The sequence below is a fragment of the Phyllobates terribilis genome, unplaced genomic scaffold (assembly GCF_046119375.1).
Source record: "Phyllobates terribilis strain yellow unplaced genomic scaffold, ASM4611937v1 Scaffold_7__3_contigs__length_470593459, whole genome shotgun sequence".
In the NCBI taxonomy this organism is placed as follows: domain Eukaryota; kingdom Metazoa; phylum Chordata; class Amphibia; order Anura; family Dendrobatidae; genus Phyllobates; species Phyllobates terribilis.
The window spans coordinates 187,328,351-187,400,439 of record NW_027362767.1 but is presented as its reverse complement, the minus strand read 5'-3'; positions in this window follow the sequence as shown (position 1 = coordinate 187,400,439).

Genomic DNA, 72,089 nt, shown 5'->3' with positions numbered 1-72,089 from the left:
CTCTCACACTGTATCATGGCTCCCTTAGTAGCTCTCACACTGTATCATGGCTCCCTTAGTAGCTCTCACACTGTTTCATGGTTCCCTTAGTAGCCCTCACACTGTATCATGGCAGTCTTAGTAGCCCTCACACTGTATCATGGCTCCCTTAGTAGCCCTCACACTGTATCATGGCTGTCTTAGTATCCCTCACACTGTACCATGGCTGTCTTAGTAGCCCTCACACTGTATCATGGCTCTCTTAGTAGCCCTCACACTGTATCATGTCTCCCTTAGTAGCCCTCACACTGTATCATGGCTCCCTTAGTAGCCCTCACACTGTATCATGGCTCTCTTAGTAGCCCTCACACTGTATCATGGCTCCCTTAGTAGCCGTCACACTGTATCATGGCTCCCTTAGTAGCTCTCACACTGTATCATGGTTCCCTTAGTAGCCCTCACACTGTATCATGGCTCCCTTAGTAGCCCTCACACTGTATCATGGCTCTCTTAGTAGCCCTCACACTGTATCATGGCTCCCTTAGTAGCCCTCACACTGTATCATGGCTCTCTTAGTAGCCCTCACACTGTATCATGGCTCCCTTAGTAGCTCTCACACTGTATCATGGCTCCCTTAGTAGCTCTCACACTATCATGGCTCCCTTAGTAGCCCTCACACTATCATGGCTCCCTTAGTAGCCCTCACACTGTATCATGGCTCTCTTAGTAGCCCTCACACTGTATCATGGCTCCCTTAGTAGCTCTCACACTGTATCATGGTTCCCTTAGTAGCCCTCACACTGTATCATGGCTCCCTTAGTAGCCCTCACACTGTATCATGGCTCTCTTAGTAGCCGTCACACTGTATCATGGCTCCCTTAGTAGCTCTCACACTGTATCATGGTTCCCTTAGTAGCCCTCACACTGTATCATGGCTCCCTTAGTAGCCCTCACACTGTATCATGGCTCTCTTAGTAGCCCTCACACTGTATCATGGCTCTCTTAGTAGCCCTCACACTGTATCATGGCTCCCTTAGTAGCTCTCACACTGTATCATGGCTCCCTTAGTAGCTCTCACACTATCATGGCTCCCTTAGTAGCCCTCACACTATCATGGCTCCCTTAGTAGCCCTCACACTGTATCATGGCTCTCTTAGTAGCCCTCACACTGTATCATGGCTCCCTTAGTAGCTCTCACACTGTATCATGGCTCCCTTAGTAGCTCTCACACTATCATGGCTCCCTTAGTAGCCCTCACACTATCATGGCTCCCTTAGTATCCGTCACACTATCATGGCTCCCTTAGTAGCCCTCACACTGTATCATGGCTCCCTTAGTAGCCGTCACACTGTATCATGGCTCCCTTAGTAGCCCTCACACTGTATCATGGCTCCCTTAGTAGCCCTCACACTGTATCATGGCTCCCTTAGTAGCCCTCACACTGTATCATGGATCCCTTAGTAGCCCTCACACTGTATCATGGCTCCCTTAGTAGCTCTCACACTGTATCATGGCTCCCTTAGTAGCCCTCACACTGTATCATGGCTCCCTTAGTAGCTCTCACACTGTATCATGGTTCCCTTAGTAGCCCTCACACTGTATCATGGATCCCTTAGTAGCCCTCACACTGTATCATGGCTCCCTTAGTAGCTCTCACACTGTATCATGGCTCCCTTAGTAGCCCTCACACTGTATCATGGATCCCTTAGTAGCTCTCACACTGTATCATGGCTCCCTTAGTAGCCCTCACACTGTATCATGGCTCCCTTAGTAGCCCTCACACTGTATCATGGCTCCCTTAGTAGCCCTCACACTGTATCATGGCCCCCTTAGTAGCCCTCACACTGTACCATGACTCCGTTAGTAGCTCTCACACTGTATCATGGTTCCCTTAGTAGCTCTCACACTGTATCATGGTTCCCTTAGTAGCCCTCACACGGTATCATGGCTCTCTTAGTAGCCCTCACACTGTATCATAGCTCTCTTAGTAGCCCTCACACTGTATCATGGCTCCCTTAGTAGCCCTCACACTGTATCATTGCTCCCTTAGTAGCCCTCACTCTGTATCATGGCTCCCTTAGTAGCCCTCACACTGTATCATGGCTCCCTTAGTAGCCCTCACACTGTATCATGGCTCCCTTAGTAGCCCTCACACTGTATCATGGCTGTCTCAGTAGCCCTCACACTGTATCATGGCTGTCTTAGTAGCCCTCACACTGTATCATGGCTCCCTTATTAGCCCTCACACTGTATCATGGCTCCCTTAGTAGCCCTCACACTGTATCATGGCTCCCTTAGTAGCCCTCACACTGTATCATGGCTGTCTTAGTAGCCCTCACACTGTATCATGGCTCCCTTAGTAGCCCTCACACTGTATCATGACTCCCTTAGTAGCCCTCACACTGTATTATTGCTCGCTTAGTAGTTCTCACACTGTATCATGGTTCCCTTAGTAGCCCTCACACTGTATCATGGCTCCCTTAGTAGCCCTCACGCTGTATCATGGCTCCCTTAGTAGCCCTCACACTGTATCATGGCTCCCTTAGTAGCCCTCACACTGTATCATGGCTCCCTTTGTAGCCCTCACACTGTATCATGGCTCCCTTAGTAGCCCTCACACTGTATCATGGCTCCCTTAGTAGCTCTCACGCTGTATCATGGCTCCCTTAGTAGCCCTCACGCTGTATCATGGCTCCCTTAGTAGCCCTCACACTGTATCATGGCTCCCTTTGTAGCCCTCACACTGTATCATGGCTCCCTTAGTAGCCCTCACGCTGTATCATGGCTCCCTTAGTAGCCCTCACACTGTATTATGGCTCCCTTAGTAGCCGTCACACTGTATCATGGCTCCCTTAGTAGCCCTCACACTGTATCATGGCTCCTTTAGTAGCTCTCACACTGTATCATGGATCCCTTAGTAGCTCTCACACTGTATCATGGCTGTCTTAGTAGCCCTCACACTGTATCATGGCTCCCTTAGTAGCCCTCACACTGTATCATGGCTGTCTTAGTAGCCCTCACACTGTATCATGGCTCCCTTAGTAGCCCTCACACTGTATCATGTCTCCCTTAGTAGCTCTCACACTGTATCATGTCTCCCTTAGTAGCCCTCACACTGTATCATGGCTCTCTTAGTAGCCCTCACACTGTATCATGGCTCCCTTAGTAGCCCTCACACTGTATCATGGCTCCCTTAGTAGCCCTCACACTGTATCATGGCTGTCTTAGTAGCCCTCACACTGTATCATGGCTCCCTTAGTAGCCCTCACACTGTATCATGTCTCCCTTAGTAGCCCTCACACTGTATCATGGCTCCCTTAGTAGCCCTCACACTGTATCATGGCTCCTTTAGTAGCTCTCACACTGTATCATGGTTCCCTTAGTAGCTCTCACACTGTATCATGGCTGTCTTAGTAGCCCTCACACTGTATCATGGCTCCCTTAGTAGCCCTCACACTGTATCATGGCTGTCTTAGTAGCCCTCACACTGTATCATGGCTCCCTTAGTAGCCCTCACACTGTATCATGTCTCCCTTAGTAGCTCTCACACTGTATCATGTCTCCCTTAGTAGCCCTCACACTGTATCATGTCTCCCTTAGTAGCCCTCACACTGTATCATGGCTCCTTTAGTAGCCCTCACACTGTATCATGTCTCCCTTAGTAGCCCTCACACTGTATCATGTCTCCCTTAGTAGCCCTCACACTGTATCATGGTTCCCTTAGTAGCTCTCACACTGTATCATGGCTGTCTTAGTAGCCCTCACACTGTATCATGGCTCCCTTAGTAGCCCTCACACTGTATCATGGCTGTCTTAGTAGCCCTCACACTGTATCATGTCTCCCTTAGTAGCTCTCACACTGTATCATGTCTCCCTTAGTAGCCCTCACACTGTATCATGGCTCCTTTAGTAGCTCTCACACTGTATCATGGTTCCCTTAGTAGCTCTCACACTGTATCATGGCTGTCTTAGTAGCCCTCACACTGTATCATGGCTCCCTTAGTAGCCCTCACACTGTATCATGGCTGTCTTAGTAGCCCTCACACTGTATCATGGCTCCCTTAGTAGCCCTCACACTGTATCATGTCTCCCTTAGTAGCTCTCACACTGTATCATGTCTCCCTTAGTAGCCCTCACACTGTATCATGTCTCCCTTAGTAGCTCTCACACTGTATCATGTCTCCCTTAGTAGCCCTCACACTGTATCATGGCTCTCTTAGTAGCCCTCACACTGTATCATGGCTCCCTTAGTAGCCCTCACACTGTATCATGGCTCCCTTAGTAGCCCTCACACTGTATCATGGCTGTCTTAGTAGCCCTCACACTGTATCATGGCTCCCTTAGTAGCCCTCACACTGTATCATGTCTCCCTTAGTAGCCCTCACACTGTATCATGGCTCCCTTAGTAGCCGTCACACTGTATCATGGTTCCCTTAGTAGCTCTCACACTGTATCATGGTTCCCTTAGTAGCCCTCACACTGTATCATGGCTCCCTTAGTAGCCCTCACACTGTATCATGGCTCCCTTAGTAGCCCTCATACTGTATCATGGTTCCCTTAGTAGCCCTCACACTGTATCATGGCTCCCTTAGTAGCCCTCACACTGTATCATGGCTCCCTTAGTAGCCCTCACACTGTATCATGGCTCCCTTAGTAGCCCTCACACTGTATCATGGATCCCTTAGTAGCCGTCACTCTGTATCATGGCTCCCTTAGTAGCCGTCACACGGTATTATGGCTCCCTTAGTAGTCGTCACTCTGTATCATGGCTCCCTTAGTAGCCGTCACTCTGTATCATGGCTCTCTTAGTAGCCCTCACACTGTATCATGGCTCTCTTAGTAGCCCTCACACTGTATCATGGCTCTCTTAGTAGCCCTCACACTGTATCATGGCTCCCTTAGTAGCCCTCACACTGTATCATGGCTCCCTTAGTAGCCCTCACACTGTATCATGGCTGTCTTAGTAGCCCTCACACTGTATCATGGCTCCCTTAGTAGCCCTCACACTGTATCATGTCTCCCTTAGTAGCCCTCACACTGTATCATGGCTCCCTTAGTAGCCGTCACACTGTATCATGGTTCCCTTAGTAGCTCTCACACTGTATCATGGTTCCCTTAGTAGCCCTCACACTGTATCATGGCTCCCTTAGTAGCCCTCACACTGTATCATGGCTCCCTTAGTAGCCCTCACACTGTATCATGGTTCCCTTAGTAGCCCTCACACTGTATCATGGCTCCCTTAGTAGCCCTCACACTGTATCATGGCTCCCTTAGTAGCCCTCACACTGTATCATGGATCCCTTAGTAGCCGTCACTCTGTATCATGGCTCCCTTAGTAGCCGTCACACGGTATTATGGCTCCCTTAGTAGTCGTCACTCTGTATCATGGCTCCCTTAGTAGCCGTCACTCTGTATCATGGCTCTCTTAGTAGCCCTCACACTGTATCATGGCTCTCTTAGTAGCCCTCACACTGTATCATGGCTCCCTTAGTAGCCCTCACACTGTATCATGGCTCTCTTAGTAGCCCTCACACTGTATCATGGCTCCCTTAGTAGCTCTCACACTGTATCATGGCTCTCTTAGTAGCCCTCACACTGTATCATGGATCCCTTAGTAGCCGTCACTCTGTATCATGGCTCCCTTAGTAGCCGTCACACGGTATTATGGCTCCCTTAGTAGTCGTCACTCTGTATCATGGCTCCCTTAGTAGCCGTCACTCTGTATCATGGCTCTCTTAGTAGCCCTCACACTGTATCATGGCTCTCTTAGTAGCCCTCACACTGTATCATGGTTCCCTTAGTAGCTCTCACACTGTATCATGGCTCCCTTAGTAGCTCTCACACTGTATCATGGCTGTCTTAGTAGCCCTCACACTGTATCATGGTTCCCTTAGTAGCCCTCACACTGCATCATGGCTCCCTTAGTAGCCCTCACACTGTATCATGGTTCCCTTAGTAGCTCTCACACTGTATCATGGCTCCCTTAGTAGCCCTCACACTGTATCATGGCTCCCTTAGTAGCTCTCACACTGTATCATGGTTCCCTTAGTAGCTCTCACACTGTATCATGGTTCCATAAGTAGCCCTCACACTGTATCATGGCAGTCTTAGTAGCCCTCACACTGTATCATGGCTCCCTTAGTAGCCCTCACACTGTACCATGGCTCCCTTAATAGCCCTCACACTGTATCATGGCTGTCTTAGTAGCCCTCACACTGTATCATGGCTCTCTTAGTAGCCCTCACACTGTATCATGTCTCCCTTAGTAGCCCTAACACTGTATCATGGCTCCCTTAGTAGCCCTCACACTGTATCATGGCTCTCTTAGTAGCCCTCACACTGTATCATGGCTCCCTTAGTAGCCATCACACTGTATCATGGCTCCCTTAGTAGCTCTCACACTGTATCATGGTTCCCTTAGTAGCCCTCACACTGTATCATGGCTCCCTTAGTAGCCCTCACACTGTATCATGGCTCTCTTAGTAGCCCTCACACTGTATCATGGCTCCCTTAGTAGCCCTCACACTGTATCATGGCTCTCTTAGTAGCCCTCACACTGTATGATGGCTCCCTTAGTAGCTCTCACACTGTATCATGGCTCCCTTAGTATCCGTCACACTATCATGGCTCCCTTAGTAGCCCTCACACTGTATCATGGCTCCCTTAGTAGCCGTCACACTGTATCATGGCTCCCTTAGTAGCCCTCACACTGTATCATGGCTCCCTTAGTAGCCCTCACACTGTATCATGGCTCCCTTAGTAGCCCTCACACTGTATCATGGCTCCCTTAGTAGCCCTCACACTGTATCATGGCTCCCTTAGTAGCTCTCACACTGTGTCATGGCTCCCTTAGTAGCCCTCACACTGTATCATGGCTCCCTTAGTAGCTCTCACACTGTATCATGGTTCCCTTAGTAGCCCTCACACTGTATCATGGATCCCTTAGTAGCCCTCACACTGTATCATGGCTCCCTTAGTAGCTCTCACACTGTATCATGGCTCCCTTAGTAGCTCTCACGCTGTATCATGGCTCCCTTAGTAGCCCTCACACTGTATCATGGATCCCTTAGTAGCTCTCACACTGTATCATGGCTCCCTTAGTAGCCCTCACACGGTATCATGGCTCCCTTAGTAGCCCTCACACTGTATCATGGCTCCCTTAGTAGCCCTCACACTGTATCATGGCCCCCTTAGTAGCCCCCACACTGTATCTTGGCTCCCTTAGTAGCCCTCACACTGTATCATGGCTCCCTTAGTAGCCCTCACACTGTATCATGTCTCCCTTAGTAGCTCTCACACTGTATCATGGTTCCCTTAGTAGCTCTCACACTGTATCATGGTTCCCTTAGTAGCCCTCACACTGTATCATGGCTCTCTTAGTAGCCCTCACACTATATCATGTCTCCCTTAGTAGCCCTCACACTGTATCATGGCTCTCTTAGTAGCCCTCACACTGTATCATGGCTCCCTTAGTAGCCCTCACACTGTATCATGGCTCCCTTAGTAGCCCTCACACTGTATCATGGCTGTCTTAGTAGCCCTCACACTGTATCATGGCTCCCTTAGTAGCCCTCACACTGTATCATGTCTCCCTTAGTAGCCCTCACACTGTATCATGGCTCCCTTAGTAGCCGTCACACTGTATCATGGCTCCCTTAGTAGCTCTCACACTGTATCATGGTTCCCTTAGTAGCCCTCACACTGTATCATGGCTCCCTTAGTAGCCCTCACACTGTATCATGGCTCCCTTAGTAGCCCTCACACTGTATCATGGTTCCCTTAGTAGCCCTCACACTGTATCATGGCTCCCTTAGTAGCCCTCACACTGTATCATGGCTCCCTTAGTAGCACTCACACTGTATCATGGATCCCTTAGTAGCCGTCACTCTGTATCATGGCTCCCTTAGTAGCCGTCACACGGTATTATGGCTCCCTTAGTAGTCGTCACTCTGTATCATGGCTCCCTTAGTAGCCGTCACTCTGTATCATGGCTCTCTTAGTAGCCCTCACACTGTATCATGGCTCTCTTAGTAGCCCTCACACTGTATCATGGCTCCCTTAGTAGCTCTCACACTGTATCATGGTTCCCTTAGTAGCCCTCACACTGTATCATGGTTCCCTTAGTAGCCCTCACACTGCATCATGGCTCCCTTACTAGCTCTCACACTGTATCATGGTTCCCTTAGTAGCTCTCACACTGTATCATGGCTCCCTTAGTAGCCCTCACACTGCATCATGGCTCCCTTACTAGCTCTCACACTGTATCATGGTTCCCTTAGTAGCTCTCACACTGTATCATGGTTCCATAAGGAGCCCTCACACTGTATCATGGCAGTCTTAGTAGCCCTCACACTGTATCATGGCTCCCTTAGTAGCCCTCACACTGTACCATGGCTCCCTTAATAGCCCTCACACTGTATCATGGCTCTCTTAGTAGCCCTCACACTGTATCATGGCTCCCTTAGTAGCTCTCACACTGTATCATGGTTCCCTTAGTAGCCCTCACACTGTATCATGGCTCCCTTAGTAGCCCTCACACTGTACCATGGCTCCCTTAATAGCCCTCACACTGTATCATGGCTCTCTTAGTAGCTCTCACACTGTATCATGGCTCCCTTAGTAGCCCTCACACTGTATCATGGTTCCCTTAGTAGCTCTCACACTGTATCATGGCTCCCTTAGTAGCCCTCACACTGCATCATGGCTCCCTTAGTAGCTCTCACACTGTATCATGGTTCCCTTAGTAGCTCTCACACTGTATCATGGTTCCCTTAGTAGCTCTCACACTGTATCATGGTTCCCTTAGTAGCTCTCACACTGTATCATGGTTTCCTTAGTAGCTCTCACACTGTATCATGGCAGTCTTAGTAGCTCTCACGCTGTATCATGGCTCCCTTAGTAGCCCTCACACTGTACCATGGCTCCCTTAATAGCCCTCACACTGTATCATGGCTGTCTTAGTAGCCCTCACACTGTATCATGGTTCCCTTAGTAGCTCTTACACTGTATCATGGTTCCCTTAGTAGCCCTCACACTGTATCATGGCTCCCTTAGTAGCCCTCACACTGTATCATGGCTCCCTTAGTATCCGTCACACTATCATGGCTCCCTTAGTAGCCCTCACACTGTATCATGGCTCCCTTAGTAGCCGTCACACTGTATCATGGCTCCCTTAGTAGCCCTCACACTGTATCATGGCTCCCTTAGTAGCCCTCACACTGTATCATGGCTCCCTTAGTAGCCCTCACACTGTATCATGGCTCCCTTAGTAGCCCTCACACTGTATCATGGCTCCCTTAGTAGCTCTCACACTGTATCATGGCTCCCTTAGTAGCCCTCACACTGTATCATGGCTCCCTTAGTAGCTCTCACACTGTATCATGGTTCCCTTAGTAGCCCTCACACTGTATCATGGATCCCTTAGTAGCCCTCACACTGTATCATGGCTCCCTTAGTAGCTCTCACACTGTATCATGGCTCCCTTACTAGCTCTCACGCTGTATCATGGCTCCCTTAGTAGCCCTCACACTGTATCATGGATCCCTTAGTAGCTCTCACACTGTATCATGGCTCCCTTAGTAGCCCTCACACTGTATCATGGCTCCCTTAGTAGCCCTCACACTGTATCATGGTTCCCTTAGTAGCCCTCACACTGTATCATGGCTCCCTTAGTAGCCCTCACACTGTATCATGGCTCCCTTAGTAGCCCTCACACTGTATCATGGCCCCCTTAGTAGCCCCCACACTGTATCTTGGCTCCCTTAGTAGCCCTCACACTGTATCATGGCTCCCTTAGTAGCCCTCACACTGTATCATGTCTCCCTTAGTAGCTCTCACACTGTATCATGGTTCCCTTAGTAGCTCTCACACTGTATCATGGTTCCCTTAGTAGCCCTCACACGGTATCATGGCTCTCTTAGTAGCCCTCACACTGTATCATAGCTCTCTTAGTAGCCCTCACACTGTATCATGGCTCCCTTAGTAGCCCTCATACTGTATCATTGCTCCCTTAGTAGCCCTCACACTGTATCATGGCTCCCTTAGTAGCCCTCACACTGTATCATGGCTCCCTTAGTAGCCCTCACACTGTATCATGGCTCCCTTAGTAGCCCTCACACTGTATCATGGCTGTCTCAGTAGCCCTCACACTGTATCATGGCTGTCTTAGTAGCCCTCACACTGTATCATGGCTCCCTTAGTAGCCCTCACACTGTATCATGGCTCCCTTAGTAGCCCTCACACTGTATCATGGCTCCCTTAGTAGCCCTCACACTGTATCATGGCTGTCTTAGTAGCCCTCACACTGTATCATGGCTCCCTTAGTTGCCCTCACACTGTATCATGACTCCCTTAGTAGCCCTCACACTGTATTATTGCTCGCTTAGTAGTTCTCACACTGTATCATGGTTCCCTTAGTAGCCCTCACACTGTATCATGGCTCCCTTAGTAGCCCTCACGCTGTATCATGGCTCCCTTAGTAGCCCTCACGCTGTATCATGGCTCCCTTAGTAGCCCTCACGCTGTATCATGGCTCCCTTAGTAGCCCTCACGCTGTATCATGGCTCCCTTAGTAGCCCTCACACTGTATCATGGCTCCCTTTGTAGCCCTCACACTGTATCATGGCTCCCTTAGTAGCCCTCACGCTGTATCATGGCTCCCTTAGTAGCCCTCACACTGTATCATGGCTCCCTTAGTAGCCGTCACACTGTATCATGGCTCCCTTTGTAGCCCTCACACTGTATCATGGCTCCCTTAGTAGCTCTCACGCTGTATCATAGCTCCCTTAGTAGCCGTCACGCTGTATAATGGCTCCCTTAGTAGCCCTCACACTGTATCATGGCTCCCTTAGTAGCTCTCACACTGTATCATGGCTCCCTTAGTAGCCCTCACACTGTATCATGGCTCCTTTAGTAGCTCTCACACTGTATCATGGTTCCCTTAGTAGCTCTCACACTGTATCATGGCTCCCTTAGTAGCCCTCACACTGTATCATGGCTGTCTTAGTAGCCCTCACACTGTATCATGGCTCCCTTAGTAGCCCTCACACTGTATCATGTCTCCCTTAGTAGCTCTCACACTGTATCATGTCTCCCTTAGTAGCCCTCACACTGTATCATGGCTCTCTTAGTAGCTCTCACACTGTATCATGGCTCCATTTGTAGCCCTCACACTGTATCATGGCTCCCTTAGTAGCCCTCACGCTGTATCATGGCTCCCTTAGTAGCCCTCACACTGTATCATGGCTGTCTTAGTAGCCCTCACACTGTATCATGGCTCCCTTAGTAGCCCTTACACTGTATCATGTCTCCCTTAGTAGCCCTCACACTGTATCATGGCTCCCTTAGTAGCCGTCACACTGTATCATGGCTCCCTTAGTAGCTCTCGCACTGTATCATGGTTCCCTTAGTAGCCCTCACACTGTATCATGGCTCCCTTAGTAGCCCTCACACTGTATCATGGCTCCCTTAGTAGCCCTCACACTGTATCATGGTTCCCTTAGTAGCCCTCACACTGTATCATGGCTCCCTTAGTAGCCCTCACACTGTATCATGGCTCCCTTAGTAGCCCTCACACTGTATCATGGATCCCTTAGTAGCCGTCACTCTGTATCATGGCTCCCTTAGTAGCCGTCACACGGTATTATGGCTCCCTTAGTAGCCGTCACTCTGTATCATGGCTCCCTTAGTAGCCGTCACTCTGTATCATGGCTCTCTTAGTAGCCCTCACACTGTATCATGGCTCTCTTAGTAGCCCTCACACTGTATCATGGCTCCCTTAGTAGCTCTCACACTGTATCATGGTTCCCTTAGTAGCCCTCACACTGTATCATGGTTCCCTTAGTAGCTCTCACACTGTATCATGGCTCCCTTAGTAGCCCCCACACTGTATCATGGCTCCCTTAGTAGCCCCCACACTGTATCATGGCTCCCATAGTAGCCCTCACGCTGTATCATGGCTCCTTTAGTAGCCCTCACTCTGTATCATGGCTCCCTTAGTAGCCCTCACTCTGTATCATGGCTCCATTAGTAGCTCTCACACTGTATCATGGTTCCCTTAGTAGCCCTCACACGGTATCATGGCTCTCTTAGTAGCCCTCACACTGTATAATGGCTCTCTTAGTAGCCCTCACACTGTATCATGGCTCTCTTAGTAGCCCTCACACGGTATCATTGCTCCCTTAGTAGCCCTCACACTGTATCATGGCTCCCTTAGTAGCCCTCACACTGTATCATGGCTCCCTTAGTAGCCCTCACACTGTATCATTGCTCCCTTAGTAGCCCTCACTCTGTATCATGGCTCCCTTAGTAGCCCTCACACTGTATCATGGCTCCCTTAGTAGCCCTCACACTGTATCATGGCTCCCTTAGTAGCCCTCACGCTGTATCATGGCTCCCTTAGTAGCCCTCACACTGTATCATGGCTCCCTTAGTAGCCGTCACACTGTATCATGGCTCCCTTTGTAGCCCTCACACTGTATCATGGCTCCCTTAGTAGCTCTCACGCTGTATCATAGCTCCCTTAGTAGCCATCACGCTGTATAATGGCTCCCTTCGTAGCCCTCACACTGTATCATGGCTCCCTTAGTAGCTCTCACACTGTATCATGGCTCCCTTAGTAGCCCTCACACTGTATCATGGCTCCTTTAGTAGCTCTCACACTGTATCATGGTTCCCTTAGTAGCTCTCACACTGTATCATGGCTGTCTTAGTAGCCCTCACACTGTATCATGGCTGTCTTAGTAGCCCTCACACTGTATCATGGCTGTCTTAGTAGCCCTCACACTGTATCATGGCTCCCTTAGTAGCCCTCACACTGTATCATGTCTCCCTTAGTAGCTCTCACACTGTATCATGTCTCCCTTAGTAGCCCTCACACTGTATCATGGCTCTCTTAGTAGCCCTCACACTGTATCATGGCTCCCTTAGTAGCCCTCACACTGTATCATGGCTGTCTTAGTAGCCCTCACACTGTATCATGGCTCCCTTAGTAGCCCTCACACTGTATCATGTCTCCCTTAGTAGCCCTCACACTGTATCATGGCTCCCTTAGTAGCCGTCACACTGTATCATGGCTCCCTTAGTAGCTCTCACACTGTATCATGGTTCCCTTAGTAGCCCTCACACTGTATCATGGCTCCCTTAGTAGCCCTCACACTGTATCATGGCTCCCTTAGTAGCCCTCACACTGTATCATGGTTCCCTTAGTAGCTCTCACACTGTATCATGTCTCCCTTAGTAGCCCTCACACTGTATCATGGCTCTCTTAGTAGCCCTCACACTGTATCATGGCTCCCTTAGTAGCCCTCACACTGTATCATGTCTCCCTTAGTAGCTCTCACACTGTATCATGTCTCCCTTAGTAGCCCTCACACTGTATCATGGCTCTCTTAGTAGCCCTCACACTGTATCATGGCTCCCTTAGTAGCCCTCACACTGTATCATGGCTGTCTTAGTAGCCCTCACACTGTATCATGGCTCCCTTAGTAGCCCTCACACTGTATCATGTCTCCCTTAGTAGCCCTCACACTGTATCATGGCTCCCTTAGTAGCCGTCACACTGTATCATGGCTCCCTTAGTAGCTCTCGCACTGTATCATGGTTCCCTTAGTAGCCCTCACACTGTATCATGGCTCCCTTAGTAGCCCTCACACTGTATCATGGCTCCCTTAGTAGCCCTCACACTGTATCATGGTTCCCTTAGTAGCCCTCACACTGTATCATGGCTCCCTTAGTAGCCCTCACACTGTATCATGGCTCCCTTAGTAGCCCTCACACTGTATCATGGATCCCTTAGTAGCCGTCACTCTGTATCATGGCTCCCTTAGTAGCCGTCACACGGTATTATGGCTCCCTTAGTAGCCGTCACTCTGTATCATGGCTCCCTTAGTAGCCGTCACTCTGTATCATGGCTCTCTTAGTAGCCCTCACACTGTATCATGGCTCTCTTAGTAGCCCTCACACTGTATCATGGCTCCCTTAGTAGCTCTCACACTGTATCATGGTTCCCTTAGTAGCCCTCACACTGTATCATCGTTCCCTTAGTAGCCCCCACACTGTATCATGGCTCCCTTAGTAGCCCCCACACTGTATCATGGCTCCCTTAGTAGCCCCCACACTGTATCATGGCTCCCATAGTAGCCCTCACGCTGTATCATGGCTCCCTTAGTAGCCCTCACACTGTATCATGGCTCCCTTAGTAGCCCTCACTCTGTATCATGGCTCCCTTAGTAGCTCTCACACTGTATCATGGTTCCCTTAGTAGCTCTCACAATGTATCATGGTTCCCTTAGTAGCCCTCACACGGTATCATGGCTCTCTTAGTAGCCCTCACACTGTATAATGGCTCTCTTAGTAGCCCTCACACTGTATCATGGCTCTCTTAGTAGCCCTCACACGGTATCATTGCTCCCTTAGTAGCCCTCACACTGTATCATTGCTCCCTTAGTAGCCCTCACTCTGTATCATGGCTCCCTTAGTAGCCCTCACACTGTATCATGGCTCCCTTAGTAGCCCTCACACTGTATCATGGCTCCCTTAGTAGCCCTCACACTGTATCATGGCTGTCTTAGTAGCCCTCACTCTGTATCATGGCTGTCTTAGTAGCCCTCACACTGTATCATGGCTGTCTTAGTAGCCCTCACACTGTCTAATGGCTCCCTTAGTAGCCCTCACACTGTATAATGGCTCCCTTAGTAGCCCTCACACTGTATCATGGCTGTCTTAGTAGCCCTCACACTGTATCATGGCTCCGTTAGTAGCCCTCACACTGTATCATGGCTCCCTTAGTAGCCCTCACACTGTATCATGGCTCCCTTAGTAGCCCTCACACTGTATCATGGCTCCCTTAGTAGCTCTCACACTGTATCATGGCTCCCTTAGTAGCCCTCACACTGTATCATGGCTCCCTTAGTAGCTCTCACACTGTATCATGGTTCCCTTAGTAGCCCTCACACTGTATCATGGCTCCCTTAGTAGCCCTCACACTGTATCATGGCTCCCTTAGTAGCCCTCACACTGTATCATGGCTCCCTTAGTAGCCCCCACTCTGTATCATGGCTCCCTTAGTAGCCCTCACACTGTATCATGGCTCCCTTAGTAGCCCTCACACTGTATCATGGCTGTCTTAGTAGCCCTCACACTGTATCATGGCTCCTTTAGTAGCCCTCACACTGTATCATGGCTGTCTTAGTAGCCCTCACACTGTCTCATGGCTCCCTTAGTAGCCCTCACACTGTATCATGGCTCCCTTAGTAGCCCTCACACTGTATCATGGCTCCCTTAGTAGCCCCCACTCTGTATCATGGCTCCTTTAGTAGCCCTCACACTGTATCATGGCTCCCTTAGTAGCTCTCACACTGTATCATGGCTCCCTTAGTAGCCCTCACACTGTATCATGGCTCCCTTAGTAGCTCTCACACTGTATCATGGTTCCCTTAGTAGCCCTCACACTGTATCATGGCTCTCTTAGTAGCCCTCACACTGTATCATGGCTCCCTTAGTAGCCCTCACACTGTATCATGTCTCCCTTAGTAGCCCCCACTCTGTATCATGTCCCCCTTAGTAGCCCTCACACTGTATCATGGTTCCCTTAGTAGCCCTCACACTGTATCATGGCTCCCTTAGTAGCTCTCACACTGTATCATGGATCCCTTAGTAGCTCTCACACTGTATCATGGATCCCTTAGTAGCTCTCACACTCTATCATGGATCCCTTAGTAGCTCTCACACTGTATCATGGCTCCCTTAGTAGCTCTCACACTGTATCATGGCTCCCTTAGTAGCTCTCACACTGTATCATGGCTCCCTTAGTATCCGTCACACTATCATCGCTCCCTTAGTAGCCCTCACACTGTATCATGGCTCCCTTAGTGGCCGTCACACTGTATCATGGCTCCCTTAGTAGCCCTCACACTGTATCATGGATCCCTTAGTAGCCCTCACACTGTATCATGGCTACCTTAGTAGCTCTCACACTGTATCATGGCTCCCTTAGTAGCCCTCACACTGTATCATGGCTCCCTTAGTAGCTCTCACACTGTATCATGGTTCCCTTAGTAGCCCTCACACTGTATCATGGATCCCTTAGTAGCCCTCACACTGTATCATGGCTCCCTTAGTAGCTCTCACACTGTATCATGGCTCCCTTAGTAGCCCTCACACTGTATCATGGATCCCTTAGTAGCTCTCACACTGTATCATGGCTCCCTTAGTAGCCCTCACACTGTATCATGGCTCCCTTAGTAGCCCTCACACTGTATCATGGCTCCCTTAGTAGCCCTCACACTGTATCATGGCCCCCTTAGTAGCCCCCACACTGTATCTTGGCTCCCTTAGTACCCCTCACGCTGTATCATGGCTCCCTTAGTAGCCCTCACGCTGTACCATGACTCCGTTAGTAGCTCTCACACTGTATCATGGTTCCCTTAGTAGCTCTCACACTGTATCATGGTTCCCTTAGTAGCCCTCACACGGTATCATGGCTCTCTTAGTAGCCCTCACACTGTATCATAGCTCTCTTAGTAGCCCTCACACTGTATCATGGCTCCCTTAGTAGCCCTCACACTGTATCATTGCTCCCTTAGTAGCCCTCACTCTGTATCATGGCTCCCTTAGTAGCCCTCACACTGTATCATGGCTCCCTTAGTAGCCCTCACACTGTATCATGGCTCCCTTAGTAGCCCTCACACTGTATCATGGCTGTCTCAGTAGCCCTCACACTGTATCATGGCTGTCTTAGTAGCCCTCACACTGTATCATGGCTCCCTTAGTAGCCCTCACACTGTATCATGGCTCCCTTAGTAGCCCTCACACTGTATCATGGCTCCCTTAGTAGCCCTCACACTGTATCATGGCTGTCTTAGTAGCCCTCACACTGTATCATGGCTCCCTTAGTAGCCCTCACACTGTATCATGACTCCCTTAGTAGCCCTCACACTGTATTATTGCTCGCTTAGTAGTTCTCACACTGTATCATGGTTCCCTTAGTAGCCCTCACACTGTATCATGGCTCCCTTAGTAGCCCTCACGCTGTATCATGGCTCCCTTAGTAGCCCTCACGCTGTATCATGGCTCCCTTAGTAGCCCTCACGCTGTATCATGGCTCCCTTAGTAGCCCTCACACTGTATCATGGCTCCCTTTGTAGCCCTCACACTGTATCATGGCTCCCTTAGTAGCCCTCACGCTGTATCATGGCTCCCTTAGTAGCCCTCACACTGTATCATGGCTCCCTTAGTAGCCGTCACACTGTATCATGGCTCCCTTTGTAGCCCTCACACTGTATCATGGCTCCCTTAGTAGCTCTCACGCTGTATCATAGCTCCCTTAGTAGCCGTCACGCTGTATAATGGCTCCCTTAGTAGCCCTCACACTGTATCATGGCTCCCTTAGTAGCTCTCACACTGTATCATGGCTCCCTTAGTAGCCCTCACACTGTATCATGGCTCCTTTAGTAGCTCTCACACTGTATCATGGTTCCCTTAGTAGCTCTCACACTGTATCATGGCTCCCTTAGTAGCCCTCACACTGTATCATGGCTGTCTTAGTAGCCCTCACACTGTATCATGGCTCCCTTAGTAGCCCTCACACTGTATCATGGCTGTCTTAGTAGCCCTCACACTGTATCATGGCTCCCTTAGTAGCCCTCACACTGTATCATGTCTCCCTTAGTAGCTCTCACACTGTATCATGTCTCCCTTAGCAGCCCTCACACTGTATCATGGCTCTCTTAGTAGCCCTCACACTGTATCATCGCTCCCTTAGTAGCCCTCACACTGTATCATGGCTGTCTTAGTAGCCCTCACACTGTATCATGGCTCCCTTAGTAGCCCTCACACTGTATCATGTCTCCCTTAGTAGCCCTCACACTGTATCATGGCTCCCTTAGTAGCCGTCACACTGTATCATGGCTCCCTTAGTAGCTCTCACACTGTATCATGGTTCCCTTAGTAGCCCTCACACTGTATCATGGCTCCCTTAGTAGCCCTCACACTGTATCATGGCTCCCTTAGTAGCCCTCACACTGTATCATGGTTCCCTTAGTAGCCCTCACACTGTATCATGGCTCCCTTAGTAGCCCTCACACTGTATCATGGCTCCCTTAGTAGCCCTCACACTGTATCATGGATCCGTTAGTAGCCGTCACTCTGTATCATGGCTCCCTTAGTAGCCGTCACACGGTATTATGGCTCCCTTAGTAGCCGTCACTCTGTATCATGGCTCCCTTAGTAGCCGTCACTCTGTATCATGGCTCTCTTAGTAGCCCTCACACTGTATCATGGCTCTCTTAGTAGCCCTCACACTGTATCATGGCTCCCTTAGTAGCTCTCACACTGTATCATGGTTCCCTTAGTAGCCCTCACACTGTATCATGGTTCCCTTAGTAGCTCTCACACTGTATCATGGCTCCCTTAGTAGCCCCCACACTGTATCATGGCTCCCTTAGTAGCCCCCACACTGTATCATGGCTCCCATAGTAGCCCTCACGCTGTATCATGGCTCCCTTAGTAGCCCTCACACTGTATCATGGCTCCCTTAGTAGCCCTCACTCTGTATCATGGCTCCCTTAGTAGCTCTCACACTGTATCATGGTTCCCTTAGTAGCTCTCACAATGTATCATGGTTCCCTTAGTAGCCCTCACACGGTATCATGGCTCTCTTAGTAGCCCTCACACTGTATAATGGCTCTCTTAGTAGCCCTCACACTGTATCATGGCTCTCTTAGCAGCCCTCACACGGTATCATTGCTCCCTTAGTAGCCCTCACACTGTATCATTGCTCCCTTAGTAGCCCTCACTCTGTATCATGGCTCCCTTAGTAGCCCTCACACTGTATCATGGCTCCCTTAGTAGCCCTCACACTGTATCATGGCTCCCTTAGTAGCCCTCACACTGTATCATGGCTGTCTTAGTAGCCCTCACTCTGTATCATGGCTGTCTTAGTAGCCCTCACACTGTATCATGGCTGTCTTAGTAGCCCTCACACTGTCTAATGGCTCCCTTAGTAGCCCTCACACTGTATAATGGCTCCCTTAGTAGCCCTCACACTGTATCATGGCTGTCTTAGTAGCCCTCACACTGTATCATGGCTCCGTTAGTAGCCCTCACACTGTATCATGGCTCCCTTAGTAGCCCTCACACTGTATCATGGCTCCCTTAGTAGCCCTCACACTGTATCATGGCTCCCTTAGTAGCTCTCACACTGTATCATGGCTCCCTTAGTAGCCCTCACACTGTATCATGGCTCCCTTAGTAGCTCTCACACTGTATCATGGTTCCCTTAGTAGCCCTCACACTGTATCATGGCTCCCTTAGTAGCCCTCACACTGTATCATGGCTCCCTTAGTAGCCCTCACACTGTATCATGTCTCCCTTAGTAGCCCCCACTCTGTATCATGGCCCCCTTAGTAGCCCTCACACTGTATCATGGTTCCCTTAGTAGCCCTCACACTGTATCATGGCTCCCTTAGTAGCCCTCACACTGTATCATGGCTCCCTTAGTAGCTCTCACACTGTATCATGGTTCCCTTAGTAACCGTCACACTGTATCATGGCTCCCTTAGTAGCCCTCACACTGTATGATGGCTCTCTTAGTAGCCCTCACACTATATCATGGCTCCCTTAGTAGCTCTCACACTGTATCATGGCTCCCTTAGTAGCCCTCACACTGTATCATGGCTCCCTTTGTAGCCCTCACACTGTATCATGGTTCCCTTAGTAGCCGTCACACTGTATCATGGATCCCTTAGTAGCCGTCACTCTGTATCATGGCTCCCTTAGTAGCCATCACACGGTATCATGGCTCCCTTAGTAGCCGTCACTCTGTATCATGGCTCCCTTAGTAGCCATCACACGGTATTATGGCTCCCTTAGTAGCCGTCACTCTGTATCATGGCTCCCTTTGTAGCCGCCACACTGTATCATGGCTCTCTTAGTAGCCCTCACACTGTATCATGGCTCTCTTAGTAGCCCTCACACTGTATCATGGCTCTCTTTGTAGCCGTCTCTCTGTATCATGGCTCCCTTAGTAGCCGTCACACGGTATCATGGCTCCCTTAGTAGCCGTCACTCTGTATCATGGCTCCCTTAGTAGCCGTCACACGGTATTATGGCTCTCTTAGTAGCCGTCACTCTTTATTATGGCTCCCTTAGTAGCCTTCACTCTGTATCATGGCTCTCTTAGTAGCCCTCACACTGTATCATGGCTCCCTTAGTAGCCCTCACACTGTATCATGGCTCCCTTAGTAGCCCTCACACTGTATCATGGCTCCCTTAGTAGCCCTCACACTGTATCATGGATCCCTTAGTAGCCGTCACTCTGTATCATGGCTCCCTTAGTAGCCGTCACACGGTATTATGGCTCCCTTAGTAGCCGTCACTCTGTATCATGGCTCCCTTAGTAGCCGTCACTCTGTATCATGGCTCTCTTAGTAGCCCTCACACTGTATCATGGATCCCTTAGTAGCCGTCACTCTGTATCATGGCTCCCTTAGTAGCCGTCACACGGTATTATGGCTCCCTTAGTAGCCGTCACTCTGTATCATGGCTCCCTTAGTAGCCGTCACTCTGTATCATGGCTCCCTTAGTAGCCCTCACACTGTATCATGGCTGTCTTAGTAGCCCTCACGCTGTATCATGGCTCTCTTAGTAGCCCTCACACTGTATCATGGCTCCCTTAGTAGCTCTCACACTGTATCATGGTTCCCTTAGTAGCCCTCACACTGTATCATGGTTCCCTTAGTAAGTCTCACACTGTATCATGGCTCCCTTAGTAGCCCCCACACTGTATCATGGCTCCCTTAGTAGCCCCCACACTGTATCATGGCTCCCATAGTAGCCCTCACGCTGTATCATGGCTCCCTTAGTAGCCCTCACACTGTATCATGGCTCCCTTAGTAGCCCTCACTCTGTATCATGGCTCCCTTAGTAGCTCTCACACTGTATCATGGTTCCCTTAGTAGCTCTCACAATGTATCATGGTTCCCTTAGTAGCCCTCACACGGTATCATGGCTCTCTTAGTAGCCCTCACACTGTATAATGGCTCTCTTAGTAGCCCTCACACTGTATCATGGCTCTCTTAGTAGCCCTCACACGGTATCATTGCTCCCTTAGTAGCCCTCACACTGTATCATTGCTCCCTTAGTAGCCCTCACTCTGTATCATGGCTCCCTTAGTAGCCCTCACACTGTATCATGGCTCCCTTAGTAGCCCTCACACTGTATCATGGCTCCCTTAGTAGCCCTCACACTGTATCATGGCTGTCTTAGTAGCCCTCACTCTGTATCATGGCTGTCTTAGTAGCCCTCACACTGTATCATGGCTGTCTTAGTAGCCCTCACACTGTCTAATGGCTCCCTTAGTAGCCCTCACACTGTATAATGGCTCCCTTAGTAGCCCTCACACTGTATCATGGCTGTCTTAGTAGCCCTCACACTGTATCATGGCTCCGTTAGTAGCCCTCACACTGTATCATGGCTCCCTTAGTAGCCCTCACACTGTATCATGGCTCCCTTAGTAGCCCTCACACTGTATCATGGCTCCCTTAGTAGCTCTCACACTGTATCATGGCTCCCTTAGTAGCCCTCACACTGTATCATGGCTCCCTTAGTAGCTCTCACACTGTATCATGGTTCCCTTAGTAGCCCTCACACTGTATCATGGCTCCCTTAGTAGCCCTCACACTGTATCATGGCTCCCTTAGTAGCCCTCACACTGTATCATGTCTCCCTTAGTAGCCCCCACTCTGTATCATGGCCCCCTTAGTAGCCCTCACACTGTATCATGGTTCCCTTAGTAGCCCTCACACTGTATCATGGCTCCCTTAGTAGCCCTCACACTGTATCATGGCTCCCTTAGTAGCTCTCACACTGTATCATGGTTCCCTTAGTAACCGTCACACTGTATCATGGCTCCCTTAGTAGCCCTCACACTGTATCATGGCTCTCTTAGTAGCCCTCACACTATATCATGGCTCCCTTAGTAGCTCTCACACTGTATCATGGCTCCCTTAGTAGCCCTCACACTGTATCATGGCTCCCTTAGTAGCCCTCACACTGTATCATGGTTCCCTTAGTAGCCGTCACACTGTATCATGGATCCCTTAGTAGCCGTCACTCTGTATCATGGCTCCCTTAGTAGCCATCACACGGTATCATGGCTCCCTTAGTAGCCGTCACTCTGTATCATGGCTCCCTTAGTAGCCATCACACGGTATTATGGCTCCCTTAGTAGCCGTCACTCTGTATCATGGCTCCCTTTGTAGCCGCCACACTGTATCATGGCTCTCTTAGTAGCCCTCACACTGTATCATGGCTCTCTTAGTAGCCCTCACACTGTATCATGGCTCTCTTAGTAGCCGTCTCTCTGTATCATGGCTCCCTTAGTAGCCGTCACACGGTATCATGGCTCCCTTAGTAGCCGTCACTCTGTATCATGGCTCCCTTAGTAGCCGTCACACGGTATTATGGCTCTCTTAGTAGCCGTCACTCTTTATTATGGCTCTCTTAGTAGCCTTCACTCTGTATCATGGCTCCCTTAGTAGCCCTCACACTGTATCATGGCTCCCTTAGTAGCCCTCACAGTGTATCATGGCTCCCTTAGTAGCCCTCACGCTGTATCATGGTTCCCTTAGTAGCCCTCACGCTGTTTCATGGCTCCCTTAGTAGCCCTCACACTGTATCATGGCTCCCTTAGTAGCTCTCACGCTGTATCATGGCTCCCTTAGTAGCCCTCACACTGTATCATGGATCCCTTAGTAGCCGTCACTCTGTATCATGGCTCCCTTAGTAGCCATCACACGGTATCATGGCTCCCTTAGTAGCCGTCACTCTGTATCATGGCTCCCTTAGTAGCCATCACACGGTATTATGGCTCCCTTAGTAGCCGTCACTCTGTATCATGGCTCCCTTTGTAGCCGCCACACTGTATCATGGCTCTCTTAGTAGCCCTCACACTGTATCATGGCTCTCTTAGTAGCCCTCACACTGTATCATGGCTCTCTTAGTAGCCGTCTCTCTGTATCATGGCTCCCTTAGTAGCCGTCACACGGTATCATGGCTCCCTTAGTAGCCGTCACTCTGTATCATGGCTCCCTTAGTAGCCGTCACACGGTATTATGGCTCTCTTAGTAGCCGTCACTCTTTATTATGGCTCTCTTAGTAGCCTTCACTCTGTATCATGGCTCCCTTAGTAGCCCTCACACTGTATCATGGCTCCCTTAGTAGCCCTCACAGTGTATCATGGCTCCCTTAGTAGCCCTCACGCTGTATCATGGTTCCCTTAGTAGCCCTCACACTGTATCATGGCTCCCTTAGTAGCTCTCACACTGTATCATGGTTCCCTTAGTAACCGTCACACTGTATCATGGCTCCCTTAGTAGCCCTCACACTGTATCATGGCTCTCTTTGTAGCCCTCACACTATATCATGGCTCCCTTAGTAGCTCTCACACTGTATCATGGCTCCCTTAGTAGCCCTCACACTGTATCATGGCTCCCTTAGTAGCCCTCACACTGTATCATGGTTCCCTTAGTAGCCGTCACACTGTATCATGGATCCCTTAGTAGCCGTCACTCTGTATCATGGCTCCCTTAGTAGCCATCACACGGTATCATGGCTCCCTTAGTAGCCGTCACTCTGTATCATGGCTCCCTTAGTAGCCATCACACGGTATTATGGCTCCCTTAGTAGCCGTCACTCTGTATCATGGCTCCCTTTGTAGCCGCCACACTGTATCATGGCTCTCTTAGTAGCCCTCACACTGTATCATGGCTCTCTTAGTAGCCCTCACACTGTATCATGGCTCTCTTAGTAGCCGTCTCTCTGTATCATGGCTCCCTTAGTAGCCGTCACACGGTATCATGGCTCCCTTAGTAGCCGTCACTCTGTATCATGGCTCCCTTAGTAGCCGTCACACGGTATTATGGCTCTCTTAGTAGCCGTCACTCTTTATTATGGCTCTCTTAGTAGCCTTCACTCTGTATCATGGCTCCCTTAGTAGCCCTCACACTGTATCATGGCTCCCTTAGTAGCCCTCACAGTGTATCATGGCTCCCTTAGTAGCCCTCACGCTGTATCATGGTTCCCTTAGTAGCCCTCACGCTGTTTCATGGCTCCCTTAGTAGCCCTCACACTGTATCATGGCTCCCTTAGTAGCTCTCACGCTGTATCATGGCTCCCTTAGTAGCCCTCACACTGTATCATGGTTCCCTTAGTAGCCCTCACACTGTATCATGGCTCTCTTAGTAGCCATGATACAGCATGAGGGCTACTAAGGGAGCCATGATACAGCGTGAGGGCTACTAAGAGAGCCATGATACAGTGTGAGGGCTACTAAGGGAACCATGATACAGTGTGAGGGCTACTAAGGGAACCATGATACAGTGTGAGGGCTACTAGGGGAGCCATGATACAGTGTGAGGGCTACTAAGGGAGCCATGATACAGTGTGAGGGCTACTAAGGGAGCCATGATACAGTGTGAGAGCTACTAAGGGAGCCATGATACAGTGTGAGGACTACTAAGGGAGCCATGATACAGTGTGAGGGCTACTAAAGGAGCCATGATACAGTGTGAGGGCTACTAAGGGAGCCATGATACAGTGTGAGGGCTACTAAGGGAGCCATGATACAGTGTGAGGGCTACTAAGGGAGCCATGATACAGTGTGAGAGCTACTAAGGGAGCCATGATACAGTGTGAGAGCTACTAAGGGAACCATGATACAGTGTGAGGGCTACTTAGGGAGCCATGATACAGTGTGAGGGCTACTAAGGGAGCCATGATACAGTGTGAGAGCTACTAAGGGAGCCATGATACAGTGTGAGGACTACTAAGGGAGCCATGATACAGTGAGAGGGCTACTAAAGGAGCCATGATACAGTGTGAGGGCTACTAAGGGAGCCATGATACAGTGTGAGGGCTACTAAGGGAGCCATGATACAGTGTGAGGGCTACTAAAGGAGCCATGATACAGTGTGACGGCTACTAAGGGAGCCATGATACAGTGTGAGGGCTACTAAGGGAACCATGATACAGTGTGAGAGCTACTAATGGAGCCATGATACAGTGTGAGGGCTACTAAGGGAGCCATGATACAGTGTGAGGGCTACTAAGGGAGCCATGATACAGTGTGAGGGCTACTAAGGGAGCCATGATACAGTGTGAGGGCTACTAAGGGAGCCATGATACAGTGTGAGGGTTACAAAGGGAGCCATGATACAGTGTGAGGGCTACTAAGGGAGCCATGATACAGTGTGAGGGCTACTAAGGGAGCCATGATACAGTGTGAGGGCTACTAAGGGAGCCATGATACAGTGTGATGGCTACTAAGGGAGCCATGATACAGTGTGAGAGCTACTAAGGGAGCCATGATACAGTGTGACGGGTACTAAGGGAACCATGATACAGTGTGACGGCTACTAAGGGAGCCATGATACAGTGTGAGGGCTACTAAGGGAGCCATGATACAGTGTGAGGGCTACTAAGAGAGCCATGATACAGTGTGAGGGCTACTAAGAGAGCCATGATACAGTGTGAGGGCTACTAAGGGAACCATGATACAGTGTGACGGCTACTAAGGGAACCATGATACAGTGTGAGAGCTACTAAGGGAGCCATGATACAGAGTGAGGGCTACTAAGGGAGCCATGATACAGAATGAGGGCTACTAAGGGAGCCATTATACAGTGTGAGGGCTACTAAGGGAGCCATGATACAGTGTGAGGGCTACTAAGGAAGCCATGATACAGTGTGACGGCTGCTAAGGAAGCCATGATACAGTGTGAGGGCTACTAAGGGAGCCATGATACAGTGTGACGGCTTCTAAGGGAGCCATGATACAGCGTGGGGGCTACTAAGGGATCCATGATACAGTGTGAGGGCTACTAAGGGAGTCATGATACAGTGTGAGAGCTACTAAGGGAGCCATGATACAGAGTGACGGCTACTAAGGGAGCCATGATACAGTGTGAGGGCTACTAAGGGAGCCATGATACAGTGTGAGGGCTACTAAGGGAGCCATGATACTGTGTGAGGGCTACTAATGGAGCCATGACACAGTATGACGGCTACTAAGGGAGCCATGATACAGTGTGATGGCTACTAAGGGAGCCATGATACAGTGTGACTGCTACTAAGGGAGCCATGATACAGTGTGAGGGCTACTAAGGGAGCCATGATACAGTGTGAGGGCTACTAAGGGAGCCATGATACAGTGTGAGTGCTACTAAGGGAGCCATGATACAGTGTGACGGCTACTAAGGGAGTCATGACACAGTGTGATGGCTACTAAGGGAGCCATGATACAGTGTGAGGGCTACTTATGGAGCCATGATACAGTGTGAGAGCTACTAAGGGAGCCATGATACAGTCTGAGGGCTACTAAGGGAGCCATGATACAGTGTGAGAGCTACTAATGGAGTCATGATACAGTGTGAGGGCTACTAAGGGAGCCATGAAACAGAGTGGGGGCTACTAAGGGAGCCATGATACAGTGTGAGGGCTACTACGAGAGCCATGATACAGAGTGAGGACTACTAAGGGAGCCATGATACAGTGTGAGAGCTACTAAGGGATCAATGATACTGTGTGACGGCTACTAAGGGAGCTATGATACAGTGTGACGGCTACTAAGGGAGCCAGGATACAGTGTGACGGCTACTAAGGGAGCCATGATACAGTGTGAGGGCTACTAAGGGAGCCATGATACAGTGTGGAGGCTACTAAGGGAACCATGATACAGTGTGAGAGCTACTAAGGGAGCCATGATACAGTGTGAGAGCTACTAAGGGAGCCATGATACAGTGTGAGGGCTACTAAGGGATCAATGATACAGTGTGACGGCTACTAAGGGAGCCATGATACAGAGTGAGGACTACTAAGGGAGCCATGATACAGTGTGACGGCTACTAAGGGAGCCATGATACAGAGTGAGGACTACTAAGGGAGGCATGATACAGTGTGAGAGCTACTAAGGGAGCCATGATACAGTGTGAGAGCTACTAAGGGAGCCATGATACAGTGTGAGAGCTACTAAGGGAGCCATGACACAGAGTGAGGGCTACTAAGGGATCAATGATACAGTGTGACGGCTACTAAGGGAGCCATGATACAGAGTGAGGACTACTAAGGGAGCCATGATACAGTGTGACGGCTACTAAGGGAGCCATGATACAGTGTGACGGCTACTAAGGGAGCCATGATACAGAGTGAGGACTACTAAGGGAGGCATGATACAGTGTCACGGCTACTAAAGGAGCCATGATACAGTGTGAGGGCTTCTAAGGGAGCCATGATACAGTGTGAGGGCTACTAAGGGAGCCATGATACAGTGTGACGGCTACTAAGGGAGCCATGATACAGTGTGAGGGCTACTAAGGGAACCATGATACAGTGTGAGAGCTACTAAGGGAGCCATGATACAGTGTGACGGCTACTAAGGGAACCATGATACAGTGTGACGGCTACTAAGGGAGCCATGATACAGTGTGAGGGCTTCTAATGGAACCATTATACAGTGTGAGAGCTACTAAGAGAGCCATGATACAGTGTGAGGGCTACTAAGAGAGCCATGATACAGTGTGAGGGCTACTAAGAGAGCCATGATACAGTGTGAGGGCTACTAAGGGAGCCATGATACAGTGTGAGGGCTACTAAGAGAGCCATGATACAGTGTAAGGGCTACTAAGGGAGCCATGATATAATGTGACGGCTACTAAGGGAGCCATGATACAGTGTGAGGGCTACTAAGGGAACCATGATACAGTGTGACGGCTACTAAGGGAACCATGATACAGTGTGAGAGCTACTAAGGGAGCCATGATACAGTGTGACGGCTACTAAGGGAACCATGATACAGTGTGACGGCTACTAAGGGAACCATGATACAGTGTGACGGCTACTAAGGGAGCCATGATACAGTGTGAGGACTACTAAGGGAACCATGATGCAATGTGAGAGCTACTAAGGGAGCCATGATACAGTGTGAGGGCTACTAAGAGAGCCATGATACAGTGTGAGGGCTACTAAGGGAGCCATGATACAGTGTGAGGGCTACTAAGGGAGCCATGATACAGTGTGAGAGCTACTAAGGGAGCCATGAAACAGTGTGAGAGCTACTAAGGGAGCCATGATACAGTGTGAGGGCTACTAAGTTATCCATGATACAGTGTGAGGGCTACTAAGGGAGCCATGATACAGTGTGAGAGCTACTAAGGCAGCCATGATACAGCGTGAGGGCTACTAAGGGAGCCATGATACAGTGTGAGGGCTACTAAGGGAGCCATGATACAGTGTGAGGGCTACTAAGGGAACCATGAAACAGTGTGAGGGTTACTAAGGGAACCATGATACAGTGTAACGGCTACTAAGGGAGCCATGATACAGTGTGGGGGCTACTAAGGGAGCCATGATACAGTGTGAGGGCTACTAAGGGAGCCATGATACAGTGTGAGAGCTAATAAGGGAGCCATGATACAGTGTGAGGGCTACTAAGGGAACCATGATACAGTGTGACGGGTACTAAGGGAGCCATGATACAGTGTGAGAGCTAATAAGGGAGCCATGATACAGTGTGAGGGCTACTAAGGGAGCCATGATACAGCGTGACGGCTACTAAGGGAGCCATGATACAGTGTGAGAGCTAATAAGGGAGCCATGATACAGTGTGAGGGCTACTAAGGGAACCATGATACAGTGTGACGGGTACTAAGGGAACCATGATACAGTGTGAGGGCTACTAAGGCAGCCATGATACAGTGTGAGGGCTAATAAGGGAGCCATGATACAGTATGAGAGCTACTAAGGGAGACATGATACAGTGTGAGGGCTACTAAGGGAGCCATGATACAGTGTGAGAGCTACTAAGGGAGCCATGATACAGTGTGAGGGCTACTAAGGGAACCATGATACAGTGTGAGGGCTACTAAGGGAGCCATGATACAGTGTGAGCGCTACTAAGGGAGCCATGATACAGTGTGAGGGATACTAAGGGAGCCATGATACAGTGTGAGGGCTACTAAGGGAGCCATGATACAGTGTGAGGGCTACTAAGGGAGCCATGATACAGTGTGAGCGCTACTAAGGGAGCCATGATACAGTGTGAGAGCTACTAAGGGAGCCATGATACAGTGTGAGGGCTACTAAGGGAGCCATGATACAGTGTGAGGGCTACTAAGACAGCCATGATACAGTGTGAGGGCTTCTAAGGGAGACATGATACAGTGTGAGAGCTACTAAGGGAGCCATGATACAGTGTGAGGGCTACTAAGGGAGCCATGATACAGTGTGAGAGCTACTAAGGGAGCCATGATACAGTGTGAGGGCTACTAAGGGAGCCATGATGCAGTGTGAGGGCTACTAAGACAGCCATGATACAGTGTGAGGGCTTCTAAGGGAGCCATGATACAGTGTGAGGGCTACTAAGGGAGCCATGATACAGTGTGAGGGCTACTAAGGGAGCCATGATACAGTGTGACGGCTACTAAGGGAGCCATGATACAGTGTGACGGCTACTAAGGGAACCATGATGCAGTGTGAGAGCTACTAAGGGAGCCATGATACAGTGTGAGGGCTACTAAGAGAGCCATGATACAGTGTGAGGGCTACTAAGGGAGCCATGATACAGTGTGAGGGCTACTAAGGGAGCCATGATACAGTGTGAGGGCTACTAAGAGAGCCATGATACAGTGTGAGGGCTACTAAGGGAGCCATGATACAGTGTGAGGGCTACTAAGGGAGCCATGATACAGTGTGACGGCTACTAAGGGAACCATGATGCAGTGTGAGAGCTACTAAGGGAGCCATGATACAGTGTGAGGGCTACTAAGAGAGCCATGATACAGAGTGAGAGCTACTAAGGGAGCCATGATACAGTGTGAGAGCTACTAAGGGAAACATGATACAGTGTGAGAGCTACTAAGGGAGCCATGATACAGTGTGAGAGCTACTAAGGGAGCCATGAAACAGTGTGAGGGCTACTAAGGGAGCCATGATACAGTGTGAGGGCTACTAAGTTATCCATGATACAGTGTGAGAGCTACTAAGGCAGCCATGATACAGTGTGAGGGCTACTAAGGGAGCCGTGACACAGTGTGAGGGCTACTAAGGGAGCCATGATACAGTGTGAGGGCTACTAAGGGAACCATGTTAGAGCGTGAGGGCTACTAAGTGAACCATGATACAGTGTAACGGCTACTAAGGGAGCCATGATACAGTGTGGGGGCTACTAAGGGAGCCATGATACTGAGTGGTGGCTACTAAGGGAGCCATGATACAGTGTGAGGGCTACTAAGGGTTCTCATACAGAGTCAAGGCTATTAAGGGGGCCATGATACAGTGTGAGAGCTACTAAGGGAGCCATGATACAGTGTGAGGGCTACTAAGACAGCCATGATACAGTGTGAGGGCTACTAAGGGAGCCATGATACAGTGTGAGGGCTACTAAGGGAGCCATGATACAGTGTGAGAGCTACTAAGGGAGCCATGATACAGTGTGACGGCTACTAAGGGAGCCATGATACAGTGTGACGGCTACTAAGGGAGCCATGATACAGTGTGAGGGCTACTAAGGGAGCCATGATACAGTGTGAGGGCTACTAAGGGAGCCATGATACAATGTGATAGCTACTAAGGGAGCCATGATACAGTGTGAGAGCTACTAAGGGAGCCATGATACAGTGTGAGAGCTGATAAGGGAGCCATGATACAGTGTGAGGGCTACTAAGGGAGCCATGATACAGTGTGAGACCTACTAAGGGAGCCATGATACAGTGTGGGGGCTACTAAGGGAGCCATGATACAGTGTGAGGGCTACTAAGGGAGCCATGATACAGTGTGAGAGATACTAAGGGAGCCATGATACAGTGTGAGGGCTACTAAGGGAGCCATGATACAGTGTGAGGGCTACTAAGGGAGCCATGATACAGTGTGAGGGCTACTAAGGGAGCCATGATACAGAGTGAGAGCTACTAAGGGAGCCATGATACAGTGTGAGGGCTACTAAGGGAGCCATGATACAGTGTGAGGGCTACTAAGGGAGCCATGATACAGTGTGAGGGTTACTAAGGGAGCCATGATACAGTGTGAGGGCTACTAAGGGAGCCATGATACAGTGTGAGGGCTACTAAAGGAGCCATGATACAGTGTGAGGGCTACTAAGGGAGCCATGATACAGTGTGAGGGCTACTAAGGGAGCCATGATACAGTGTGAGGGCTACTAAGGGAGCCATGATACAGTGTGAGAGCTACTAAGGGAGCCATGATACAGTGTGAGGGCTACTAATGGAGCCATGATACAGTGTGAGGGCTACTAAGGGAACCATGATACAGTGTGAGGGCTACTAAGGGAGCCATGATACAGTGTGGGGGCTACTAAGGGAACCATGATACAGTGTGAGAGCTACTAAGGGAGCCATGATACAGTGTGAGGGCTACTAAGGGAGCCATGATACAGTGTGGGAGCTACTAAGGGATCCATGATACAGTGTGAGAGCTACTAAGGGAGCCATGATACAGTGTGAGAGCTACTAAGGGAGCCATGATACAGTGTGAGGGCTACTAAGGGAGCCATGATACAGTGTGAGGGCTACTAAGGGAGCCATGATACAGTGTGAGGGCTACTAAGGGAGCCATGATACAGTGTGAGAGCTACTAAGGGAGCCATGATACAGTGTGAGGGCTACTAAGGGAGCCATGATACAGTGTAAAGGCTACTAAGGGAGCCATGATACAGCGTGCGGGCTACTAAGGGAGCCATGATACAGCGTGACGGCTACTAAGGGAGCCATGATACAGTGTGAGGGCTACTAAAGGAACCATGATACAGTGTGACGGCTACTAAGGCAGCCATGATACAGTGTGAGGGCTAATAAGGGAGCCATGATACAGTGTGAGGGCTACTAAGGGAACCATGATACTGTGTAAAGGCTACTAAGGGAGCCATGATACAGTGTGCGGGCTACTAAGGGAGCCATGATACAGCGTGACGGCTACTAAGGGAACCATGATACAGTGTGAGGGCTACTAAGGGAACCATGATACAGTGTGACGGCTACTAAGGCAGCCATGATACAGTGTGAGGGCTAATAAGGGAGCCATGATACAGTGTGAGGGCTACTAAGGGAGCCATGATACAGCGTGAGAGCTACTAAGGGAGCCATGATACAGTGTGAGAGCTACTAATGGAGACATGATACAGTGTGAGGGCTACTAAGGGAGCCATGATACAGTGTGAGGGCTACTAAGACAGCCATGATACAGTGTGAGGGCTACTAAGGGAGCCATGATACAGTGTGAGGGCTACTAAGGGAGCCATGATACAGTGTGAGAGCTACTAAGGGAGCCATGATACAGTGTGAGGGCTACTAAGGGAGCCATGATACAGTGTGAGGGCTACTAAGACAGCCATGATACAGTGTGAGGGCTACTAAGGGAGCCATGATACAGTGTGAGGGCTACTAAGGGAGCCATGATACAGTGTGAGAGCTACTAAGGGAGCCATGATACAGTGTGACGGCTACTAAGGGAGCCATGATACAGTGTGAGGGCTACTAAGGGAGCCATGATACAATATGAGAGCTACTAAGGGAGCCATGATACAGTGTGAGGGCTACTAAGGGAGCCATGACTCAGTGTGAGAGCTACTAAGGGATCCATGATACAGCGTGAGAGCTACTAAGGGAGCCATGATACAGTGTGAGGGCTACTAATGGAGCCATGATACAGTGTGAGGGCTACTAAGGGAGCCATGATACAGTGTGAGAGCTACTAAGGGAGCCATGATACAGTGTGAGGGCTACTAATGGAGCCATGATACAGTGTGAGGGCTACTAAGGGAGCCATGATACAGTGTGACGGCTACTAAGGGAGCCATGATACAGAGTGACGGCTACTAAGGGAGCCATGATACAGTGTGATGGCTACTAAGGGAGCCATGATACAGAGTGACGGCTACTAAGGGAGCCATGATACAGTGTGATGGCTACTAAGGGAACCATGATACAGTGTGAGACATACTAAGGGAGCCATGATACAGTGTGACGGCTACTAAGGGATCCATGATACAGTGTGAGGGCTACTAAGGGAGCCATGATAGTGTGACGACTACTAAGGGAGCCATGATACAGTGTGAGGGCTACTAAGGGAACCATGATACAGTGTGAGGGCTACTAAGGGAGCCATGATACAGTGTGAGAGCTATTAAGGGAGCCATGATACAGTGTGAGAGCTATTAAGGGAGCCATGATACAGTGTGAGAGCTATTAAGGGAGCCATGATACAGTGTGAGGGCTACTAAGGGAGCCATGATACAGTGTGAGGGCTACTAAGGGAGCCATGATACAGAGTGAGGGCTACTAAGGGAGACATGATACAGTGTGAGGGCTACTAAGGGAGCCATGATACAGTGTGAGGGCTGCTAAGGGAGCCATGATACAGTGTGAGGGCTACTAAGGGAGCCATGATACAGTGTGAGGGCTACTAAGGGAGCCATGATACAGTGTGAGGGCTACTAAGGGAGCCATGATAGAACGTGGGGGCTACTAAGGGAGCCATGATACAGTGTGAGGGCTACTAAGGGAGCCATGATAGAACGTGGGGGCTACTAAGGGAGCCATGATACAGTGTGAGGGCTACTAAGAGAGCCATGATACCGTGTGAGGGCTATTAAGGGAGCCATGATACAGTGTGAGGGCTACTAAGGGAGCCATGATACAGTGTGAGAGCTACTAAGGGAGCCATGATACAGTGTGAGGGCTACTAAGGGAGCCATGATAGAACGTGGGGGCTACTAAGGGAGCCATGATACAGTGTGAGGGCTACTAAGGGAGCCATGATACAGTGTGAGAGCTACTAAGGGAGCCATGATACAGTGTGACGGCTACTAAGGGATCCATGATACAGTGTGAGGGCTACTAAGGGAGCCATGATAGTCTGACGGATACTAAGGGAGCCATCATACAGTGTGGGAGCTACTAAGGGTGCCATGATACAGTGTGAGGGCTACTAAGGGAGCCATGATACAGTGTGAGAGCTACTAAGGGAGCCATGATACAGTGTGGGGGCTACTAAGGGAGCCATGATACAGTGTGTGGGCTAGTAAGGGAGCCATCATACAACATGGGGGCTACTAAGGGAGCCATGATACAATATGAGGGCTACTAAGGGAGCCATGATACAGCGTGGGGGCTACTAAGGGAGCCATGATACAGTGTGAGAGCTACTAAGGGAGCCATGATACAGTGTGAGGGCTACTAAGGGAGCCATTATGCAGTGTGATGGCTACTAAGGGAGCCATGATACAGTGTGACTGCTACTAAGGGAGCCATGATACAATGTGGGGGCTACTAAGGGAGCCATGATACAATGTGAGGGCTACTAAGGGAGCCATGATACAGTGTGAGGGCTACTAAGGGAGCCATTATGCAGTGTGATGGCTACTAAGGGAGCCATGATACATTGTGACTGCTACTAAGGGAGCCATGATACAATGTGGGGGCTACTAAGGGAGCCATGATACAATGTGAGGGCTACTAAGGGAGCCATGATACAGTGTGGTGGCTACTAAGGGAGCCATGATACAGTGTGAGGGCTACTGAGGCGCCCCTCATACAGAGTGATGGCTACTAAGTGAGCCATGATAAAGTGTGGGGGCTACTAGTGGAGCCATGATACAGTGTGGGGGCTACTAATGGAGCCATGATACAGTGTGAGCGCTACTAAGGGAGCCATAATACAACTTGGGGGCTTCTAAGGGAGCCATGATACAGTGTGGGGGCTACAAAGGGAGCCATGATACTGCATTGGGGCTACTAAGGGGCCCTTCATACAGAGTGGTGGCTACTAAAGGAGCCATGATACAGCGTGCGGGCTACTACGGGAGCCATGATACAGCATGGGTGTTACTAAGGGCGCTATGATACAGCGTGGGGGCTACTAAGGGAGCCATGATACAGTGTGAGGGCTACTAAGGTGCCCCTCATACAGAGTGGGTTCTACTAAGGGGCTCCTCATACAGAGTTTTGGCTACTAAGGGAGCCATGATACAGCGTGGGGGCTACTAAGGAGTCCCTCATACAGAGTGGTGGCCACTAATTGGGGTATGATACAGTGTGGGGATTAATAAAAGGCCCCCCCATACTGAGTGGTGGCTGCGAAGAGAGCCATGATACAGTGTGGGGGCTACTAAGGGAGCAATGATACAGTTTGAGGACTACTAAGGGAGCCATGATACAACGTGGTGGCTACTAAGGGAGCCATAATACAGCGTGGGGGCTACTAATGGAGCCATGATACTGAGTGGTGGCTACTAAGGGAGCCATAATACTGCGTGGGGGCTACTAAGGGAGCCATGATACTGAGTGGTGGCTACTAAGGGAGCCATGATACAGTGTGTAGGCTACTAAGGGTTCTCATACAGAGTCAAGGCTATTAAGGGGGCCATGATTCAGTGTGAGGGCTACTAAGGGATCCATGATACAGTGTGAGGGCTACTAAGGGAGCCATGATACAGTGTGGGGGCTACTAAGGGAGCCATGATACAGTGTGGGGGCTAGTAAGGGAGCCATCATACAACGTGGGGGCTACTAAGGGAGCCATGATACAATGTGAGGGCTACTAAGTGAGCCATGATACAGCGTGGGGGCTACTAAGTGAGCCATGATACAGCGTGGGGGCTACTAAGGGAGCCATGATACAGTGTGATGGCTACTAAGGGAGCCATGATACAGTGTGGCGGCTACTAAGGGAGCCATGATACAATGTGAGAGCTACTAAGGGAGCCATGATACAGTGTGGCGGCTACTAAGGGAGCCATGATACAGTGTGAGGGCTACTGAGGGGCCCCTCATACAGAGTGATGGCTACTAAGTGAGCCATGATAAAGTGTGGGGGCTACTAGTGGAGCCATGATACAGTGTGGGGGCTACTAAGGCAGCCATGATACAGCATGTGGTCTACTAATGGAGCCATGATACAGTGTGAGAGCTACTAAGGGAGCCATAATACAACTTGGGGGCTTCTAAGGGAGCCATGATACAGTGTGGGGGCTACAAAGGGAGCCATGATACTGCATTGGGGCTACTAAGGGGCCCCTCATACAGAGTGGTGGCTACTAAAGGAGCCATGATACAGCGTGGGGGCTACTACGGGAGCCATGATACAGCATGGGTGTTACTAAGGGCGCTATGATACAGTGTGAGAGCTACTAAGGGAGCCATGATACAGTGTGAGGGCTACTAAGGTGCCCCTCATACAGAGTGGGTTCTACTAAGGGGCTCCTCATACAGAGTGTTGGCTGCTAAGGGAGCCATGATACAGCGTGGGGGCTACTAAGGAGCCCCTCATACAGAGTGGTGGCCACTAATTGGGGCATGATACAGTGTGGGGATTAATAAAAGGCCCCCCCATACTGAGTGGTGGCTGCGAAGAGAGCCATGATACAGTGTGGGGGCTACTAAGGGAGCCATGATACAGTGTGAGGGCTACTAAGGGAGCCATGATACAGTGTGGGGGCTACTAAGGGAGCCATGATACAGTTTGAGGACTACTAAGGGAGCCATGATACAACGTGGGGGCTACTAAGGGAGCCATGATACAGTGTGGGGGCTACTAATGGAGCCATGATACTGAGTGGTGGCTACTAAGGGAGCCATAATACAGCGTGGGGGCTACTAAGGGAGCCATGATACAGTGTGGGGGCTACTAATGGAGCCATGATACTGAGTGGTGGCTACTAAGGGAGCCATGATACAGTGTGGGGGCTACTAAGGGTTCTCATACAGAGTCAAGGCTATTAAGGGGGCCATGATACAGTGTGGGGGCTACTAAGGGGTCCTTCATACAGAGTGGTGGCTACTAAGGGGGCCATGATGCAGCGTGAGGATTACTAAGGGGACCCACATACAGAATGGGGACTTAAAAGGGGACCATGATACAGTGTGGGGGGCACTTATTAAGTATTAAATGGGCACTTATTGTTACAGGGGAACAATGGTTAATGTGACTGTCAAAGTGGCACATGGGCCATTATTTCTTTCTAAGGGGCAAAATGTGGACCCTGTTTTCTGAGGCACTTGTACAGGGCATTAATATATTGTAGCAATCAGTTTTACCATCTTAAGGGCACAGAGGAGACATTTTACTTTGCAAAGGGCACAGTGGTGGGCATTATGTGGGGAGCACAGTGGTGGCATTATTATGTGGGGGGCATATTGGTGCCATTATTATGTGGAGGGCACAGTGGTGGCATTATTATGTAGTGGGCACAGTGGTGGCATTATTATGTGGAGGGCACAGTGATGGGCATTATTATGTGGGGGGGGCACAGTGGTGGGCATTACTATGTGGAGGGCACAGAGGTGGGCATTATTATGTGGGGGGCACAGTGGTGGCATTATTGTGTGGGGACACAGTGTTGGCATTATGTAGAGGGCACATTGGTGGCATTATTATGTGGGGGCACAGTGGTGGCATTATTATGTGAGGGCACAGTGGTGGACATTATTATGTGGGGGCACAGTGGTGGCATTATTATGTGAGGGCACAGTGGTGGGCATTATTATGTAGAAGGCACAGTGGTGGCATTATTATGTGGGGGCACAGTGGTGGGCATTATTATGTGGGGGCACAGTGGTGGGCATTATTATGTGGGGGCACAGTGGTGGGTATTATTATGTGGGGGCACAGTGGTGGGAATTATGTGGGGGCACAGTGGTGGGCATTATTATGTAGAGGGCACAGTGGTGGGCATTATTATGTGGGGGGCACAGTGGTGGGCATTATTATGTGGGGGCACAGTGGTGGGCATTATTATGTCGAGGGCACAGTGGTGGGCATTATGTGGGGGCACAGTGGTGGCATTATTATGTAGAGGGCACAGTGGTGGCATTATTATGTGGGGGCACAGTGGTGTGCATTATTATGTGGGGGCACAGTGGAGGCATTATTATGTGGGGGCACAGTGGTGTGCATTATTATGTGGGGGCACAGTGGTGTGCATTATTATGTGGGGGCACAGTGGTGGGTATTATTATGTGGGGGCTTAGTGGTGGCATTATGTGTGGGGGCACAGTGGTGGGCATTATTATGTGGAGGTACAGTGGTGGTATTATGTGGGAGCACAGTGGTGGGCATTATTATGTCGAGGGCACAGTGGTGGGCATTATGTGGGGGCACAGTGGTGGCATTATTATGTAGAGGGCACAGTGGTGGCATTATTATGTGGGGGCACAGTGGTGTGCATTATTATGTCGAGGGCACAGTGGTGGGCATTATGTGGGGGCACAGTGGTGGCATTATTATGTAGAGGGCACAGTGGAGGCATTATTATGTGGGGGCACAGTGGTGTGCATTATTATGTGGGGGCACAGTGGAGGCATTATTATGTAGAGGGCACAGTGGTGGCATTATTATGTGGGGGCTCAGTGGTGGGCATTATTATGTGGGGGCACAGTGGAGGCATTATTATGTGGGGGCACAGTGGTGTGCATTATTATGTGAGGGCACAGTGGTGGGTATTATTATGTGGGGGCACAGTGGAGGCATTATTATGTGGGGGCACAGTGGTGGACATTATTATGTGGGGGCACAGTGGTGGGCATTATTATGTGGGGGCACAGTGGTGGGCATTATTATGTGGGGACACAGTGGTAGACATTATTATGTGGGGGCACAGTGGTGGGCATTATTATGTGGGGGCACAGTGGTGGGCATTATTATGTGGGGGCTCAGTGGTGGGCATTATTATGTGGGCGCACAGTGGTGGGCATTATTATGTGGGGGCTCAGTGGTAGACATCATTATGTGGGGGCACAGTGGTGGACATTATTATGTGGGGGCACAGTGGTGGACATTATTATGTGGGGGCACAGTTGTGGGCATTATTATGTGGGGGCTCAGTGGTGGGCATTATTATGTGGGGGCACAGTGGTGGTATTATGTGGGGGCACAGTGGTGGGCATTATTATGTGGGGGCACAGTGGTGGGCATTATTATGTGGGGACACAGTGGTAGACATCATTATGTGGGGGCACAGTGGTGGGCATTATTATGTGGGGGCTCAGTGGTGGGCATTATTATGTGGGGGCTCAGTGGTGGGCATTATTATGTGGGGGCACAGTGGTGGTATTATGTGGGGGCACAGTGGTGGGCATTATTATGTGGGGGCACAGTGGTGGGCATTATTATGTGGGGACACAGTGGTAGACATCATTATGTGGGGGCACAGTGGTGGACATTATTATGTGGGGGCACAGTTGTGGGCATTATTATGTGGGGGCTCAGTGGTGGGCATTATTATGTGGGGGCTCAGTGGTGGGCATTATTATGTAGAGGGCACAGTGGTGGCATTATTATGTGGGGCAGTAAGAGGAGCACTGTTTTTGTACCACACAGTAGGTGCAGTAATAGGGTCACATACGGCAGCAGCGGCTCAGTATTGGGGTGACAGCAGGATGAGGAGTTTGTGCAGGTTGGGAATAGATGGAGACGGTGCAGGAAATGTGAGAAGTCAAATGTATCTGTGCTGTAATCTCTGCAGACGAGTCCTGGCGGGAGAAGTCGTCATGTCGGTCCGGGCAAAATGGAAAACTGAACGACTCATCTGAATCAACATCATCTGAAAGTCACCATCTATAACTATACTGCAGTCACCTGTATGTTCTGCAGCACTGGTATCTACCACTATATTTAATCACCATATGGCAGTAATATCGGTGTTGGTCTTTGTATAGTGATTTATTTTCAGTAACATCATGATCGTCTCCTGTGGTTTCTTTCTATCGTGTGGGAAACAGTCATCCCTCAGGCAGTTTACGGCCTGCAACGTCACTGACTGATTCCCCGGTACCATACCTGGGTTGCCGGCCCTTTAATTCTTTCTTAGGCTGTGAGTGTGTGCACACAGCGTTCACCATTTTGCGGGGCACGCAACGCTGGTTTACGTACTGACTCTCACCAGCGCCAGAATGTTATCATGAAGGCAGCCATCTCAGCTTAACCTATTGTAATGCAGCAGCTTGCTAGCATTACTGTAAATGGTCCAGGATGTGTTTTACCTGACCATGTACCTTCCCCTTTAACTGACTGGTCACATGACCATGACATCACACAGGTCCTTATGCACACAGTTAAGGTCCTGTCAGTATGTGTGTGCACGGGATGCATATATAAACCCTGCTTAATTTGAGACAGGTGTGTTCGGTGTGAGGCGTGAGGCCTGTGCTCCGTGTGTGTGGGGCACCGTTTGTGAGAGGCCTAGTGAGGCCGAGTGAAGCCTGGCAGCCTGAAAGGCAAAGACTGGATCCTGTGCGGATGCTAGTGGCCTTGGAAGGCAGCGGCTTTGGAGTGAAGCCTGGTACCTGGAAGGTCGAGCCTGGATCCTGTGTGGATGTCAGTGGCCTTTGAGGGAGAGCCGGCTTGAGGAAGAGTCCTGAAAGGCAGAGCCTGGATCCTGTGTGGATGTCAGTGGCCTTTGAGGGAGAGCCGGCTTGAGGAAGAGTCCTGAAAGGCAGAGCCTGGATCCTGTGTGGATGTCAGTGGCCTTTGAGGGGACGACGGCTGGAGACCCCCACCTGGGAAAGCCTTAAAGCCACAGTGGTGGCAAGCGTAATGGACTGAGACAGCTAAACCCGGCAAAGGTAATACACTTTGTTACATGGACTGTGTTATGGTCATTGATAATTTATTACCTTGCCGTAGGCTGTAACCTGGAGCAAGTGGGCCGGTGTGCCACTTGTCTCATGAATATTGTAGATATGTGTGTCGGCGTGCCACGGAGTTGGACCCGGTAAACTGTGGCTTATGAAGTAATAAACTGCAGCTTTGTGAGAAAAACGTAAAGACATTGCACGTGTGCATTGATTGACGCAGCGAAGCGAGTAACCCCAGTATGATGACTAGCGCTGCCTTACATATGGTTCGAGAATGCGAGCAACGGCAGCCCGGTTGCTAGCTGCAACGGCAGCCCGGTTGCTAGCGGCAACGACAACCCGGTTGCTAGGGGCAACGGCACAGGACGACGAGTGTGGATACAGGTTTTTGCTGCAACTCGGCGAGGTTGCGAAGATTGGTGTCGCACTCAAATCCGTTTTTTGCTGCAACTCGGCGGGGTTGCGAAGATTCTCATCGCACTCAAGTCCGGTTTTGCGGTGGCTCGGTGGGGCAACGAAAAATTTTCCAGGAGAGCATTGAAGTGCTAGTGTGAACTGTTAGAACCTTGCTCTTAGTTTTTTTTCCTTTGCTGGTCACATGACCTTGTTGGCCTATTTAATCCTGCTCCGCCCTTCTGGCTTTGCTGGACTTCATTGTATATCTACTTTCTAGCTAGCCTGTGCTCTGTGTCTTGCTCTGTTAGTTTGCTTGGTCTACTGACCTCTATGTTCTATATATTTTGTTTGTTCGTCTGTCTGCTACTATTTCTGTTAGGAGGTGTCCCATATTCCTCCCAGTCCTTAGTACTTGTAGGAATTCCTTCCCCACATCTATAGGTCTCCGTACAGACTAGCTTAGGACTTTAGCAGGTCTGATCGCAGGATCAGGTTCCCTGTTACATCGTAGGGATTAAGCTGAGTTCTATCGTAGGGACAGATCTCCTCTCTTTCCTTAGCTCTGGTAGCAGAACATAACAATAAGTCCAGCCAGCAAATTCTCTAAGGAAAGATTTTTCTGTTCCATCATGGTGTCGGTTCAGGATTTGGTTCATCGCCTGCAGGGACTCTCTCTGGAGGTGGCCGAGCTCCGTCAGCACGTGAGTAACTGTCCTGGAGCACATTTCTTGGAGCCTAAGGTATGTTTGCCGGATTTATTTTTTGGTGAACACCGAGAATTTTTTTCATTCAAAAATGCTTGCTTATTGTATTTTCGTTTGAGACCTAAGTCCTCTGGGGATGAATCCCAGCGCGTAGGGTTCATAATGTCACTTTTGCGCAAAGAGCCTCAGGAGTGGGCCTTTTCTTTGCAACCTAGTGATACATGCTTCAGATCAGTGGATAGTTTTTTTTCTGCTTTGGGACTATTATATGATGATCCTGACCGTGTCGCATCAGCTGAGACTGAGTTGAGACGTTTAAAACAAGGATCAGGTAATGTGGAAAAATATTGTACTCATTTCCGTCGTTGGTCTACTCAAACAGGGTGGAACGATTCTGCTCTGAAAAGTCTATTTCTTGCTGGGCTCAGTGAAAGGGTTAAAGACCTGCTAATTGCTTATCCTACACCTGAAGATTTGCAACAGGCTATGCAATTAGCTATACGGGTGGATAGAAGACTGCGTGCAAGGGTTAATGAGAGCAAATCCTCTGCTATGTCAGTTTCTGGTTATGAGAATGTGTGTACTAACAGTGGTGAACCGATGGAGATTGGATCGGTGGCACCTCGCTCTCAAGAAAAAGACCGTCGATTTTTTGAAGGCTTGTGTTTCTATTGCGGAAAATCTGGTCATTTGATTAAAGGCTGTGAGCTTCGTATGAAGAAAGAAAAAAAAATGGTCAGTCATGCCCGTATTGCCTGTTTAAATTCCAAGGGTGTATTTTTAGCTGCTTCCACGATTGCTCAGGAAAAATTAATGGAATTTCGGGTGTTTGTCGATTGTGGGTCTACTCTGAATGTAATTGATGGGGGATTCGTGGAAAGACTCAATTTAAAACCTGAACCTTTATCATCCCCCATTGCTGTGGTTTCTGTGGATGGTTCCCCTTTGAAGAATATTACTCTCAAGGTCTGTGAATTTCCTCTCACTATTAATGGTGTTCACCATGAGAAATTGGATTTGGTAGTGTTGAATAACTTGCCTTCTCCAGTAATATTGGGATTGCCCTGGTTAAAATTTCACAATCCTGTACTGGATTGGTCTACCAGTGAAATTAAATCCTGGAGCCATAAATGTTATGACAAGTGTTGTAACGGGCGTATTGCAGCTTTGGATAGGGGAGAATTGCCTGTTCCTATTCAGGATTTTTGGAGAGTTTTTTCTGAGAAGGAATCGCAGGTTTTGCCTCCCCATAGAGACTATGATTGTTCTATTGAATTTGTCCCTGGAGCGACTCTTCCTAAAAGTCGTTTATTTAACCTTACTATTCCTGAGAGGAAGGCTTTGGAGGAATACATACAGACAAGTTTGGCCGCCGGTCACATTAGGCCCTCTAAGTCTCCTGTGGCGGTTGGATTTTTTTTTGTAAAAAAAAAGGACGGCGGTTTACGTCCTTGTCTGGATTTTCGTGAGATTAACAAAATTACTGTACGCAATCCTTACCCACTGCCATTGATTCCTGATCTGTTTAACCAGTTAATGGGGGCCAAGTGGTTCTCTAAAATTGACCTTAAGGGGGCATACAATCTGTTGCGCATGAAGGAGGGTGACGAATGGAAGACTGCTTTTAACACTCCTGTGGGTCATTTTGAGAATCTGGTTATGCCTTTTGGTCTTACTAATGCTCCTGCATTTTTTCAGAATCTGATTAATGACATCCTTAGACCTTTGATCGGTAAAAATGTGGTTGTGTATTTGGATGACATTTTGATTTATTCGCCAGATCTGGAGTCTCATTGGCGGAGCGTGCGTGAGGTATTACAGTTATTAATGGACAATTCGCTTTTTGCTAAGCTGGAGAAATGTGAGTTCGCTGTACAGAGAATTAGTTTTTTGGGCTACATTATCTCCAGCAAAGGTTTTGAGATGGATCCGGTTAAGGTTCAGGCTGTGCAGGAATGGCCTAGGCCTATTGGTTTGAAATCGATACAGAGGTTTTTGGGTTTCGCCAATTACTATAGAAAATTCATAAAAAAATTTTCTAGTATTGTCAAACCTCTGACTGATCTCACCAGGAAAGGTGCTGATGCGGTTCAGTGGTCTTCTGAGGCCATTGAAGCTTTTGTGTATCTCAAGGAGAGGTTCACCTCTGCTCCCATCCTTATGCAGCCTGATGTTACTAGGCCGTTTTTGGTTGAGGTTGATGCTTCCTCTGTGGGGGTTGGCGCAGTATTGTCTCAGGATAACGGGGATGGATTACATCCCTGTGCCTTTTTTTTCAAAAAAATTTTCGGAGACTGAACTGAATTACGATATTGGTAATCGGGAATTATTGGCTATTAAACTCGCATTTGAACACTGGCGCCACTTCTTGGAAGGTGCGGAATTTCCCGTTCAGGTTCTTACGGATCATAAAAATCTGATATATCTTGATGCTGCCAAGCGCCTGAATGCCCGTCAGGCTAGGTGGGCACTGTTTTTCTCACGGTTTAATTTCTCCGTTACTTACATCCCTGGTACTAAGAATGTTAAGGCGGATGCCTTGTCTCGCAGTTTTTCTCCCATAGTCGGTGCTGAGAAAGAGGAGAACATTTTACAAGAAGGTGTTGTGATAGCTGCTTTGGACTCCGTTTTGGAAAATGAGATTCTTAAAGCACAGGAGAATGCCCCTTCTAACACTCCTCATGGGAGGTTGTTTGTGCCTGGGACCTTTAGGAGAGATTTGTTTGTTGAGTGTCACGAATCTCGGTTGGCAGGTCATCCCGGAATCTCTGAGACCAAGAGACTGGTGGGTCGCAGTTTTTGGTGGCCTGGATGGCAGAAGGAAGTCATTAAGTGGGTGCGTCAATGTACTATATGTGCTAGATCTAAGTCCTCACATACTCCTGCTGCGGGGTTGCTTTGTACTTTGGAGGTTCCCAGTGCTCCTTGGACACATTTGGCTATGGACTTTATAACTGACCTTCCCCCCTCTGAGGGTTTTACTGTCATCTGGGTGGTCGTGGACCGTTTTAGCAAGATGTGTCACTTGGTTCCTTTCGTCAAACTGCCCTGCGCTAAAACTCTTGCTAAGGCCTTTGTCAAGGAAATTGTCAGACTTCATGGCGTTTCTACTGACATTGTTTCTGATAGGGGTCCTCAGTTCGTGGCTCGTTTTTGGCGTGCCTTTTGTGATAGGTTGGGAGTTCATTTGTCGTTCTCGTCCGGATATCATCCTGAATCTAATGGCCAGACAGAAAGGAAAAACCAGGATGTTGAGCAGTTCTTGTGTTGTTTTGTGGCAGACAATCAAGAGGGGTGGTCTGAGTTTCTGCCACTTGCTGAATTTGCTCTGAACAATCATACATCTTCTTCTGCTGGTTGTTCGCCTTTTTTTTGTTGTTCTGGGAGACATCCGTCGTTTGGGTCGTTCTCCAAGTTGGGATCTGCCGTGCCTGAGGAGGAGAATTTTTCCGGTGATTTGGAGAGAGTTTGGACGGATGTGCATGGTAATCTTCAAGAGGCCAACAGAAAATCTAAAGACTACTTTGATAGGAAACGACAGGAGGTTTTGTTCGCTGTTGGTGACATGGTTTGGTTGTCCTCTAGGAATCTGCGGTTGAGGATTCCTTCAAAGAAATTGGGTCCCAAGTTTGTAGGGCCCTTTAAGGTGCTTCAGGTTGTCAACCAATCTGCTGTTAGGTTGGAGGTTCCTACCTCCTGGAGAATTAATCCGGTATTTCATGTCTCTCTGTTGAAAAAAGCTGTTGTATCGGATTGTGACGCCTCTGCCTCTGTTCCTCCGGTGGTGGAGGACGGGGAATATGAAATTTCTCGCATCCTTAACTCTAGACGGTATAGAGGTAGTTTGCAGTATCTTGTGGCCTGGAAAGGTTTCGGTCCCGAGGATAACTCTTGGGTGAGGTCGGATGATGTTTCCGCGTCCAGACTTATCAGAGCGTTTCACAGGAGATTTCCTGATAAGCCTGGTCCTAGGGGATCCGGAGGATCCTCTTAGAAGGGGGGGTACTGTTAGAACCTTGCTCTTAGTTTTTTTTCCTTTGCTGGTCACATGACCTTGTTGGCCTATTTAATCCTGCTCCGCCCTTCTGGCTTTGCTGGACTTCATTGTATATCTACTTTCTAGCTAGCCTGTGCTCTGTGTCTTGCTCTGTTAGTTTGCTTGGTCTACTGACCTCTATGTTCTATATATTTTGTTTGTTCGTCTGTCTGCTACTATTTCTGTTAGGAGGTGTCCCATATTCCTCCCAGTCCTTAGTACTTGTAGGAATTCCTTCCCCACATCTATAGGTCTCCGTACAGACTAGCTTAGGACTTTAGCAGGTCTGATCGCAGGATCCGGTTCCCTGTTACATCGTAGGGATTAAGCTGAGTTCTATCGTAGGGACAGATCTCCTCTCTTTCCTTAGCTCTGGTAGCAGAACATAACATGAACAGCGTACCGCGATGGCTGTGAGGAAAGCAGCAGATCTGTCTGGAGCTATTGAGCGGTTGAAGGGCCGGTTGGGACCGGAGCAGATATTTGGGAAACTTTTACTGGACATGGTGCAGGAACCGCAGGAGCTGTGGGCACCATATGGAATGGCGGCAGTGGACCATTCTATGGACTCTCCGGGGGCGCCAGTGTTGTCCCAGAGTGCCCGGGGAGGTGGTAAGAGATGTTGTGAACTGAGTCCTAAGACTACTGCTGATTTTTTGTGTAAAAATTACCCTGCCGATGTGGTTGTTAAAAAGGGGGCGGAGTCTAAAAAAGGGGCGGATTTTCACAAGAGTGTGGAGTGTAGAAAACTGAAAATTGTTACTGGTTGTGGGTTGGTACCTCCTAAAAATGACAATGTGACCGTTGATAACGGGGTAACTCCAGTAGAAAGGGGTGACGTCAAAGTGGGAGGTGACCTGTCAGTCCACAACACCATGGGGAGTGACACAGACCCCGTAGCTGACTGTGACACTATGAAAGTAAAAAGTGAGTTCAGTCAGGAGGGGCTAGACGAGGGGAGAGAGTCCCCCTCTCGTCGTCGACGGCGCAAGGGCCACAAAAAGGTTGCTCCGGTAGTACTCCCTGAAAATGAAAATAAAGAGAATGTAGTACTGTGTGCCTTTGCTTCAAGTGTGGATCCTCCTTTAGAGGCAGAAGAGGAGGTGACGTTGCCAGTAGCAACCTCCGGTACGGTACTGAGACTGACGGATCAGGATCTGACAGCCCTGAAAGAGAAGGTGGCCAGTCATGACCAAGAACTGGAGCCTATCAGGCAACAGTGTCAGAGTGACGTGCAGCAGATAAGGGAAAACCTGGGGAACGTGTCCGCAGACCAGCTGAACCTGGAGTCTGAGCAGCAGAAAATATACCAGGTTATGAGGAACTGGCAGCGAGACGTGGAGGGAAGCAACGCGGAAATTAACCATTGGAAGGAAATGTTCTACGCAATTAAGGAGGACCGCCGCAAAATCAAGGAAGAGGTTTTGCAGTTGAAGCTTGAGAAGGAGGCGCGGCAGGATGGTGTTTCTGGACGTGAACAAATCCTAGAACGACTGCGCAAACAGCTCAACCAGGAGCTGTGTGACTCCAAGAAGGAGTGTGGTGAACGCAGTAGGGAACTGCAACAGAGTAAGAGAGATTATGAGGATCTCCTCAAGGTGAAGGAAAAACTAGAGGTGGATAAGGCGGGTGCAGAGCAAGTGCGCCAAGTGGTTGAGACCACTCTGCAAGACACCCGTGAGGAGAATGATGGTCTCCGGGGAAAGACCCTAGATCTGGAAGCTCAGGTGAAGGAGGTACAGATGTCCTGTGATACTCTCAAGAAGGCGGAGACCTACCTTAAGGAAACAGTCAGCAAGATGGAAGCTGAGCGAGAGAGGATGGAGGAGTCCATCGGAAAAGCCACAGACCAGGGCCAGGAGTTGACCGCTGGTGATGGGAGGTATGAAGCAGATACCTCCTCGAGTGATGTGGGCTCGGAGGGTTCAGTGGATGTCGGAGCCGAGTTCAAGCAGCTCAAGGAGTTGCTACAAACCCAGTGGACGCAAGAGAAACGTGAGAGACTGGCTGTTGTGAGCCGAGTGGGCGCATTGGAGACGGAGAGGTCTGAGAGAACTCTGCTGCTGGAAGAGCAGTTGAAGCAGGAAGAGCTTCAGAGACGGGCCGCTGAGAGGCGAGTGGCGGAGCTAGAGGAAGAAGTTTCCGGGCTCAAAAGTCGCCTGACAAAGTATCACTCAGTGAACGAGGCCTTCTTGGAGAAGGAAAAGGGCGAACACGTTGCACTCACTCCCTTATACCATGAGAAGGTGGACCTGAGGAGAGCTAAGAGAGTGTTAACCACAGATAAATATGAGATGTAAGTGGTCAAGACAAAAATTCGTGAATTTGTAGCTGTGAGTCAGCTCAGGAGAAGCATACAGGGTGAAGAAGCTGGAGGTCAGTTGTCCCTGAAACCTGAGCTGGTTGATCATCTGGAAACCTCTGGTGAGACCGAAATGTCTCGGTACAAGGGCCTCGTAGATGTACCTGAGGATTTGAGGGAAGAATGCACCCGTGAGTCCGTGCATGAGGAGTTTAAGAAGGCCGTGGGAGCCTGTAAGGTGTACTTGACCTCAGAAGCTAAACAGCTGGTGGTCCTGTCTACGACCGAAGTCACAGTTTATGAGGGTGGCTATCCTAAGTGACATGCACTGGTGATGTATTCGCACAAAGCGGTTTCTCCGGTTGAAGAGGGAACAAGCCGTTAGACAACTGGAGTTGATGAGGAAAGCTCACAGTCTGCGTGAAGAGGTCATCCGGGTGCCTCATGTTCTGGTGAGGAAGCTCTTTGGGAGAAATGGTCGAGCCATGCAGATGATGGTCAAGAAGTCTGGTGTGGTGAAAGTAAGCAGTCCACGTGATCGTCAGGACTGGATGCCAGACGAAGATGGCATGGTGTCATTCTCCGTTGTAGGAACAGAAGAAAGCCTGGAATATATGCGCATGCTGTTGGAGTACCGAGTGACCTACCTGCGAGAGGTAGAACAGTTGAATCTCGCTAGACTGCGAGTGGATAGACAGCATCATCTGAGTAGCAGAAGGTGGCAGCCGTCTAGAAATTATGAGACCAGACAGAGAAAGGGTCCCTTAAATAACAGAATAGCTATAGCTGGAGTTAGGGACCTTTCAAGATGTCCTGAGAGTAGTGGGCATGGGTTTAGAGGTAGTGGGACCTCCAGTAACTCAGGTTTGAGAATCCCATACAAACGACCCAATAAAGGACGGGACATTACGGAGTCAAACCGGACCTTAGATACCAGGGCATGTGAGTCACACCGCTGTATGACTGACCGCTGGGAGCGGGGGAGACCTGACAAGGTTACGACTGACCGCTGGGAGCTGGGGAGGTCTGACAAGATTATGACTGACCGCTGGGAGCGGGGGAGACCTGACAAGGTTACGACCCGGAAAGGTGACCTGACGAAGTCAGTGACAGTGACTAATGGTAGGTCCTTAAGGAATGGGCTAATGTCGTTGACTAAGGTTCCAGGGGCTGAGTAGCACAATTGTAAAGTACATGGTCTCTATGTGAGTTGGGGGTTATAATGTTATTGTGTATATTATGTGTTCAACCCCACAAGTTTGAACAGAGGGGGGGATATGTAATGCCGCAGCTTGGTAGCATTACTGTAAATGGTCCAGGATGTGTTTTACCTGACCATGTACCTTCCCCTTTAACTGACTGGTCACATGACCATGACATCACACAGGTCCTTATGCACACAGTTAAGGTCCTGTCAGTATGTGTGTGCACGGGATGCATATATAAACCCTGCTTAATTTGAGACAGGTGTGTTCGGTGTGAGGCCTGTGCTCCGTGTGTGTGGGACACCGTTTGTGAGAGGCCTAGTGAGGCCGAGTGAAGCCTGGTACCTGAAAGGTCGCGCCTGGATCCTGTGTGGATGCTAGTGGCCTTGGAAGGCAGAGGCTTGAGGAAGAGTCCTGAAAGGCAGAGCCTGGATCCTGTGTGGATGTCAGTGGCCTTTGAGGGGACGACGGCTGGAGACCCCCACCTGGGAAAGCCTTAAAGCCACAAGTGGTGGCGGATTAAATGGACTGCAGCAACTAAACCCGGCAAAGGTAATACACTTTGTTACATGGACTGTGTTATGGTCATTGATAATTTATTACCTTGCCGTAGGCTGTAACCTGGAGCAAGTGGGCCTGTGTGCCACTTGTCTCATGAATATTGTAGATATGTGTGTCGGCGTGCCACGGAGTTGGACCCGGTGAACTGTGGCTTATGATGTAATAAACTGCAGCTTTGTGAGAAAAACTTAAAGACATTGCACGTGTGCATTGATTGATGCAGCGAAGCGAGTAACCCCCATTATGATGACTAGCGCTGCCTTACACTATGTAATGCATCTGCAGCAGTCCTAGTGTTTCCTACGTGATGCATGTATACCTGCTCCAGTGTATTCTTTGTAATGTATTTATACCAGTCCCCATGTAGATGACGTGACATATACAGCAGTACAGTATATCATGTGATGTATATACACCAGTCCCAGTATATTCTATGTCTCAGAGTCTCCTATGTGATGTATCAGCAGCAGTCTCAGCGTATTCTGTCATGTATTTATACAAGTCTCAGTGTCTCCTATGTGATGAATATACAGAAGTCTCAGTGTCTCCTATGTGATGTATATATACTGCAGTCTCAGTGTCTTCTATGTGATGAATATACAGAAGTCTCAGTGTCTCCTATGTGATGTGTATATACTGCAGTCTCAGTGTATCCAATGTGATATATATACACAGCAGTTTCGGTGTCTCCTATCTGATGTATATACTGTTATGATCTGCAACAAGTACTAAGGAAAGATAGGGGAAAGCTGTCCCTACAGTAAGACTAAGCTGAATCCCTACGATGTAGCGGGGTGACTGTTCCTAGCGAACATACCCGCCTTAGTCCTCGGCTAGTCTTAGCGAAGACCTATAGCATTAAGGGAGGGGGCCCTAAAAGAACTAAGGACTGGGAAAAAAATGGGACACCTCCTAAACAGAAAAATAGTTGCAGAACACAAAAAGACAAACTGACAAAAAAAGTACTAGAGGTCCCAGAAGGACCAAGCGAACTGACAGAGAAAGGCACAGAAGCACCTGGCTAGAGAAACGGTTAAACACTGAAGTCCAGCAAAGCCAGAAGGGCGGAGCTGGAATATAAAAGCAGATAGCCATGTGACCGCAAAACACAAGATGGAAAAAACAAACAGGAGGGTTCTAACAGTACCCCCTCTTTTATGAGGATCCTCCGGATCCTCCAGGCCCAGACCTATCCGGAAACCTCCTGTGGAAAGCTCTAACAAGCCTAGGAGCAGAGACATCATCCGCCCTTACCCAGGAGTTGTCTTCGGGACCAAAACCCTTCCAGGAGACAAGATACTGTAATTTCCCTCTATGCCATCTAGAATTCAAGATACGAGAAATTTCATATTCACCGTCTTCCACCACCAGAGGAACTGTGACAGTGGCATCCCTATCCGATGCATCAGCTTTTTTCAACAAGGAAACATGAAACACCGGATTAATCTTCCAGGAAGTAGGGACATCCAACCTAACAGCAGATTGGTTAACAACCTGAAGCACTTGAAATGGACCCACAAACTTAGGACCCAGTTTTTTAGAGGGAATCCTCAACCGCAGGTTCTTCGAGGACAACCAAACCATGTCACCCAGAGTAAACAAAACCTCCTTACGTTTCCTGTCAAAATACTTTTTGGACTTCTTGTTAGCCTCTTGAAGGTTGCAATGTACATTAGTCCAAACTCTCTCCAAATCACCGGAAAAATTCTCCTCCTCCGGCACCGCTGACCCCAATTTGGAGAACGAACCAAAAGATGGATGTCTCCCAGTACAACAAAAAAAAGGAGAACACCCAGCAGAGGAGGATGTATGATTGTTAAGAGCAAATTCTGCGAGAGGCAGAAACTCAGACCACACCTCTTGATTGTCCGCCACAAAACAACGCAAAAACTGTTCAACATCTTGGTTCTTTCTTTCGGTCTGTCCATTAGACTCAGGATGATAACCAGACGAAAATGACAAATGGACTCCCAATCTGTCACAAAAAGCACGCCAAAAGCGATCCATAAACTGAGGTCCTCTATCAGAAACAATATCCGTGGGAACGCCATGGAGCTTGACAATCTCCTTAACAAATGCCTTAGCGAGTGTCTTGGCGCAGGGCAACTTAATGAATGGAACCAATGACACATCTTGCTAAAACGGTCCACGACCACCCAGATGACAGTAAAACCCTCAGACACAGGAAGGTCAGTAATAAAATCCATTGTGAGATGCATCCAAGGCGCACTAGGAACCTCCAGAGGGCAATGCTACCCCGCAGCAGGAGTATGTGAAGCCTTTGACCTAGCACACACAGTACACTGACGCACCCACTTGATGACTTCCTTCTGCCACCCAGGCCACCAAAAACTGCGACTGATAAGTCTCTTAATCTCCGAAACTCCTGGATGACCTGCCAACCGAGACTCATGACACTCCACAAACAAATCTCTCCTAAAGGCTCTAGGCACGAACAACCTCCCATGGGGAGTGTTAGATGGAGCATCATCTTGATCTTTCAGAATCCCATTCTCCAAAACGGAGTCCAAAGCCGCCACCACAACTCCTTTCTGTAAAATGCTCTCCTCCTCCTCGGCACCGACCGTAGGAGAGAAGTTGTGAGATAAAGCATCGGCTTTAACATTCTTAGTGCCAGGGATATGGGTAACAGAAAGATGAAACCGAGAAAAAAAAAGTGCCAACCTAGCTTGACGGGCATTCAAGCGCTTGGCAGCATCCAGATAGATCAAATTCTTATGATCTGTGAAAACCTGAATAGGAAATCTAGCACCTTCCAAAAAATTACGCCAATGTTCAAACGCAAGTTTAATAGCCAGCAACTCCTGATTTCCAACATCATAATTCAATTCGGTTTCTGAAAATTTTTTAGAAAAGAAGGCACAAGGATGTACTCCATCCCTGTTCTCCTGAGATAAAACTGCTCCGACCCCACCGAAGAAGCATCGACCTCGACCAAAAAAGGCTTGGTTTCATCAGGCTGCATAAGGATAGGGGCAGAACTGAACGTCTCTTTGAGATACTCAAATGCTTCAATGGCCTCAGTAGTCCACTGGGTCGTATTCACACCTTTCCTGGTGAGATCGGTTAGAGGTTTAACAATTACAGAAAAATTCTTAATGAATTTCCTGTAATAATTGGCAAAACCCAAAAATCACTGTATAGATTTCAACCCAATAGGCCTAGGCCATTCCTGCACAGCTTGAATCTTCACCGGGTCCATCTCAAAGCCCTCGCTGGAGATAATGTAGCCCAAAAAATTAATTTTCTGCACAGCGAACTCACATTTCTCCAGCTTAGCAAAGAGTGAATTATCACTCAATAACTGCAAAACTTCATGTACGCTCTGCCAATGGGACTCCAGATCTGGTGAATAAATCAAAATGTCATCCAAATACACAACCACATTCTTACCAATCAAAGGTCTCAGGATGTCATTAATAAGGTTCTGAAAAAATGCAGGTGCATTGGTAAGACCAAAAGGCATCACCAGATTCTCAAAATGACCTACCGGAGTGTTAAAAGCAGTCTTCCATTCATCACCCTCCTTCACACGTAACAAATTGTATGCCTCTCGGAGATCAATTTTGGGAGAACCACTTGGCCCCCACTAACTGGTTAAACAAGTCAGGAATTAACGGCAGTGGGTAGGAATTGCATACGGTAATCTTATTAATTTCACGAAAATCCAGACATGGATGTAAACCTCCGTCCTTTTTCTTAACAAAGAAAAATCCAACTGTCACAGGCGACTTAGAAGGTCTAATGTGACCAGCAGCCAGGCTAGTCTGTACGTACTCCTCCAAGGCCTTTCTTTCAGGGATAGTCAGATTAAACAAGCGACTCTTGGGAAGAGTAGCATCCGGAACAAACTCAATGGCGCAATCATAATCCCTATGAGGAGGTAAAACTTGTGACTCCTCCTCCGAAAAAAAACCTCCAAAAATCTTGAATAGGTACAGGTAATTCCCCTTTTTCCACAGCCACAATGCGACCATTACAACATTTATCATAGCACTTCGGACTCCAAGACTTAATCACATTAGTAGACCAGTCCAATAAAGGATTGTGCAGTTTTAACCAAGGCAATCCTAGTTCTTGGTGAACTCCATTGATAGTGAGTGGAAATGCAGCAACCTTGTGAGTAATACATTTCAAGGGAGTGTTATCAATTGCAACCACAGAAATAGGTGATGACAAAGGTTTGGATTTCAATTTAAGGTTTTCCAAAAACCCTTTATCAATCACATTAAGTGTTGAACCACAATCCACAAATACCTGAAATTCAATCAAATCTCCCTGCAGAGTAGTACTCCCAGAAATAAATACTCCTGTAGAGCGTAAACAAGCTATACGGGCGTAACTGACCTTTTTTTTTTTTCTTTACTTAAACGAAGCTCACAATACTTAATCAAATGGTCAGCTTTACTACAATAAAGACACAATCCCTCGGCGAACCTCCGGTCTCTTTCCTGAGAGGGAAGCGACTTTGCCCCAACCTCCATTGGTTCTCTGAGCAGATTTTCTGGGGACTAGGAACTGACATTACAGGAGTCTTTACCTCATTCTGTCTAAATCTCAGTCTCCTATCCACACGAACAGCTAATTGCATAGCATCCTGCAGAGTCTCAGGTGCAGCGAATGCAATTAGCAGATCCTTAACCTTTTCACTCAGACCAGCAAGAAATAAACATTTCAGAGCTGGATCATTCAATTTAACTTCTGAGGCCCATCTCCTGAAGTGTGTGCAATCATTTTCAACATCACCTGACCCCTGATTCAAACGCCTGAGTTCTGCCTCAGCAGATGAGATTCGATCAGGATCGTCATATAACAGCCCCATAGCAGAAAATAATTCTTCAACAGACCTTAATCACGGATCATTAGATTTGAGAGAAAAGGCCCACCCCTGTGGTTCTTTGCGCAAAAGTGACATAATAAAACCAATGCGCTGTGATTCATTCCCAGAGGATCTTGGTCTCAAACGATAATATAACAAACAAGCATTTTTAAAGGAAAAAAAATCTTGCTGTCTACCATAAAAAACATCAGGCAGTCCTACTTTGGGTTCGACAAAATGAGCTCCAGAACAGCTACTCACGTGTTGCTGTAGCTCGGCCACCTCCAGAGACCATCCCTGCAGGCGTCGAGCCAAATCCTGGACGGAAACCATACTGATCCCCGAATTTCTTTCCTTTTAGTTTTTTGGGCTGGACTTACTGTTATGATCTGCAACATCTACTAAGGAAAGATAGGGGAAAGCTGTCCCTACAGTAAGACTAAGCTGAATCCCTACGAAGTAGCGGGCTGCCTGTTCCTAGCGAACGGATCCGCCTTAGTCCTCGGCTAGTCTGAACGAAGACCTATAGCATTAAGGGAGGGGTCCCTAAAAGAACTAAGGACTGGGAAAAAAATGGGACACCTCCTAAACAGAAAAGTAGTTGCAGAACACAAAAAGACAAACTGACAAAAAAAGTACTAGAGGTCCCAGAAGGACCAAGCGAACTGACAGAGAAAGGCACAGAAGCACCTGGCTAGATAAACAGTCAAACACTGAAGTCCAGCACAGCCAAAAGGACGGAGCTGGAATATAAAGGCAGATGATCACTTGACCGCAAAACACAAGATGGAAAAACAAACAGGAGGGTTCTAACATATACGGCAGTCTCGGTGTCTCCTATGTGATGTATATACTGCAGACCTCCCACTGCTTGAGGTCTATAAATGTTACATGAGCAATGATGAATTTCCCTTTGTGAGGAGACCCGCAGCGAAATATGCATCTGTGTGCGGAACAACTTACTGCTGTCAGTTATTTACAAAACGTATCATTGCAAAGAGCCTACTGCACTCCAGACTGACGCAAATCTGGAAAAGTACATAGAAAATGATAATATATGGCACTCTTGCAGTAACTGATTCAGGTGCACAAGGAGGGTATCCAACCCATATATCATATAGAGCAGAAAAACTTGGCACTCTTTGAAAATAAGTTCCTTTTATTTGCATTCATATAGTGTTAAACGTTTTTGGACATTGGGGGCAGGATGGAGAGACAATGGAGGCAGGATGGAGAGACAATGGGAGTAGGATGGAGAGACATTGGGGGCAGGATGGAGAGACAATGGAGGCAGGATGGAGAGACAATGGAGGGCAGGATGGAGAGACAATGGGAGTAGGATGGAGAGACATTGGGGGCAGGATGGAGAGACAATGGAGGCAGGATGGAGAGACAATGGGGGCAGAATGGAGAGACAATGGGGGGCACGATAGAGAGACAATGGAGGCAGGATGGAGAGACAATGGAGGCAGGATGGAGAGACAATGGAGGCAGGATGGAGAGACATTGGGGGCAGGATGGAGAGACATTGGGGGCAGGATGGAGAGACATTGGGGGCAGAATGGAGAGACAATGGGGGCAGGATGGAGAGACAATGGAGGCAGGATGGAGAGACAATGGGAGCAGGATGGAGAGACATTGGGGCAGGATAGAGAGACAATGGAGGCAGGATGGAGAGACAATGGGAGCAGGATGGAGAGACATTGGGGGCAGGATGGAGAGACAATGGGAGCAGGATGGAGAGACATTGGGGGCAGGATGGAGAGACATTGGGGGCAGGATGGAGAGACAATGGGAGCAGGATGGAGAGACAATGGGGGCAGGATGGAGAGACAATGGAGGCAGGATGGAGAGACAATGGGGGCAGGATGGAGAGACATTGGGGGCAGGATGGAGAGACAATGGAGGCAGGATGGAGAGACAATGGGAGCAGGATGGAGAGACAATGGGAGCAGGATGGAGAGACAATGGGAGCAGGATGGAGAGACAATGGGAGCAGGATGGAGAGACAATGGGAGCAGGATGGAGAGACAATGGGGGCAGGATGGAGAGACAATGGAGGCAGGATGGAGAGACAATGGAGGCAGGATGGAGAGACAATGGGAGCAGGATGGAGAGACAATGGGAGCAGGATGGAGAGACATTGGTGGCAGAATGGAGAGACAATGAGGGGCAGGATGGAGAGACAATGGGAGCAGGATGGAGAGACAATGAGGGGCAGGATGGAGAGACAATGGAGGCAGGATGGAGAGACAATGGGAGCAGGATGGAGAGACAATGGAGGCAGGATGGAGAGACATTGGGGGCAGAATGGAGAGACAATGGGGGCAGTATGGAGAGACAATGGAGGCAGGATGGAGAGACAATGGAGGCAGGATGGAGAGACAATGGGAGCAGGATGGAGAGACAATGGGGGCAGGATGGAGAGACAATGGGAGCAGGATGGAGAGACAATGGAGGCAGGATGGAGAGACAATGGAGGCAGGATGGAGAGACAATGGGAGCAGGATGGAGAGACAATGGAGGCAGGATGGAGAGACAATGGAGGCAGGATGGAGAGACAATGAGGGGCAGGATGGAGAGACAATGGGAGCAGGATGGAGAGACATTGGTGGCAGAATGGAGAGACAATGAGGGGCAGGATGGAGAGACAATGGAGGCAGGATGGAGAGACAATGGGAGCAGGATGGAGAGACAATGGAGGCAGGATGGAGAGACATTGGGGGCAGGATGGAGAGACAATGGGGGCAGGATGGAGAGACAATGGGAGCAGGATGGAGAGACAATGGGAGCAGGATGGAGAGACAATGGGAGCAGGATGGAGAGACAATGGGAGCAGGATGGAGAGACAATGGGAGCAGGATGGAGAGACAATGGGAGCAGGATGGAGAGACAATGGGGGCAGGATGGAGAGACAATGGAGGCAGGATGGAGAGACAATGGAGGCAGGATGGAGAGACAATGGAGGCAGGATGGAGAGACAATGGGAGCAGGATGGAGAGACATTGGTGGCAGAATGGAGAGACAATGAGGGGCAGGATGGAGAGACAATGGAGGCAGGATGGAGAGACAATGGGAGCAGGATGGAGAGACAATGAGGGGCAGGATGGAGAGACAATGGAGGCAGGATGGAGAGACAATGGGAGCAGGATGGAGAGACAATGGAGGCAGGATGGAGAGACATTGGGGGCAGAATGGAGAGACAATGGGGGCAGGATGGAGAGACAATGGGAGCAGGATGGAGAGACAATGGGAGCAGGATGGAGAGACAATGGAGGCAGGATGGAGAGACAATGGAGGCAGGATGGAGAGACAATGGAGGCAGGATGGAGAGACAATGGGAGCAGGATGGAGAGACATTGGTGGCAGAATGGAGAGACAATGAGGGGCAGGATGGAGAGACAATGGAGGCAGGATGGAGAGACAATGGGAGCAGGATGGAGAGACATTGGGGCAGGATAGAGAGACAATGGAGGCAGGATGGAGAGACAATGGGAGCAGGATGGAGAGACATTGGGGGCAGGATGGAGAGACAATGAGGAGCAGGATGGAGAGACATTGGTGGCAGAATGGAGAGACAGTGAGGGGCAGGATGGAGAGACAATGGAGGCAGGATGGAGAGACAATGGAGGCAGGATGGAGAGACAATGGGAGTAGGATGGAGAGACATTGGGGGCAGGATGGAGAGACAATGGAGGCAGGATGGAGAGACAATGGAGGGCAGGATGGAGAGACAATGGGAGTAGGATGGAGAGACATTGGGGGCAGGATGAAGAGACAATGGAGGCAGGATGGAGAGACAATGGGGGCAGAATGGAGAGACAATGGGGGGCACGATAGAGAGACAATGGAGGCAGGATGGAGAGACAATGGAGGCAGGATGGAGAGACAATGGGAGCAGGATGGAGAGACATTGGGGGCAGAATGGAGAGACAATGAGGAGCAGGATGGAGAGACATTGGTGGCAGAATGGAGAGACAATGAGGGGCAGGATGGAGAGACAATGGAGGCAGGATGGAGAGACAATGGAGGCAGGATGGAGAGACAATGGGAGCAGGATGGAGAGACATTGGGGCAGGATAGAGAGACAATGGAGGCAGGATGGAGAGACAATGGGAGGAGGATGGAGAGACATTGGGGGCAGGATGGAGAGACAATGGGAGCAGGATGGAGAGACATTGGGGGCAGAATGGAGAGACAATGGGAGCAGGATGGAGAGACAATGGGAGCAGGATGGAGAGACAATGGGGGCAGGATGGAGAGACAATGGAGGCAGGATGGAGAGACAATGGGAGCAGGATGGAGAGACATTGGGGCAGGATAGAGAGACAATGGAGGCAGGATGGAGAGACAATGGGGGCAGGATGGAGAGACATTGGGGGCAGGATGGAGAAACAATGGAGGCAGGATGGAGAGACAATGGGAGCAGGATGGAGAGACAATGGGAGCAGGATGGAGAGACAATGGGAGCAGGATGGAGAGACAATGGAGGCAGGATGGAGAGACAATGGGGGCAGGATGGAGAGACAATGGGAGCAGGATGGAGAGACAATGGAGGCAGGATGGAGAGACAATGGAGGCAGGATGGAGAGACAATGGGAGCAGGATGGAGAGACAATGGAGGCAGGATGGAGAGACAATGGAGGCAGGATGGAGAGACAATGAGGGGCAGGATGGAGAGACAATGGGAGCAGGATGGAGAGACATTGGTGGCAGAATGGAGAGACAATGAGGGGCAGGATGGAGAGACAATGGAGGCAGGATGGAGAGACAATGGGAGCAGGATGGAGAGACAATGGAGGCAGGATGGAGAGACAATGGAGGCAGGATGGAGAGACATTGGGGGCAGAATGGAGAGACAATGGGGGCAGGATGGAGAGACAATGGGAGCAGGATGGAGAGACAATGGAGGCAGGATGGAGAGACAATGGAGGCAGGATGGAGAGACAATGGTGGCAGGATGGAGAGACATTGGTGGCAGAATGGAGAGACAATGAGGGGCAGGATGGAGAGACAATGGAGGCAGGATGGAGAGACAATGGGAGCAGGATGGAGAGACAATGGGGGCAGGATGGAGAGACAATGGAGGCAGAATGGAGAGATAACGGTGTTATTTTATGCACAGACGAGTCCTGGCTAGAAGAAGTGATGGCGGTCAGTGCTGGATGAAGAGGAAAAGCGAAGATGAAGGATTTCAACTAGAGACGTCACCAGTGAGTCAGTGTGTTATCTATACTCTGACACTATATACTATACACAGGGGCTCCTGTGTATAATGGCACTTATGGTAATATTAGTATTCTGTCTTTTATTAATGATCAGTATTGGAGTATTCAGTCACTATGTGGTGGTAATATGTGGCCCGGCCATGGTGTGATGGTATTTGTCCCTTGTATGTAGTATTATTGGTCATTTTAAAAAATGTATGTGACACATTCTCTTAAATAAAAATATACCTTAACAGGGTAGAGTAGAGTAGGGCACAAGAGTTTCCTTGTTGTGATGGCGGCTTAAAACATATTTTGGCCAAAACAAAAGCTGCTGGCTCTGTATGTGATCTGGTGTTCGATGAGAACTGGTAATGTGTGATTGGTGAGAACATGGTGAAGAAAGTAGAGTTTTTCCAAGAGTGGGTGGTGGGACTGTGGAAGGTTGGAGGGATGGAGGCGGAACTGGGATGGAGGTGGAGCTGGGGTGGAGCCTTGGCGGAGTCTCAAGGGCTCCCAAAATTGTTGCCAATAAGGGGCCTCAAAATTCCTAGTGGCAGCCGTGTCCTCAATTAGGGGACGCCTGAGTAGTTGTAAACATGGTTACCTGGTTGGGGGCCCACTTAGAAGGTTCACCCTCCTGTGCAGAAACTCTATATATGAATATATGTATCACCCTCTTTTCCACTATTAAATATATATATATTTGGTTTTGCCGCATCAGTAAAAGTTTGGGCAAAATATGAAATTAAATTAACCATTATGGTAAATGCCATAAAGAGAAAAAAAAACAAAAAAAACCCAGAAATGCAGTTTTTAGTCATCACACTGCCTAAGGGCTCTTTCATATCTCCGGATATTTCCGGTGCTGGAAAAAACAGTACCGGAGATATTTGTGTTCGTGTGTGTGGCAACCGTGTGCCGCATCACTATCACATGTACCGGCGCCTGGGAATCATTGGTACAGTTCGTGCTGTTCCCAAGCGTTGGGTGCTGCAGGCAAGTCTCATCATTGTCTCCTGCGATCAGCGCCAGCAAGGGACAATGTTGGTAGCAGTATTCTGCTCCCGCTGTCTCCTAGTGTAAAAAGTATCACCTATTGCTGATCACTAGTGGTTCAACTCTTAGGACCAGCACCAATCAGAATGGGCACTGGTTGGGCTTCTGTCCAGCTAGCCCATCTTGTAACCGCAATAAAAATATTTTCCTTCTGCTGATCAGTATGGGCCCCAGTGGTCGGACGCCCACTTATCACCTATCCCATGGATAGGTGATAACTTGTTTTCAGTGGACAACCCCTTTAAATAAAAGAAAAGAATTGATGCAAGTTTTTTATCTCTGCAATGGGGAAAAAATGGCAGAATTGCGGCTTTGTTTTTTTCATTGTTTCATCACACTTGGAATTTTTCCCCCCATTTTCAGTTATTTATATGGTGACATGAATGGTGTTATTCAAAATTACAATTCTTTCAATAAAATAAAGTCCTCATACAGTTATGTTGATAAAAAAAAGTTATGACTCTTGGAAGAGGGAAGAGAAAAAAGAAAGCAAAAATGAAAACATTTCTGGTCATTAATGAGTTAAGCTTATACAGTGCCTTGAAAATATATTCATACCCATGAACTTTTCCACATTTTTTAACATTTCACCCACAAACTGAATGTATTTTATTGGGATTTTCTGTGATACCAACACAAAGTAGCAAGTGTTTGTGATGTGTAAAGGAAATAATACAGGGTTCTCTAACTATTGAAAAAATATAAATCTGAATATTGTGAGGTGCATTTGTATTCATCCCCGAGTCCGTACTTTGTAGGACCACCTTTCTCTGCAATTACTACAGCCGTCTTTTGGGGTCTCTCTCCAGCTTTGCACATCTAGAGGTAACATTTTTGCCCCGTCTTCTTTGCACACTCGCTCTCGCTCTGTGAGATTGGATGGAGACGTCTGTGATCAGCAATTTTCACGTCTTGTCACAGATTCTCAATGGGATTTGGGTTTGGATTGTGATTGGGTCGTTCACACACATAAATATGCTCTGATCTAAACCCTCCATTTTAGCTCTGGCAGGATGTTTAGGGCCGTTGTCCCAGTATTAAGTCTTTTGCAGCCCCTAACAGGTTTTCCTCCAGGATTGCTGTTACTCTTTCCCACTGTGCCACGATCCGGGTAAAGCCTGAAGGGTCATAACTAAGCGACCATCCTGGTTCTTCTCTACAGCCCCTGATGGTGGGGTTAGACTTGAACCTAGGTGGACTCCAGGTGCTACTCCAGGACAGACCTCGGAGCCGCAGCAGCTGACCCCCCAAAAGGGCAGGGAAGCAAGACCGGTCAGGAACTGGTTGACAGGAGGAATGGGGCTGGTAGATGCTGGATCAGGCACGAGGAGAATAGGCACAGGAACACAGGACAGACTTAGGTGCGAGATCACTGGTGCTGGTTCAGACTGGACAGGTCCGGGTAGTGGAATAAGCGCAGACAATGTAGGTCAGGCTCAGGGCTATCTAGAGAGAGGGCAAACTCTGGAACGGGTTAAAGCAGGACGGACGGGAACAAATGCACATAGGACAGACTTACAACTAGGTAACAGGACTAAACTCTGATACTAATGTTGCTAATGTTGCTAAGGCACTTCCCAGTTGGGGAGAGTGCCTTAAATACCTAATGTCTCCCAGAATATTTACAGAAGCGCGCGTGGCCCCTTGAAGAAGCAAGTAGGATGCGTGCCCTAAGCATTCTCCGAGCAGACTTGCGTGCCGTGTGCAGGCACTAGGAGGAGGCAGAGACAGCGGGGACTGGTGCGGGGACGTGAGTAAACACTCCAGAGTCCCTGCTGAGAAGAGGAAGGAGATGTGCAGTGGTGCCGGCTCTGCTCTAACAATTGCCTTGTATTTAGCTCCATCCATCTTCCTATAAACTCTGGCCAGCTTCCCTGTCACTGCTGAAAAGAAGCCTCCACACAGCAGGATGCTGCCACCACGTGTGACGATGGGGATGGTGTTTTCAGGGTGATGTGCAGTGTTCATTTTTTTGCATTTAGCTCAAAAAGTTCTCCTTTGGTCTCATCTGACCAGAGAACCTTCTTCCACTTGCTCACTGTCTCCCCTACATGGCTTTTTGCAAACTGCCAACTGGACTTCTTATGGCTTTCAAATATGTCTTTCTTCTTGTTACTCTTACATGAAGGGCATATTTGTGGAGTATATGACTAAGGCCATGGTCCCACTATCAGTATTCGGTCAGTATTTTTTCTCAGGAGTGGGTGATAAATACAGAATTGGTGACTTGTTTCTATTAGACCTTTTCTCTGATTGTTCCTCACCTGGTTTTGGCTCCCACTCCTGAGAAAAAATACTGACCAAATACTTATGGTGGGGTGGTGGCCTAATAGTTGTCATGTGGAGAGATTCTCCCATCTGAGCTGTGGATCTGCAGCTCAGTGACCATGGGTCTCTTGGCTGCTTTTCTCATGGCTTGTGATGTCAGTTTAGGTGGACGGCCATCTCTTGGTAGGTTTGCAGTTGTGCCATACTCCTTCCATTTTTATATGATGGATTGAACAGTGCTCCATGAGATGTTCAGAGCTTGGGCTATTTTTTATAACCTAACCTGCTTTACTCTTCTCCACAACTTTATCTCTTACCTGTCTGGTGTGTTCTTTGGTTTTCATGATGCTGTTCTCTAATGTCCTCAAACCTGAGGCCTTCACGGAACAGCTGTATTTAAACTGAGAAGAAATGACACACAGGTGGACACAATTTACTAATCATGTAACTTCTGGAGGCAATTGGTCACTCAGGATTTTATTTAGGTGTATCAGACTACAGGGAATGAATACAAATGCATCTCACAATTTTCAGATTTATATTTTTATAATAATTAGAAAACCTTGTATCATTTCTTTTACACTTCACAAATACTTGCTACTGTGTGTTGGAATCACAGAAAATCCCATTAAAATACATTTAAATTAGATTAACGCCTTCACCACTTTGCAATTTTCCATTTTTGCGCTTTCATTTTTTACTCCCCTTCTTCCCAGAGCCATAACTTTTATATTTTTCGGTCAATATGGCCATGTGAGGGCTTGCTTTTTGTGGGACAAGCTGTGCTTTTGAATGACACCATTGGTTTTACCATATCATGTACCGGAAAATTAGAAAAAAATTCCAAGTGCGGTGAAATTGCAAAAAAAAGTGCAATTCCACAATTTTTTTTTTTATTTTTTTTTATTTACGATATTCACTAAATGTTAAAACTATCAGCCATTATGACTCTCTAGGTCAGTACGAATATGTAGATACCAAACATGTATAGATTATTTTTTTTATTTAAGTGGTGAAAAAAAAAATCCAAAATTTCTAAAAGAAAAAAATTTGTTACTATTTTCAGAGACCTGTAGCGTCTCCATTTTTTGGGATCTGCGACTGGATGATGGTTTATATTTTGCACCCTTAGCTGATGTTTTTATTGATACCATTTTTGGGTAGATGCCTGTTATTGCAATGTTGCAGAGGCTAAAATTTTGTTTGTTTTATTTTCAATGGGGCAAAAAGGGAGTGATTTGACCTTTTATTTTTTTAATATTTTTTAAAACCTATTTTTATTTTTACTGGGTTCAATAGTCCCTTTAGGAGACATGACGCTGCAATCATCAGATCATCTGTGCAACACACAATGCTTCAGCCCTGCTATATGTAGCAAAAATCACGGCCTGGGGCCGGCGTTCATTTTCAGACAATTCACTTTCCCCAGATGTTCTGCTGTTAGAACCCTCCTGTTAGTTTTTTCTATTTTGCTGGTCACATGACTTTTTGCCTATATAATCCAGCTCCGCCCTCCTGGCCTTGCTGGACTTCAGTGTTACATTTACTCTTAAGCTAGCCAGGTGCCTTGTACCTTACTCTGTAGTTTGCTTGGTCTTTTGACCACTAGTACTTCTGTTTGTTTGTTTGTCTTTGCTCTGCTACAATTTCTGCTAGGAGGTGTCCAACTATATCCCAGTCCTTAGTTCTTGTAGGGACCCCTCCCTTATATCTATAGGTCTGCGTTCAGACTAGCCGAGGACTCAGGCGGGTCTGTTCACAAGGAACAGGTCCCCCGCTGCATCGTAGGGAATCAGCTTAGTCCTATTGTAGGGACAGTTTTCCTATCTTTCCTTAATGTTTGTAGCAGTTCATAACAGTAAGTCCAGCCCAAAAATAAAACACTCTAAGGAAAGAAATCCTGATTTCAGCATGGTGTCGGTTCAGGAGTTGGCTCAACGCCTGCAGGGACTGTCTTTGGAGGTGGCCGAGCTCCAGCAACACGTGAGTAGCTGTCCTGGAGCGCATTTTGTCGAACCGAAGGTAGGACTTCCAGATTTTTTTTATGGTAAACGGCAAGATTTTTTTTCCTTTAAAAACGCTTGTTTATTATATTTTCGTTTAACACCCAGATCCTCGGGAAATGAATCACAGTGCATTGGGTTTATAATGTCACTTTTGCGCAAAGAACCACAGGGATGGGCCTTTTCTCTACAACCTAATGATCCGTGTTTTAGATCTGTGGAAGATTTTTTTTTCTGCTATGGGGTTGTTGTATGATGATCCTGATCGTGTCTCATCTGCTGAAACTGAATTAAGATGTTTGAAGCAGGGATCAGGTGATGTGGAACATTATTGTACATACTTCAGAAGATGGTCGGCCGAAGTGGAATGGAATTACTCGGCATTAAAATGTTTATTTCTTGATGGTCTAGGTGAAAGGGTTAAGGATCTGCTGATTGCCTTCCCAAAACCTGGAACCTTGCAGTAGGCAATGCAATTAGCCATACGTGTGGACAGGAGACTGCGTGCTAGGAGAAATGAAGAGAAATTTACTGCTATGGCAGCTCCTAGTTTTCAGAGGGTCTGTTCGGAGGGTGGAGAACCGATGGAGATTGGGGCGATGTCACCCCACTCTCAGGAAAAAGACCGCAGGTTTGCTAAAGGATTGTGTTTTTATTGCGGTAAATCTGACCACTTTATTAAGAACTGTGTGCTTCGTTTGAACAAAGAAAAAAAAAAAGAGGTCAGTTACGCCCGCATAGCGTGTTTAAACTCAAAAGGAGTATTTCTTTCTGGAAGCACCTCATTCCAGGAGGAGTTGATTGAATTTCGGGTATTTGTGGATTGTGGTTCTACACTCAATGTGATTGATGAGAGTTTTTTGGAAAAATTTAAATTAGAATCCAAACTTTTGTCATCTCCTATTTCTGTGGTTGCTGTTGATGGCTCTCCCTTGAAAGGTATTACTCACAAGGTTTTTGAATTTCCCCTCACCATTAATGGTATCCACCAAGAGAATTTGGATTTGGCTGTATTAAATAATTTGCCTGCTCCAGTGGTTTTGGGGTTACCTTGGTTAAAATTGCACAATCCTGTACTGGACTGGTCTACCAATGAAATTAATTCCTGGAGTCCTAAGTGTTATGATAAATGTTGTAACGGTCGCATTGCTGCTGTGGAAAGAGGGGAATTACCTGTACCTATTCAGGATTTTTGGAAGTTTTTTTCTGAGGAGGAGTCGCAAGTTTTGCCTCCTCATAGGGACTATGATTGTACTATTGAGTTTGTCCCTGGAGCGACTCTTCCCAAGAGTCGCTTATTTAATCTTACTATCCCTGAGAGAAAGGCCTTGGAGGAATACATACAGACAAGCTTGGCCGCCGGTCACATTAGACCTTCTAAGTCACCTGTGGCTGTTGGTTTTTTTTTTTGTAAAAAAAAAAAAAAAAAAAAAAAGAAAAAGGACGGCGGTTTACGTCCATGTCTGGACTTTCGCAAAATTAATAAAATTACAGTACGCAATTCCTACCCACTGCCATTAATTCCTGACTTGTTCAACCAGTTAGTGGGGGCCAAGTGGTTCTCTAAGATTGATCTCCGGGGGGCATACAATTTGTTACTTATGAAGGAGGGTGATGAGTGGAAACCTGCTTTTAACACTCCAGTGGGTCATTTTGAGAATCTGGTTATGCCCTTTGGTCTTACCAACGCACCAGCGTTTTTTCAGAACCTTATTAATGACATCCTGAGACCGTTGATCGGTAAGAATGTGGTGGTGTATTTGGATGACATTTTGATTTTTGCGCCGGATCGGGAGTCCCATTGGCAGAGTGTACGTGAGGTATTGCAGTTGTTAAGTGACAATTCACTTTTTGCTAAGCTGGAGAAATGTGAGTTCGCTGTGCAGAGAATTAGTTTTTTGGGCTACATTATCTCCAGTGAAGGTTTTGAGATGGACCCGGTGAAAGTTCAAGCTGTGCAGGAATGGCCTAGGCCTACTGGCTTGAAACCAATACAGAGATTTTTGGGTTTCGCCAATTATTACAGAAAATTCATTAAGAAATTTTCTATAATTGTTAAGCCGCTGACCGATCTCACCAGGAAAGGTGCGAATACGGTTCAGTGGACTACTGAGGCCATTGAAGCTTTTGTGTATCTCAAGGAGAGGTTCAGTTCTGCCCCTATCCTTATGCAGCCTGATGAGACCAAGCCTTTTTTGGTCGAGGTTGATGCTTCTTCGGTGGAGGGGTCGGTGCTGTTTTGTCTCAGGAAAACAAGGATGGAGTACATCCCTGTGCTTTTTTTTCAAAAAAATTTTCTGAGACCGAACTTAATTACGATGTAGGTAATCGGGAATTCCTGGCGATTAAACTCACATTTGAACATTGGCGTCATTTCTTGGAAGGTGCTGAATTTCCCATTCAGGTTTTTACTGATCTTAAGAATCTGATCAATCTTGATGCTGCCAAGCGCTTGAATGCCCGTCAAGCTAGGTGGGCACTTTTTTTTTTGCGGTTTAATTTTTCTGTTACTTACATCCCGGGTACCAAGAATGTAAAAGCTGATGCTTTGTCTCGCAGCTTTTCTCCCATGGTTGGTACCGAGGAGGAGGAGAGCATTTTACAGGAAGGTGTTGTGATAGCAGCATTGGACTCCGTTTTGGAAGATGGGATTCTGAAAGCCCAGGAGGATGCCCCATCTAACACTCCCCATGGGAGGTTGTTTGTGCCTAGGACCTTTAGGAGAGATTTGTTTGTGGAGTATCATGAGTCTCGGTTGGCAGGTCATCCAGGAATTTCGGAGACTAAGAGACTTGTAGGTCGCAGTTTTTGGTGGCCTGGGTAGCAGAAGGAAGTCATTAAGTGGGTGCGTCAATGTACTGTGTTTGCTAGGTCAAAGGCTTCACATGCTCCTGCTGCGGGGTTGCTTTGCCCTCTGGAGGTTCCTAGTGCTCCTTGGACGCATCTTGGTATGGATTTTATTACTGATCTTCCTGCCTCTGAGGGTTTCACTGTTATCTGGGTGGTCGTGGACCGTTTTAGCAAGATGTGTCACTTGGTTCCCTTCATCAAACTGCCCTGCGCCAGGATACTCGCTAAGGCTTTTGTTAAAGAAATTGTCAGGTTCCATGGCGTTCCTACCGACATTGTTTCCGATAGGGGACCTCAGTTCGTGGCTCGTTTTTGGCGTGCTTTTTGTGACAGGTTGGGAGTCCATTTGTCATTTTCATCTGGTTATCATCCTGAGTCTAATGGACAGACAGAAAGAAAGAACCAGGATGTTGAACAGTTTTTGCGTTGTTTTGTGGCTGACAATCAAGAGGGGTGGTCTGAGTTTCTGCCACTGTCACGCTGTCTCTGTGTACTGGAGGTAGGGGGCCTAAGCTGACCCTAAGCTGGGGCCCTGACTAATCCCTCTACCTGGAGGTACTGTTAAAGGTACAGAGGTCCAGGCCGCCAGCGTAACCCCTACCTCCTGAGGATCCCTGCACCTAAGTAATCTAGTCCTGAGAAGGACCCCTGATCACAACAAAAGGGGACAGGTAATAATATGCCCACACTCAGTACTTAGACGAACAAGACAGTACAAGGGTAAAACCAAAACCACCTTGCATACAAAAACTACACAACTACAACAGAGGGAACACCAACGGGAAAGGAGATAAATGATAAAGCGAGGAAGGGAAAAAACACTCCAAATACACTTAGCTCTGAAACTCCAAATACCACGATCCGCTCTGTTAGTCTGCATGAAATGCTTTCACCGACACTTCCCTAACAGACCGGCAGGCATTTGAAGGAGTCCCACTACAGCAGCATTGATTGCAGCTGGGCGAGGCTGGACCTCGTCTAGCACAGAGAGAGAGAGTTAACTCCCTCACTGCCGAAAAACACAAAGCTCCAAAAACTCAGCTGCGAGAAGTCAGGCTGTGTAATCGTGACGATCTTCGTGGCGACACACCCGTGACAGCCACTGGCTGAATTTGCTCTTAAGAACCATACATCCTCTTCTGCTGGGTGTTCTCCTTTTTTTTGTTGTACTGGGCGACATCCGTCATTTGGGTCATTCTCCAAATTGGTATCTGCTGTGCCGGAGGAGGAGAATTTTTCCGGTGATTTGGAGAGAGTTTGGACTGATGTACGTCGTAACCTTCAAGAGGCTAACAAAAAATCCAAGAGGTACTTTGACAGGAAACGTCAAGAGGTTTTGTTTACTGTTGGTGACATGGTTTGGTTGTCCTCTAGGAATCTGCGGTTGAGGATTCCTTCTAAGAAATTCGGCCCGAAGTTTGTAGGTCCGTTTAAGGTGCTTCAGGTAGTTAACCAATCTGCTTTTAGGTTGGAGGTTCCTACCTCCTGGAAGATTAATCCGGTGTTTCATGTTTCCTTATTGAAAAAAGCTGATGTTTCTGATAGGGACGCCACTGTCTCTGTTCCTCCGGTGGAGGAAGACGGTGAATATGAAATTTCTCGCATTCTTAATTCTAGATGGCATAGAGGGAGATTGCAGTATCTCATCGCTTGTAAAGGTTTCGGTCCTGAGGATAACTCCTGGGTAAGGGCGGATGAGGTCTCTGCTCCTAAACTTGTCGGAGCATTTCACAGGAGGTTTCCTGATAGACCTGGGCCTGGAGGATCCTCATAGAAGAGGGGGTACTGTTAGAACCCTCCTGTTAGTTTTTTCTATTTTGCTGGTCACATGACTTTTTGCCTATATAATCCAGCTCCACACTCCTGGCCTTGCTGGACTTCAGTGTTACATTTACTCTTAAGCTAGCCAGGTGCCTTGTACCTTACTCTGTAGTTTGCTTGGTCTTTTGACCACTAGTACTTCTGTTTGTTTGTTTGTCTTTGCTCTGCTACAATTTCTGCTAGGTGTCCATCTATATCCCAGTCCTTAGTTCTTGTAGGGACCCCTCCCTTATATCTATAGGTCTGCGTTCAGACTAGCCGAGGACTCAGGCGGGTCTGTTCACAAGGAACAGGTCCCCCGCTGCATCGTAGGGAATCAGCTTAGTCCTATTGTATGGACAGTTTTCCTTTCTTTCCTTAGTGTTTGTAGCAGTTCAGAACAGCTGCAGAGCCGGCTGTCAATCGCGGTGCCAAGGCGTGCTTACAGCCCTTGGCAGTGACTGCAGCCGTTCCGTGCTCAGTCCTCATGACTGAAAGCCGGTGGCCCTGGGAGGAAATAAGTGCATTTTTTCCCGGTAGTTGCACTTTCAGCAAGGCCTCCTTCACACGTCAGTGTCTCCAGTACATGTGGTGAGTTTTCACCTCTTATTGATGCGCCATTTTTGGGGCCGCTGAGGGCTGATGTTTTTAGCCTCAGATGGCCCTACCCCATCCCTGGCTATTAATATCAGCCCACAGCTGTCTGTTTAGTCTTTGCTGGGTAGATTTTATAGGGGGACCCTACGTTAATTTTTTTTCTGGGAGCCCCCTGTAATCTAGCCAGTAAATGCTAATTAAACAACTGTGGGCTGTTATTAATAGCCAGGGAACATGTTGGTCAAATGGCCCCTTCCCTGGCTAGTAATATCAGCAACCAGTGTTCTGCTTTCCCTCTGCTGGTTATGAAAAAGACACTGGAGCCCACACTATTTTTTTAACTTAATTCTTAATTTTATATAAGATGTACTCAGCGGGGGCTGAATACAACTCCCATCATTGTCTCCTGCTCAAGCTGATCTCAGCATCTGAGATATTACTCTAAGGTTTGGTTTGTGCGTTCAGTCTGACCATTAGACTGGGGATAGAATGCAGAAGATAAGTTGACATCAATGTCCAATGCTGCACATAAATTCTTCCAGAATCTCGATGCAAATTGTGTTCAATGATCACATACTACTTCATCTGGAATCACATGAAGACAAAACACATTTTGAATTACAAGATCAGCAGCATCTTTAGCAGAAGGCAAACCATTGCAGGGGACAAAATGTGCTGCTTTGGTGAGTCGGTCCACCACTACTAGGATTGAACTCTTTCCCTTTGAAACTGGTAGTTCCACAATAAAGTCCATAGACATAGAACCCCAAGAATGAGATGGAATTTTCAGAGGCTGGAATAATCCCATTGGTAATGTGTGGGGAGTTTTATACATAGCACAGATGTTACATGAAGATACATATAGTTTAACATCTTTTTGGCAATTGGGCCACCAAAAGAAACGAGACAGAAATTCTTGTGTTTTTTAAATTCCTTTGCGTCCTGCTAACTTGGAGTCATGGATCAGTTTTAATACCTTTAGTCTCACAGTTTCTGGAACATAGATTTAATGATTATGAGTCTATACTTTATTTAGAAAGGTAAGAGATATATCATCTGGTGGATGCAGAAGAATTGGGTCTGTGTCGTGTGCTTCCCTTATATCATCTCAGGCAGAATAGTTGTTGGTGATGCTGCTATCGAAGGATCTTTGGAGAAGATAAAGCATCAGCTTTACCATTACGGGAGCCAGGCCAGATGTAACAAAGTTGAATTGGTTAAGAAAAAGACTCCATCGAGCTTGGCAGGGGGACAAACATTTGGGAGACCTGATAAATTCAAGGTTACGATGGTCAGTTAGAACAACAATTTGTTGAGCTACTCCTTCTAGATGATGTCTCCATTCCTTGAAAGCAGCAATGATAGTTAAGAGCTCTTTGTTCCCCACATCATAATTCTTCTCTGACACAATCAAACTTCTGGAGAAATAGGCACAAGGGTGTAGCAAAAATTTGTTCCTGTTCTTTGTGATAAAAAGGCCCCTACTGCACCGTCTGAAGTATCCACTCCTACAATAAAGGCTGGTTCAGGATTGGGATGAATCAGTATAGGAACTGTGGTGACCTTAGTCTTCAGGCAAGAAAAAGCATCTTCTGCTTGAGGAGACCAAACAAACGATATGCCTTTCTTTGTTAATTCGGTGCAA